The 72,089-nt window shown below is 38.2% G+C and overlaps 6 protein-coding genes and 1 long non-coding RNA gene across 7 annotated transcripts in view; 3 read left to right on the top strand and 4 right to left on the bottom strand.

The window, feature by feature from the left end:
- LOC121792183 (ribosome production factor 2 homolog) overlaps positions 1 to 1,072 on the bottom strand; it is a 2,588-nt gene extending 1,516 nt beyond the window's left edge. Inside the window, exons 1-2 of the mRNA XM_042190033.1 lie at positions 911 to 1,072; positions 632 to 835 (exon numbers count right to left, since the gene is read on the bottom strand). Coding sequence (XP_042045967.1) covers positions 632 to 835; positions 911 to 979 — 273 coding nt within the window. The 5' untranslated portion in view covers positions 980 to 1,072. The remainder of the gene's footprint in view (positions 1 to 631; positions 836 to 910) is intronic.
- Positions 1,073 to 5,672: 4,600 nt separating this feature from the next.
- Positions 5,673 to 6,813, top strand: LOC121778279. The gene is made up of 3 exons (XM_042175599.1): positions 5,673 to 5,858; positions 5,996 to 6,504; positions 6,564 to 6,813. The coding sequence occupies exons 1-3, from the start codon at positions 5,673 to 5,675 to the stop codon at positions 6,811 to 6,813; spliced, it is 945 nt and encodes a 314-aa protein (XP_042031533.1).
- A 7,577-nt stretch (positions 6,814 to 14,390) lies between these two features.
- On the top strand, positions 14,391 to 16,162 carry LOC121764517 (PAN domain-containing protein At5g03700-like). Its single transcript, XM_042160531.1, has one exon. The coding sequence runs from the start codon at positions 14,570 to 14,572 to the stop codon at positions 16,019 to 16,021; it is 1,452 nt and encodes a 483-aa protein (XP_042016465.1). The 5' UTR covers positions 14,391 to 14,569; the 3' UTR covers positions 16,022 to 16,162.
- A 3,654-nt stretch (positions 16,163 to 19,816) lies between these two features.
- LOC121764509 lies at positions 19,817 to 20,907 on the bottom strand. Its single transcript, XR_006042565.1, has 2 exons — positions 20,435 to 20,907; positions 19,817 to 20,189 (listed from the first exon to the last, which is right to left on the bottom strand). It is a non-coding gene; the product is annotated as an uncharacterized LOC121764509 (long non-coding RNA).
- Positions 20,908 to 26,334: 5,427 nt separating this feature from the next.
- LOC121792180 (fructose-bisphosphate aldolase 6, cytosolic) lies at positions 26,335 to 28,897 on the top strand. The gene is made up of 3 exons (XM_042190030.1): positions 26,335 to 26,498; positions 27,456 to 27,683; positions 27,807 to 28,897. Exons 1-3 carry the CDS (start codon positions 26,471 to 26,473, stop codon positions 28,625 to 28,627), a joined length of 1,077 nt encoding a protein of 358 aa, XP_042045964.1. The 5' UTR covers positions 26,335 to 26,470; the 3' UTR covers positions 28,628 to 28,897.
- A 9,995-nt stretch (positions 28,898 to 38,892) lies between these two features.
- Positions 38,893 to 41,080, bottom strand: LOC121764499 (trihelix transcription factor PTL-like). Its single transcript, XM_042160513.1, has 2 exons — positions 40,604 to 41,080; positions 38,893 to 39,988 (listed from the first exon to the last, which is right to left on the bottom strand). The coding sequence occupies exons 1-2, from the start codon at positions 41,023 to 41,025 to the stop codon at positions 39,094 to 39,096; spliced, it is 1,317 nt and encodes a 438-aa protein (XP_042016447.1). The 5' UTR covers positions 41,026 to 41,080; the 3' UTR covers positions 38,893 to 39,093.
- An 11,376-nt stretch (positions 41,081 to 52,456) lies between these two features.
- Positions 52,457 to 55,268, bottom strand: LOC121764489. Its single transcript, XM_042160504.1, has 3 exons — positions 54,375 to 55,268; positions 53,592 to 53,787; positions 52,457 to 53,055 (listed from the first exon to the last, which is right to left on the bottom strand). Exons 1-3 carry the CDS (start codon positions 54,957 to 54,959, stop codon positions 52,592 to 52,594), a joined length of 1,245 nt encoding a protein of 414 aa, XP_042016438.1. The 5' UTR covers positions 54,960 to 55,268; the 3' UTR covers positions 52,457 to 52,591.
- Between the last annotated feature and the right edge of the window lie 16,821 nt (positions 55,269 to 72,089).

The raw sequence follows: 72,089 nt of genomic DNA, 5'->3' as shown, positions 1-72,089 counted from the left end.
TACGGCGAAAGTCGGTATGACCGTTACAAAAGAGACAATCTCTGCAGTCAAATACACCCAAAACAAAAGTTATAGTCACCAACAGAAAATGCACAAAGGAAGCATATTATAAACATAATTTACTCAAGAATAGCATCTAAGTATTAGGGAGAGCAGACTAGATAGGGACTAATTTTCAACCCTAAACTGTCACATTTAGATATTAGCTAGTTGCCATAGACAAGACGACCAAGCTAGAAAGTTGTAACCAATGCCTACAGGCACAACTGCAAGCACAAAATATACTAGTTATAAATTCACCACTAAAAGAACACTCTTTTGAAATTCAAAATGCAAAAGCAGTCATGCGTTAAGCCAATTATTTCAGTTTCAGGGTAATAAAGAACATGCTCATATGACCTCAATGTTTCAAACAACAAATGGCCATGAGATATAATAAAAGAACTGAAGAATAATGTCAATAAAAACAAATACAGACAGCTCCATAATAAATCAAAAGAACTCGTTATCTTCGGCAATCACAATCATTAGATAAAATAATTACATAGTGTATTACATAATCATTGCACAAAACTTGAGAATATAAACTCAAATTTAATCTAATTGAGGGTGAAAAAATCTAAGAGCATACCACAAAGAGGCTACAATCTGTCTTGAGAGAGAAGAACTCGAGAGAAGTTTCGCCGCCACTCTCAAAAGGTCTAATTTTGTCATTCCTTCTCGAGTACTTGATGGAATTATCCTTCTTCAAATGATGAATTTCAGTTAACACTGAATTCAAAACATTGCTCGTTTTGGTTCCGTGAAGTATAAGCGTCTTCTTCCCCGTTTCCACCTGCAGCGATCCAATTTGATTCAACAAACCAAAAGTTACAATTACATCATATGAAGAAGAAATTCAGAGACTAACGAGTTTGGGGGCGCGTTTTTCAAGCTCTCTCTTGATTCTGCCATTTTTCGGGGTTTTTATTCTCATCATTGCTCTTGTAATTTGGAGAGCAATACACCAAATTCTTCAAAGTGATTGCGAAGGGTCTGAGAATTGAGAGGAGGCCGCTCAAGGTTTTAGGGTTCAAGAATTAAATATGTATACATTCGACAGAATTAAGTGTTAAAAAAAACAGAAGAAAGCGTTAACGATTGGGCCCTTTAAAACAAAGTAAGATTCTTCCAAATCAAATTTCTGGCCCATATCCAGTTATTTTGGGTCGACTTCGAATGAATATTTTATAATAGTAGAACTTGATTATTTAGGCATATATTGATATTTAAATGTCAACACTCTTGTCATTTTAATGCGATCGTGTTGACATTTTTAATACACTACGTTGATGAGTTAGCAATTTAACGCACCCTATAAAAAATATCAATTATCATCATCAATTAAATTATTGATTAATCAGTTAATTAAAATTTTCTATTTTAATATATAATGGTGATTCCTTTCCATCATTTCAAAAACATCAGTATACCCTCTATAGTGCATACATTGATTTTTATTCCAAGCACACTCATTGTTATATAAACCAAAGAATGAATTATTATTCCAAAGGGGGGCACACGATCATTCATCATTAAAAAATACTATAAAAAATGATTGACTACATACTTTCATTTACACCTGAATAATGGCACAATCGCCCTCACCTTATTTGGGCCCTCCAAAATATTAGTAGCATAATCGGCATCATCTTATTTGCATTCTAACTGTTTCACACTAATCAATTTTTTTGGGAGAATATTTATTTTACCACTGTTCAATACTTATCAAACCATTGCAATTTGCAACAGAACTCATTGTGTAATCTCATTTTACTTGCACCTTCTGATATTTGTGCCTTAATATTTAGAATACCTTGTCTTCTAATATAAAATATTTCCATATGATTTGTGAATTTTTAATTTGGTGGGATTGGAGGAATATAGTGATAGAGATGAAGAATGTTGGTAAAGCTCACTTGGATTGCATCTATACACAACACCAACACCCATGATTTAATAGTTACTTTCATCAAAACACCACACACATTTTAGTAGTACTATATTATAGGAGTATATATTTTAATTTGGCGTTTATTACTTCCAATCCACAGTAATATAATCTATAGTTAACTTTTCAGAACAGTAGGTGATGGAGCCGCAGTCTTGTTTTTATTAAGTACTACTCCCTAATAAACACTAGTAGTAAAATAGTGTGTTGTTGTCTTTGGTAAAATTAAACTCCACGCATAATTATTAAGTCTTTCAAATCTTTATTTCGTTCAATATCGGCGTTTGTTACTGCTTACCTAAATGTTGGGTTTTTGTTAAAAGAGTAACCGCATAAAAGGTCTCTAATTTTTCGCTTTGTAACAGCAGAGACCTCTAACATTTAAAAATCTCATCACAGGTATCTAACAAAATATATAATCACAAACCTTGTTTTTTCGGACCATAACACCCTCAGGGCTTGAAAGGGCAAACTCGACCTTTTGTGAGGCCGCCACTGCATCCCATCTGCTGCATGTACTGTGGACGAGACACCAATCCTAATTGATGTGACAGAAACATCATGTCTTTTGTCCTCTCTCTTCTCTTCCCACTGTAGACGCCTCTTCACGACCTGCATTGAAATTTTAGATAATATAAATTACAAAACACTTAGCCGGTTGTTTCTCTTTCCTATTTCCCTCCAATTCACTTTCACTTCATCATTTTCGTGTCGCACACCCTATCTCACCACATTTTTCTACTCATTCTCGGAAAACGCCGCTGCCATTTTCGACACGCCATTTTCATCAATGCCTCCAAAACGGAACCGAAGTTCCGCTGGAGCGTCCTCCTCCCGTAGTTCTTCAAGGCGCAAAAAGAAGCCGCCAACGCCATCGTCTTCATCACCATCACCTCCGGCATCACCAAGATACGATAGATACGGTCGAGGATCGGAGATAATCGACGTAGACCTAGAAACATGTAGCATTCGCGATCCTCGGTTGGATTTCTTTGTCCCGGAAGAAGAATATAGTAAGTTTAAATTTAAAATTGCACAAAGCGTGCACTTTAATTAAAAATTCCAAGCAAGCGATTTTGACTGTGATTTAGGACTTTATATGTGAAATTTGTTGGTTTAAATTTGGAATTTTTCTATCTCTATACAAACCCTAACAGGGGACCGTTTCGGGATGTTTTCCGTCGTTTTTCATCACGGAGGGTCAATCTTCAAAATCAATGGACAGAAGAAGTATGTTGGGGGCAATTGACATTGTTTGACTTTTGCAATATTCTCCAATTCGAGCTCTTAGATCTTTCCAGTATGGTGTTGCGGTTGAGGTATGATAGGAAAACCATCTGTGAGTTCTATTACGTTCATCCAAGGTACAGTGATGGTTGTATGGGCGTGGACATAGGAGGTCTATTGCTGCCCATTACTGACGATCCACATCTGGCCTCTTTTCTCGAAGTCGCAACTACTAGCACAAAGCTAGTTCACATTTGTCTCATGGAGATGACAGAGGCGACCGCCTTGCTCAAGAAGCAAAAGGAAGAAGCGGAGGAGTTTATAAAATTTGTGAAAGCTTGTAAAAAAACCACGGTGGTCATTGAAGAGATTGACGAACCAGAACCAATTGTGCCGAAGCGTAAACCGAAAAGGAAGAAACATCAGCACGAGGAGCAGAGGAAACCATCGGCACCATTATTGATGCTTGAGTGGTACCCTAGGGATGTCGAGTTTGAAGAGTATTTGACCAAAAGTTTAGAAGACAAACGTCGGGAATGGAAGAGGGAAGAGGAGGCAGCACGTAAGAATTTGATGGATGCATTTGCATCATGTAGTGTAGAACAAGCCGAAGCTGTTGTGGTGGAGGTTGAAGAGAATGATGCAGTCGATGGAGTTATTGGACAAGGAGAGGTCCATGCATGCGAAGCTGTTGTGGTGCAAGATGTCCAATTCACCCCATGTCAAGACCTCCTACTGGGCAATCATTGCCTACTCCAATTCACCCCTCTGTTACAGATATACAACCTGAGGTTGAGGTAGAAGATGGAGTTGAACAAGTTAGACATGGTGAACAAGTTATACAACCTGAGGTTGAGGTTGAAGTAGTTGTAGACCCTGCAGAGGTTAGTACACCAATGTGGACTATGTTTGTGATTTGTTATTTATGTTTGGTATTCATATGTGATTCATCTTTTTGTCAGATTGGGCAATCAGATCACTACCACCAAGAATTACAACATGAAGATGAAGCAATTGTAGACACTGATAGCGTGGCAGAGGTTAGTGGACACATTTGTACTAGAGTTGTGATTTATGTTTGTATGTATGGTGTTCATTTGTGATTTTATGTTAAATCAGATAGGGCAATCAATTCATAGCCAAGATGTTCAACATGTTGAAGACAGTGTGTACAACCCAACCCTGGATTTTTCAGACGAACCTCAATGTCAACTGCAGTCGGAAGTTCCCATTATCGAGGAGATTCCGGATGAATTGCTAATGTCCGGACTTGAACGTGATGTGAAACATGCTGGACATGAAGTACATGATGGGCCTGAAGTGCATGCTGGACCAGAAGTGCAAGCTCGACCCGAAGTACAGGGTGGACCGGAAGTACATAATGGGCTGGAAGTAGAACCTCAAGATGAGGTATACATTCCATCGTTTGAGTACGTTCCGGATGGTTGCCATCTCCATAACGAGGGACCACCGACTGATGATGAAGATGATGATACCGACCATTTTATCTCGTTGGCACACATGTGCCGAGATGAGCAGCTTTTTACCTCATATTACGAATCCATTTTCCAACAACAACATGCGAGTCAGGAGCCAGAGAATGTAGACCAGCCGGGTGAAGGCGAAGACCAGCCGGGGTCAGGGGGGTCATGGGATAAACGACGGAGGAAGTATTCGCCTTATGTGGAAAAGAGGAACATGACAGATAACCCACTTTTCGAGGAAGAATTTGTGGACGAGCTACAAGATATTGATGACCTTGAAGATTTGGAGGGTTTGAAGAAGAGAGGTATAATGTTTACCCCGTTCAAGCTCATGCGTAACGAGCTTTCGTTGTGGAAGCCTGGTGATGTTTTTAAGCATAGAGATTTCTTCTATGATGTGTTGAGGCAGTACGCAATAATGACCAGAAGGCGGATGCACGTGAAAAGAAATGACGGCGACAAACTTCGTGCGATTTGTAAAGGGCAAGGCTGTGAGTGGTATGTGTACTTGAGGAAGCTCGAAATACACAACGGTCAGGATTATGTGGTGATGAATATGCAACGCGATCACGCGCACACATGCTCTCATGTGTTGGATTCGAAGTGGCTGACGGCAAAGTGGCTAGGTGAGCGTTACATGGACAAGATCAAAGCCAACCCTCACATTCCACTGGCAGCTATACGGCAGTGTGTCGATGAAGATTTTGGGCTGAAGATAGGTAGGATGAAGGCATATCGGGCTAGAGAGCACGCACTGGATGGCATATTTGGTTCTATGGCAACCCAATACAGAAACTTGTTCTACTACAAAGCCGAATTGGAGCATACATATACATTATGAGAGTACGAGGGATTCTGGCGCCTTGGGTCCGAGATTCCTGAGGTTCTACTGCTGTCTAGGACCATTGAAAAAGGGATGGATGCAGTTATGTCGGCCAATTATTTTCTTCGACGCTTGTTTCTTGCGAGGAATGTACAAAGGACAGCTCACGAAAATAATGAGAATTGATCCCAACAATGGCTGGTGGCCGATTGCTTGGGCTGTGACTGAGGCCGAGAGTTATGTCCAGTGGAAGTGGTTCATGGAGTACTTGTCTGATGACCTTAACTTGCATGCAAATGGCCCCCGATATGTGTTTATGTCTGACCAACAAAAGGTATGGCCGTCGTGATTTCAATATTATATAATGTACTTGGTATGTGATTTAATTTTATCTGTGATTTGATCAATACATTATGTACTGGAACAGTGATTTTGTGGTAATTTTTGTTTTGTTGTGTTGTGTTGCATCAGGGCCTTGCAAAGGTGATTGTTGAGGAATTCCCACAGAGCGAGCATCGCTTCTGTGTTCAACACATATACAACAATTTCAAGAAGAGATTTATCGGAGAAAATTTCAAAGACCGGTTGTGGGAGATTGCCACAAGTACCACCCTCGAACATTATGTGGACAAGATGGATGATATGCAGACCGAGTATCCCCAAGCACATCAGTGGCTTTCTGGAGTTGCTCCCAAAGAAAAGTGGGTCAAGGCATTTTTCTCTCCACACACTTATTGTGATGTGCTCCTCAACAACATTTGTGAGACATTCAATTCGAAGATTGCATTGGCTCGAGAGAAAGCAATTATCAGCATGTTGGAGGACATTCGAATAAGTCAATGGAAAGGATTCAGATCAGAGGCCAGTGGATCAAAAGCTACGATCACGCAGTCCCTCCTGTTATCAAGGAGCTTGTGGATAAGTGGTACGCGCGGGCTGCATCGTGGAGGGCTACATGGAACGGACAGTCTTCGTACCAAGTAACTGGGCCGTCTGGCCAATATGTTGTCAACATGCGCGATTTTACATGCTCCTGCAGATTGTGGCAGCTAACCGGAATCTCGTGCACTCATGCTATCGCAACAATCAACAAGAATGGCGACGACGTGACGCGATACGTCTCTCGCTATTATTTGAAGTCAACAATGATCATACTGTACGAGAATGTCCTTTACCCAATCAATAGGGTGGACAATTGGCCCAAGACTACTTCTGATGGTGTGTTGGAACTGGCGCCCCCGAGGTCAAAGCGACAGCGTGGTAGGTCGAAGAAACTGAGGCGTGAGTAGCCCCAGATTCGTCTTCATGCGGATGGAGTCATTGCGTCGAACCTTCGTGATGAAATGTCGTCGGTGCGGTCAAGAAGGTCATAATAGGAGGACATGCAGCAATGATCCTCGGACAGATGCTCGTTCTCAGGTTGGGGAGACTTCGCAGCACAACGGGTCGCCTGAGCGTGGTGATAGTACTTTGCCTGAATCGTCAAACAATCGCCGACGCCAAGAAGTACTATTCAATAAGCATCTGCAACTATATTCTCTACTTGTACACGGTGCTTTTTCATATATACTTACTATACTATTAATTGTTGCAGCCTAATGTTTTGGATCCGGGACCAAGCACTCGGACCAGGACTCAGCCTCAGAGATGTGGCCGCCGCGGTGATCAAGATTGACGGGCCTTACTTACTCTAAAAACTTGGTGTTTGTTTGGGATGGGTGAACCTTCGTATGAACCAAAAATACTTGTTTTTGGTTAATATTTTGTGGCAGTGATGATATGATATGTATGTTAACGAAGAGTTGTTACAGACTAGTTTGTAACAAATTACTCTAGTATTTTGGTGGAAATGATATCATGATATATTTTGGTGGCATTTGATAGAGTATTTCGTCGGTTTGTATTCATTTGTGTACATAGTTTGTGATTTCAGTCATAGTTGAGTAACTTCATTCGTGATTTCAGGCATAGATGAAAACAAAACGTAATCAATCAACATCAGAAGATAACGAATGAGTGAACACGACATAGCTTTGTTATAAAAGTAGAAAAATTACAATGCATAAGAACAAGATTGTGATTTTTAAATTTCAGAAAGTTGTTGCCGTTTTAGCAATTGTTACCGTCAATGCTTCATACTATTCAGTTTTCATGCCCAGTTGTAACTTCAAGGCTTCAAACTCCACAGTTTTCATGCGCAATTTCTCTTGCAGAACACCTTCAAGTAGCGATTTGGCTCGAAGTTCAGATTCGAATTGGTCTAGCTCAAGTTTCACTCTCTGAAAGTAACTGTCTTGGCTTGGGGATAGACTCGCATCAACCCATCGAAAAAACTTGCAATCATCTTCCTGCATAATACTTTCTCATTAAACTTTCTGCCAACAAAATTAATGGAAAACCGAACAAAATACATGATTTTAACCTTCCATATTGGGCAGCGATAGTAACGTCTACCCGGGTTAGCAGCCGCCCTAGATGTCACAAGCTCAGCCTCAAGATCGTGATTACAATTCACAATTTCGGGACGAGGCCAATTCCAATTGAAGCTTGAACCGAAAGATTGAGAAGAAGAAGAAGAAGACATTGCAACACGACCTGAATTCAATTCGACAGTACAAAATTCAAATCAGCAATGCAATTTCACCGAAACATAGCACATAGCACAAAAACTAAAGTCATAATTTCAGATGCCCAACTGTAAACTTCTAGGAATTGCAAAATTTTCCAGATGCCCCGACTGTAACCCTACAACCATAAAATTCGACCAAGAATTGCAAAATAGTTTTTCAGATGCCCGGCGATAACCCTACAACAATAAAATTCAACCAACAATTGCAAAATAAAATTCCAGATGAAATCGCCTAAACCCTTGTGGATACCCTAAATTTAGGGGATTCCAGATGAAATCCCCTAAATTCCAGATGTCGAACAAATGAAATCCCCTAAAATGTGGATACCACTGTAACCCTACAACCATAAACCCTTGTCGAACAAACCACAATTGCAAAATACCTGTTACAACTTACCAAAAAACAAACAGAAGTTCGGCCAGTCTATTATGTTTAGAGAGGGAAAGATGAAAGCCGACGAAGATGAAATGAAAGGAATGAAATCATTTAGAGAGGGAAAGATGAAAGAAAATAGGAGAATGGAAAAATAGAGTCTATTATGTTTGAAGAGACATCTCTTACACAGCAGACTAGATGTGCAGCTTAGGGTGTGCAGAAATGCAGGTTTGGTAGCTAAAGAGACTAAACTGCCCTTCAGCCCATTTGGGCATTTTCGTCCGAATAATGGCAAAAAACACAAGGTTTGTGATTATATATTTTTTTAGATACCTGTGATGAGATTTTTAAACGTTAGGAGTCTCTGCTGTTACAAGGCGAAAAGTTAGGGACCTTTTGTACAGTTCACTCTTATTAAAAATAGTGCTATAAATGAATTCATACTAAAAAGTAGTAAAAATATACTCCCTCTGTCCCGTGTTACTTGCACTTATTTCCTTTCTGGGCGTCCCAAGTTATTTGCACTCTTTCCATTTTTAGTAAAAACTATCACCTACAGCCGCAATGGTTCACTTTGCTATACACTCATTCCTTAATCTCCGTGCCGAAAAGCAAACGTGCGAGTAGCACGGGACGGAGGGAGTATGATTTTGTGTGAGTTTTTCTTTGTTTTATTTATTCCAGTGCACTTTTTTGTTTGTAGGAATAATCTCTCTTCACATTGCACATTATTCTGTTGTTTGTAACTTTTGTAGATATTAGTGATGTGTTTTCATCAATTATATATATGCCTCTTTTTCTTTTATTTGTAGTACTATTCTGGGGATAATTGGTTGTTTTGACATTTTTTTGCTTTTCATGGTTTTTTTTACATAGTGAAAGTGATATACATTATTCATTTATTTATGATATATACTACTTGATATGGGGAAATAGGTGGAATTATGCAAATTTAATAGGTCATATGCGTTTCAAAATAACATTATTTGATAATTATAGATGTCTATAATGAAAGTATAAATTTTTTAAAATGTGAAAATTTGTGGGTAAAAAGTAGTTTAAAAATTACCATATTAATTTTATTATAAAATATGAGTTAACTGATTAAGCGGAATGTAAAACTTATTTATTAAATAAAATGGGTAGATATTTCGATAATATGATACTCCCTCCGTCCCGCACTACTCGCACTTATTTCCTTTTTGGGTGTCCCAAGTTACTTGCACTCTTTCCATTTTTAGTAAAAAATTTCACCTACAGCCGTCATTTTTGACTTTCCTATACACTCATTCCTTAATCTCCGAGCCGAAAAGAAAATGAGCGAGTAGCCCGGGACGGAGGGAGTACTAGCCTACCAATTAAGTAGCTACTCCATAACAAATCCAGGACCTGCAGATGTCAGATATGCTTAGTTAAATTTCTTAGTTTTGCAAAATTACAACTTAACAGCTTTATTAATGTCAAGTTGAGATGGCCGAGTTGGTCTATAGCGCCAGATTAAGGGCCCATAATGTTTTTTCCCGATGGAATAATTCAATAACCATATTTTATTAGTAGAATTTTAAATATTTATGTCAATTGAGGAGTATTTAGAGTCCGGAATTTAAATTAAACCCTTTCTTTCATTTCACACCAGAGTCCGGAATTTAAATCCTTTCTTTCATTTCACACCACATGATGAAAAAGTACAATTTGAAATTATGTTTCTTTTAGAAACGTAACAAAGTCAATGGCATGCTAGAACGAGTGCACTTTTTTGCATATCAATCCCTTTGTCCAGTAATAATGGTCACTCTTTTACATTTCGGTCCGTCCCACGATAATTATCGCACTTCATTTTTACCATAAATGGTAAGTAGATCTCATATTCCACTAACTCATTTCACTCATATTTTATTATAAAATTAATATAAAAAATTGGGTCTCACATTTCAATAACTTTTTCAACCAATTTTTCTTTACCTTTCTTAAAACATATGCCCACAATAAAAGTGGCAATTATTGTGGGACGGATGGAGTATTATACAATGAGAAAAAAATAATGATAATATACGTTACTATTAATTATATTCCACATACATGTAATGCATGAGATAAATATAAAGAGTTAGTTAGATGGATCTTTCGGATGTGGCTTGTTTCTTTCGGTTTTGACTTTTAATGCGTGTTATGCCCTATACTTTCCTTAATTGTAGATGAATTCAAAAAGTGAGATACTTTAAATGTTTATGTGACTACTATCATATAAATAGTCAACTCACGTGTCCCACCGTTGGATCTAGATGATACATCTAACTCCATTTATTGAATTATTGAATATATACATTTCAATTCCAGTTTTACTTTAATTATTAACATAATTCAAACTAACAAAGCGAGTCTAGTACTCTATAGCATAGAGAAAAACTTGGAGAGGTCAGATTTGACTAGCTATAATTGAGTTTGAAATGTGTAATGTTTTTTCATCAAAATAGTCCTTCAGATTCTAAGTTGAGCACCGTAGATACTTAAATAGGAGTACTTGTTTTCTTGATGGTAATCTCAAATCGGGTATCCGCGGATACCCGATCCGAAAATTTCGGGTACCCGATCCGGAATTTTCAAAAATATAATATCTGATACCCGATCCGAAAATGATTTCGGGTACCCAAATACCCGTCCAGTCTCGATGATGGAATTTAAAAAAAAAAAATTTAAAGAAAATTAACTACAAAATTTTAGAAATACAAACTTGTAGTTCGAATTTGATACAAGCTTGAAGTAGTTCGAGTTTAAGATAAAAAAAAACTACTACAAATTATTATAAATAAAACTTAAGAGTGAAGGATTTCGGGAGTACATTTGATTTTTTTGTAAATAATAAAATAAATACATAATTTATTAAATTTTAAAAAAATAAAAAATCGGGTAATTCGGGTAATTTGGATATACTCGATCCGGTATCGGGTTACCCGATACCCAATAATCCAAAAATCCTATACCCGAACCCGATCCCGAAACCCGAAAAATCCAGTTTCGGGTATCCAATTACCCGATATTTCGGGTTCGGATATCGGGTATTCAATTCCCGATATCCATTTTGATAGGCCTAATCGCAGGTAAAAACAAAACCTAATGAAGTATGAGGTTTTTCAGAAAAAATTAAAAGGGAAATGATCAATTGAGAGGTCATAGGAGATTTCCCAGAGTTCGTCACCTAATAATTAACACTACTAGTATATATGCAACTTGTGATGTACAATTTCATACCCACTTGTAACTGCATTAGCATACACATGGAGTTTTCAACCTTAATTAATTTTGTAGAAGCTATTCATACAAGCAGTTGGGAAACGTAATAAAGAGTTGACATATTCGCTACCCTACTAGTAATAGAGGGAGGAGATGAGATGAAAGTCGGAAAACATCATAATATCGAATTAAATGGAGTAGTAGTAAATTTTGTTCCACATCAAGGTTGACTTTCAACTACGTATAGTATAAGAGCTGTCTAGCCCCTACCCCTCTATTCCAAAAAAAAACTATGTACTTTGAATTGGACGCGAGTTTTAATTTAAAATTGGTAAAATAATAGACGTGTAGAGAGAAAAAGTAAAGTATTATTCGTGGGGAATGAGTCTCACCCCATTGAAGAGAAAATAGTTTCAAAAATTGAAAAATGCATATTCTTGTGGGACGGACTAAAAAGTAAAGAATGTATATTCTTATGGAACGGAGGGAGTAGTACTTATTCTTTTCCTAATAATTTGTCACCATTTGACCTGACATGAATTTTAATAAATGTAATGGAAAATGGATTCAAAAAGTTGGTGGCATGTAAGTCTTATTTTTATATATTAATTTTATAATAAAATGTGAGTGAGAATAAGGGGGTCCTCTACCAAAAATGAAAGATGACTAATTTTTAGGGACAAACGAAAATGGAAATAAGTGAAAAATTTTCAGGGACGGATCTAGTACTTCCTCTGTCCTACAAGAGCATGCATTCTTTCCTTTTTAGTCCGACCTATAAAAATATATAATGTACTTTTTTTAATTTTAGAAACTCTATTTTCTCTAATGAGGTGAGACTCATTCTCCACTAACAATACTTGAATTATTTTTTCTTTCCACATATCTCTTAGCATTAAAACTCGTGCTCAACCAAAAGTTCATACTCTTATAGGACAGAGGGAGTATTAACCTCATTCCCAAAATATATGTCACTTTCATTTTTAATTTATCCCATAAAAATATCAAAATATTATCCTTTGTTATTATGAAAGTAGATGTTATGTTTTCTTTTTTAGTTTATCTCACGAAAAATATCATTCATTTTTTTAAAAGAAATTCTCATATTAATATATTAAATTATATTTTCTCTCCCTCCACTTAACATACTAGACTATATTCCCTATAATCTTTTGTCATCACCCAGGTATAACCTCTATTATGAGGCGGAAGGATAGTACATATTTCATCTTTACATTTTTTTCCATCCATCAAAATGCTCCCTCTGTTCCATGTCAATAGAGTCGTATTTTTTTTTGGGACGTTCCAGCATAATAGAGTCATTTCTATATTGGGCAAAAGCACTATACACACTCTATCGTACTTTTTCCTTTATGTTATTTTATTCTCTTTCCTTATCTACTTTATTCTCTTCACTTCATATATACTTAAATATATGTTTCTTAATATCTATTCCGAAAATAAACGTCTCTATTAAATTGAAACAAAATGAATACGTAGTTTCATCCTTCCATTTTTATTCATTTTCCAAAACTAGTCTCATGCTAAACATAAAAATTATTTTAATTTATTATTAATTACTTTTATATTTCTTTCACCTACTTTATTTATATTATATTTCTTTCTTTATCCACTCATATTGCCTAGTTTTGAACAAAGTTGTGGTACAATAGGAAGTGTGCTCTTAATACCATCATTTCAGAGCCTCCACAGCGGTGAGCAGGGTCCATCCGTCCTGCTGGCAAGGACACCCCTGTCCGTCGCTGCGCTCTTGCCGCTGGCATGGACGTGCTCTTAGCTAAGAGTACGCATGTGCCAGCTAGCAGGACGACGTGACACATTTCTATTGGCAGTTGGCATTTTCTTTTTCTTTTTTTTTTTAAATCGAAAATAATACCAAAAATTTAAAAATATATATTTTCAGATTCCTAAAAATATACATATTTTATTACCATTTTTTTGAATTTTTTAAAAGAAAATTTAATCCCAAAATCATCTATAAATACACACATTCATCATCTATTTGGGCGAAATTCGGCCACGAGTAGTGATTTTTTAATTTTATGAATTTAATTATGTAATTTTTAATTTTTAGGATTTAAATTATGTAATTTTTAATTTTTAAGATTTTAATTATGAAAATTTTAAATTTTAGGATTTTAATTATGTAATTTTTATTTTTTAGTAATTAGTAATAGTATTTTAGGTATATTTAATGCATTCTAATATTGTGGAAATGTTTTTATTTAAATTGAATAATAGAATGGTGGGAACCTTGAGCATGTCATTGCAGAAGAGCACGAATGTGGGTGTTGTGGTCTTACCTAAGAGCATGGAGTAAAAATAGATCCAGGTCCACATCATTGCTCGTTGGCAAGAGCACGGATATAGATGCTCTCATGCAAAATAAGTGCATATTCCAATGCAGTGGTAACATATTGTAGTAATAAAATATAGGAGCAGAATTTATTGAGAAGCTGGTAGAAATTATAGTTGCATTTGCAGGTTAACGTCGATTCAATAAAACTATCCATTTTTAGGTGGATCTGCCAATCCTCCAACATTTAACATTCATAGTATAAGTAATATCTACTCCGTATGCCATCGCCATGCAATTAAAAAAAATGCATCTTCAATTGATTTCTGCCTAATAATACAATAATAAAATGATAAAAATATCTTATCGAAGTAGTGCGCCACTGCTAAGATAAGACCTATATATATAAATCCTCACTAAAACTCACCACGCCTCCACTGCATCTCTCTATATTGTGTAGGAAATACACTATATATCCATGATCAGTTTGACATGGAGTTACAAATTGAATCAGCGATTGAGCTTCTCCTCGCGGCCATTTTGACATCTCTTGTGTGGACCTCAGGCGCCGCGGAGTCGCCACCGCTTGTGCTCGGCTTCAATTTCAAAGCCTCTCCCAATCCGGACGTCTCCCATTTCCAGCCTCTGCTCAACGATTCATCCGGCACCTACTCACTGGGTTTCCTCCGAGTCAACCAGGACGAGCTCAGCCTCTCAATCCTCCACGCGGCGTCCTCCGTCCCTCTCTGGTCGGCCGCCCCAACCCGACCGCCCAGATGGGCCAGCCCGGCCCACCTCCTCTTCAACGGCAGCCTCGTTCTCTCCGATCCCCACACGGGGGCATATTGGTCAACACACACCACCGGCAGCCGCGTCTGGCTCTCAAACACATCCAATCTCGTAATCGACGACGCTTCAGCGGTTCTGTGGCAGAGCTTCGACTTCCCCTCCGACACGCTCGTCGAGAATCAAAATTTCACCACCGCCATGGCGCTGATATCTTCGAATGGGCTCTACTCCATGCGATTGGGCCCGGATTACATGGGCCTCTTCGCCAGATTCTCCGATTCGGATCAGATTTACTTGAAGCACACCGCGCTACAGGCCAAAGCGGATGTCATCCCGGGTCGGCCCATTTACATGGTGCTCGAATCCGACGGGTATTTGGGCATGTACCAAAACGGGTCACTCCCACCCGTCGATGTGCAGTCCTTCAACACATTTCAGCAGAATGTGTCGGGTATCCGCCGGGTCAGGATCGAACCGGATGGGAACCTGAAAGGCTACTACTGGACCGGGTCGGGTTGGGTACTAGATTACCAAGCAATATCCGAACCGTGCGAGCTACCTAGCGCTTGCGGGTCGTACGGTTTATGCAAACCGGGAAAGGACTGCTCCTGCCTCGACAACCGGACGGTTCATAGCTCCGGCGGCTGCGTGCCGCCTCATATTAAAAAATCCGGCAACGACTTCTGCGGCGGGTATGATAATAACCGGTTCGGGGTGTTGAGAAGAACCGGGGTGGAATTGCCGTATAAAGAACTCATGGGGTACAGGAGAACGGCGTCGTTTGAGGAGTGCGAGGGTTCGTGTGAAGGGAACTGCACGTGCTGGGGTGTGGCGTACAGTAACTCGTCTGGATTCTGCTACATGCTAGATTATCCCATTGAGACGCTGGTGGCGGTGAGGGATGAGGGCAAGCTGGGGTATTTTAAGGTGCGGGAGGGTGCAGGGAAGAAGAGGGTGGGGGCGTGGGTGGGGATGGGAGTGGGGCTGCTTGTTGGGGCGGTTTTGGCATTAGCGGGAGTTGTGGGGCTGTGGTGGTATAAGTTGAGAAATAGAGGGGTGAAAGGATACGGAGATGATGAAGGTGGGGTGGGCGTGGGGCCCTACAAAGATTTGGGGGCAGCAAGTTTTAGGTCAATTCAATTATGTGAGAGATGATGAAGTAAGGGATGACGACACGACTAACATTATTTGTTTAGTGGTTGTTTGGATAAATATCCACTTGATTTTCAATTATTGACTTTGTATAAAATCAAGATTTTTGCGCATCTCCTATTATCCATATTTGAATATTTAGCATTCTGATTTTGTTTGTTGATGGACTTTTATTTTTTTCTGCTGATTAAGTAAGCAGGGAGTTTTAATTACATAGTGCTACCGTGGAATAAACTGAATAGAGACACTATAAGAGATAGTCAATATATAAACCTCCTTTCACTCTAGCACAGTTGTTTTTTCAAACTCCACTAACTAAAGTTTACTAAATTTTGGGAATAATATATAAAAATACGTGCGAACTAGGAATTGGAGCTATGGAATTGAAATTGGAGCCTCCAATTCCAATTCCATTGTTTGGTATCAAAAAAAATGTATAGAATTGGAATTGAATTATAATTCTAAAATTTCAATTCAATGATTTCAATTTCATATCAAAAGTAAAAAATTGGAATTCCAAATAGTCATAAAATTAGATAGTTTCAATAACCACTACACACATTTTACATACACTACACACACTACACATATTTCTCACACACTACACATATTTCACACACACTACACACACAGACTTCACACATTTCACACACCACACACACTACACACATTTCACACACTACACATTTTTCACACATTTCACACACTGCACACATTCACACACTACACAAATTTCACACACTGCACACATTTCACACACTACACAAATTTCACACACTACACCCATTTCACACACTACACAAATTTCATACTATACACACCCTACAAAATGCACACGCTACATACACTATACACAAAATACACATACTACACATTACACACACGAAACAAATTTTACACAAAATACACACTACACATACTATACCCAAAATACATATAATATTCACAAACTAAAATTTTAAATTTTGTGCAGTTTAAACTTTTGGAAAATTTAAGTTTTTTAATTCAAATCGGAAAAAAATCTAAAACTGAAAAAAAAAATTCAAAAACCGGATGCTTGAAATGAGTAAAATGTGTGTAAAGTGTGAAGTCTGTGAAATGTGTGGTGTGTGAAATGTGTGTAGTGCGGGAAATGTGTAAAATTTGTGTAGTGTGTGAAATGTGTGTCGTGTGTGAGATTTGTGTAGTGTGTGAAATGTGTGTAGTGTGTGAAATTTGTGTAATGTGTGAAATGTGTGTAGTGTGTGTAGTGTGTGAAATGTGTGTAGTGTGTGAAGTGTGTGTAGCTTGTGTAGTGTGTGTAGTGTGTGTGAAGTGTGTGTATAGTATGTGTATTTTGTGTGAAGTGTGTGTGAGTGAGTTTTTGTATATAGTGTGTGCACAAATTATTCAAATTCAATTTCATATCAATTACTTCACTTTATCAAACATAGAATTTAGAATTGAATTAGAATTCAATTTCTTCCAATTCAATTCCATAGAATTCCAATTCCAATTCAATTCCAATTTCAATTTCGTTTACCAAACAGAGCCTAAATATTCTATTACATGAAGATTTTTGTTCTCAATTTTTGTATTTATCTTTTCTCTTTTATTATTAAATAATCTAATCTCTCAAAATTGTTGGGTACGTGTGCCTCACTTTACAGAAATGTTGGTGAAGTTTCATAAGATCTTTTTAACCACCCAACCAATAAAAAGTAAAGAACAATCAAATGGTCAAAATGTCGATGTTACCTACAAACGAAGTCACTTTATAATACTCCTTAAAATTTTACCAAATTTTTCCATTTCCGTCCGTAGTATAAAATTTAGTATCACATTTTACTTTTCACTATTTTTGGTAATAGATCTCACATTCCACTAATTTATTTCCAGTGATATTTTATTATAAAACTAATACTTTAAAAGGAAGACCTACGTTCTATCAACTTTTTAAACTTACTTTTCATTATATTTCTTAAAACCCCTGTTCAAACTGTGACAATATTTAAGGGAGATGGGAAGTATTAAAATATTACTTCATATAAATGTATTAATTTAACTCTATACTTTAATTCAATTGATTGCTGCCAAGCCCTGTCCCTGCCAGCGTTTTCTTTCTTTCCATTTTTTTCTCGCAATTTTTTGTTATCAAAATTGTGACCGATTTCATACATAATGTTGTTTGCATATTTGATTGTAGTTTTACTGTTTTATTTATATGGATACTGCTAGTCGTATTAAGCGGTGTTCAATTTATTAGATAAAATAATATTGGAATTGAGTCTAAGATATGTTAAGCTTCAATAATAGATAAAGAAAAGATGTTTGGTTAGCCTAATGGTTTTATAAAATTGAAATCATATTTAATTTAAAATGTTGTACTATAATTTTACATGAACAAATATTGACTAATTCACCTTCGATAAGGCCACACTCTCAATAACAATCAACGTTTTCACCCATGAACAATTAAAGCCTTTTTTATTATTCACTTTTTGATTGTGATACAATACGATAAAAGTGAAGGTAGATTCTACTAATCATCTATACTCATACTGCAGAGGGTTTGTGATAGCTCGGGGGTGAAGGTTAGTATAACAAAATCCAGTTTGTTTTTTTGTAAGAATGTCCATCTTGAGGAGCGTAGAAGTATGAAGGAGTTGTTGGGAGTGAAGGTAGTGGATAATCTAGGACGATATCTTGGTGTGCCTTTAATTACTGCATAAAAGAGTTAGTAAACATAGTTATGATTATATTGTAGATCGAATGAAGGGAAAGATTGGTAACTGGAATGCGATGCAGCTCTCGTTTGCTGGGCGTGTGACTTTGGCTGAGTCAGTGTTGAGCACAATGCCATAAAATGCGATGCAGACCTCTAAACTTCCAATCAATACATGTACGGAGATGGGAAAGGAAATTAGAAGATTTATGTGGGGAGGTGAAGGGAGGAATCAGCAGCTTAGTAAGGTTGCTTGGAGAAAAGTCACTCAGCCTAAGGATGAGGGTGGCCTCGTGATCTACGATTGGTCAATTCTGCCTTTGGAATGAAGGCTTGCTGGTGAATCTGCAAAGAGAGAAAATCATTTCAAAATCATTATGGAGTTGGATCCTACTGCAAATGCCTCATGTACGCCTTTTTGGAGACTTGTTTGTAATTCTTGGGCCATGATGCGAGGTGTGGGCGTTAGGAATGGGCCATGAGGTTAAATTCTGGATTCCATAAGCGTCTCTGTGAAGTTGCAGTTCAACGCATTCCAGATCATCTTATGTATACAACGGTGGCTTCGTTTATTGAAAACTCAAACTGGACATGGCCGCAGTTTCAACATCTGCTGCCAGATTGGGTGAATCAAGTTATAGCTGCTACTATGCTACCAAGGGGGCCCTCATCGTCACGAGTATTTTCCATCAAGTCTTGTAACACCCGTACTTTTAAGTACTAAACTAAAGTATGTCATGGGATAATTAATAAAATTTTTATTTATTATGCTATGCCTCTCGTTAAATGTGCTTCGGAGTAGTATGGTATTTATGTGACGATGTGACTTTGGGACGTTTTTATTTAATTATGAAACTTTGGGAGACATGTTGAAGGTCTCGTTGAAATAATGATGACGATATTGTTATATTTAGCATAAGGGATGCGATGCGGGAGATAAATATTTTATGGAAGATGACGTGCATAAATCGAGGAACGGTTGAGGAAACTATATTTGGAACAACACCAAATATAGGTTGTGACGTTAGGTGTTCTTTAATTGTTGTTTGTGAAGAACAAGATAAAGTCCCGTGAATCTTAATTATCGACGGAAGTGCGAGAAAATAAAGTATGTATATGTATTTATATTTGGGCTTTCCAAATTAAACTGGAGTCCAATTGACTATCTATAAAAAGGGCTTGGGCCCTAACTATTTAAAAATCTAACCAAGTAATAATATTGCCAAGTTGGGCTTACAACAAATTGAGCCCAACACCATTTAATTAATTTAAGAGCCCAAATCTCTCCAAGCAAATGGGAGCAAGCCCAAAGAACTTCCTTCTCCTTCTTCTTCAACCATGGTCGACGGTTTCCACCAAGGACTCTCCACCTCCAACTCTTTCACCTTCCCTCTTCCACCATCAATGCTTCCATCCAAGAGTCGCACAAAATATTACTTTAGCCTTCCATCTCTTCCTCACATTACACTACACAAAAAAAAAAGGTGAGAGAGAGAGCCGAGAGAGGGAGCAAGAGGAGGATTTTTTTTCCACCATTCTTGTCCATTCACCACCAAGTCCAATCAATTTGGAGGTATAATCCTTTCCTATCCCAAAGCATGATTAAATAGTATCTATGCATATTTTTTTTTATACATTCAGTCAAATTAACAATCAACTAAGAATCAATCGAACATTCGCCGTATGTAATCGAAGCCACGAAAGAACTTAACTTTGAAATGAGAACGTAATTTGCGGGTTGATTCGGGGTGGTTCGGAGTGTTTCCGGGGAAGAGGAGGCTGCACAGCAGCGGCGAACGGCAGCGACCGCACAGCGACGGTAGTGCGCAGCGACGGCAGCGAACGACGTCCTCCCTCCTCGCTGTAGCGGCAATTTCCGCCGATGAGATTGGAGACGCCGGCGACCAGCAGCCCGGATCAGCAGCGACGCGACGGAAGACGGCGGATTTGAGGTTGTCAAATTGGAGGTTTCCGATTGGGGATTTTCAGTGGTTGGGTGGAATCGGACTCTTGGAGTGAGGTGTGACCCGAATCGCCAGAATCACGTGACAGCCGACGGCGTGGGGTGAGGACTTGAGGAGGAGTCGACGGGTTCTTCAGAAATTGAGGAAGAAATGAGGTGAAAAGAGAGAGTGGATTGACCGATAGTGAAGGGAAGGGAGTTAGGTGGACCTTTGTTGGACCATCTTTTAATTAGTAATTGGCCTCACTAAATTAAATCGGAGGAGTTGTTAGATGGGCTCCATTTAAATTGTTGGGTTTTAAAAAAAATAAGATTGGAGATAAGGTGGGGAAATAATTAAGCTTTGGGGGTTTTAAATAAATCTTTGGGCCGATAAATGATCGTGAGGAATTATTTAATTAAAAGCCGAATTAATTTGAAGTATGAATAATTTTATCCCAAGTCCGAAATAAAATATTTTCGAAGAGAAATAGTTGCGATCATTTAAGTACGCGCTTAAATAAATTTTTTTAGAAATTTATTTCTACGTCATGGAAAATACGAGGAGCCAACGGAGGAAAGAACGAGCGTAAGTGGCCGACCGGCGTCGCACGCGACGCCTTGGGTGGCCGCTGAATAATCGAAAATGCACGAAAAACCGAAAAAACGAATTAAAAGATTTTACTTAGAGTGCATGCATTCTAAATATCTTCGTTACCGAGATTTGATTGGTACTTTATGTATTTTCCGAAAAGGTGGTTCGCACAGCCGCTAAGGTCGGAACGAGAAGCTACTAAGGAAAACTCTAAGCTTTTAAGGTGGGCTTTATTACTTAAACTCATTTATTTGCAATGATATGTATATGGTGAGATAAGGGTGGTTTTAATGTTATGTCATGCCGTATTTTATGTTTTGAATTGCCTATCTGATTGTCTACTAGAATAATGTTCTACTAGACTTTGATGGTTAACGAATTCGGGTCTAACTAGGGTCTAAGCCCTACTTAGGCTAGTGCACTGATGGGGATCGTGAGCCGTCCTCTAGGTCGGCCGGTCCAGTGATTGAGTTTGTGGCCACATTCTCGTTTCACATGATGGTTCAAATATGGTACATGATGGAGGATGACGATTGTCCGCGCGGACACTATTTTACTTAAGGAATGATTTTTAGTGTTTCTCGGCCTTTTAAAGTAAAACCCGAGTTTCACTCAATGATGGCTTGGCATAATTTTATCGATAAATGTATTTCGGGCATGAGTTCACTGGGTGCATCAAGTACTCAGCCCCTGCATATGTTTTCCCTATGTGCAGGTTGAGCGAGGACGGGAGGCGGAAGATGTTGAGCAATGAGCCAAGATTTTTTTTATTCTATAAATGTTCCGGTTACTACGGTGTCCTCATACATAGTAGTAGTCAAACTCTCAATTGCTTCCGCTACTCTAAGTTTTACCAACTCCTACGTTTTTTCTTTAATCCGTTGGACTATTTTTTTTCTATTCGAACTATGTTGCTTCGTGATTTGAAATTTTGATTTGATAATGGAATTTCGTCTTTTGATCTACATGTCGTACTTCCTTGATTGCTACCCCCTTCTTAATTCCCCCACTAGTCGCGATCCACCGTGCTTTCTATCCTTAGGAAGTGCGGTCATGACAAGTCTGCATATCACGGTTGGGTGGAGGGACAAGGAACACATACCTTCTTGCCTTGGAAGCGAATCTGGGGTTGGTATGGACCTCAACGAATAAAACTTTTTTCTGGATGTTGCTTCATAATGGGATCATGATGAACGCAGAGAGAGAACGCCGACATATCTCCTCTTCAGCCGAGTGTAGTATGTGTGGGGGAGAGCGCGCTGCATATGCTGCGTGACTGCACTGATGCGAAGAAAACATGGGAGAGTTTGTTGAGGTATGGTGGGGAAGAATGATTTTTTGATACTTCTCTAAGTTTGACAGATTGGGTTATTAGAAATATCAGCTCAAAGATTGTGTTGGGTAGTGGGGTGAAATGGTGCACGATTTTTAGTATGGCAAATTTGGAAAAAGAGACGGGGGTTCATTTTTAAGAGGGAGAGAATCAGCGTGGAAGGGGTAATATCTCTTATCTCGAGCACAATTACAATGATGAAGGTGGCGCGAATAAATAAGGAAGTTGGCTCGAGTGTAGTGAATTTACCGATTTCAGCGAAGTGGAATCCTCCCATGCCAGGCACTTTGAAATTAAATACGGATGCCTCTTTCCCGGTGCTTTAGGAGGTTGAACCGTCTAGGTCTAGGGGCTATATATATAGATATCTTATGAATCATAATGACTAAGAAATCTAATATTTAGCATATTACTTTTCTCTCAAGTTTCACCTAAGGGTTTCTTCTTGAAACCTTAGCCGCCGTTTTCTTCATCTTTACAAATTTATTGTTGAATTCATCGTGTGTGTGTGCCTCTCGGTGATCACCTTGATCATTAGGGAGTTGTGATACAAAAGACTTGTATCACTTATTCAAGGATGAAGAGAGTATTTGTTTTGAATTAACAGTATAAAATTTGTATTCACTATTTGAAAATCGCATGACTCGTGTTTGGAGTATGAAGTACTCCTTCCGTCCTAAGGAAGATGCCCCTTTCTTGGACGACACAAGAACTTATGCAACTTTATTTTGTGTGTGAAGTGGAGAGAGTAAAGTAAGAGAGATAGAATAAAGTAGAGAGAAATGTGTTTCCATTATTAGTAATTAGTCATCTTAGTTGGAACAAATCAAAAGGAGACGTGGGTTATCTTTGGAAAGAATGGAGTACTAGTTTTACAATAAAGCACACCAAATCACTTGTAAATATATACTATATCACCAATAACTACTCAGCATTTGACTTGCAAGTTGAGCATGCTTTTTTATTTATTACTAATAATTTATACACTTCATGAGTATGAATTCTGATGTTCAAGATGACGGCATATATCATGTTTCCCCATTAAATATTAGAGCTAGCAGGCCGATAAGTAAACGCTCTTTATAACTTTTAGTCCAATGATGCGTATATTATATCAAATCGGCGGTTACTTATTGGAAATAACTAAATAAATTTATCACTACAAAATATAGATTTTGAGATATCGAATATATTCTAAATGGAGCCATTGAACATGGCTTGGGAGTTAGGAATTGTATTAATGCGCTTAAATATTAGAGAACTATCAACTATGTCCCTGGCTGACGCTTAATTATTGAAAGGTGAAAAATAAATAAATATATTTAATTTTTTAAGATTTACATACACAAGAAAACTCGACTCTTGTTGAAAATGAAATAGTTTTCCTTTTGATGATAAGTTATAATCATATTGATTAAGATTTTATCTTCACGTACTAATTTATTACTGAATACTCCCCCGTTCCACATTTGGAGTCCTGTTAAATTTTATAAAAATGATAGTAATAAATAGTTAAATTATAGAAATAGTCAAATAAGAGATAAAATAATGTGGAGAAGTCAAAAGTGAACGGAATTTTCTAATGTGGGACAGAGGGAATAGTAATTTTAATGCAATCGCTAAGAAATCCTTCAATATCACTTCACTGATTTTTCAATGAGAAATAGATTGGCTATTGGTGCAGATAAAGGGGGTTGCGCTGCTTGATTACACACCCCGTTTTCAGAATCGCACTTGGTTTAAAATTTCTTCTCTTCTCTTTAGTGGTTTAAGTATTTAATTTTAGAACTTTTTGCAATTATCATTACTTTAGATAAATTAATAGTAGTACCTTTTTCGACAAAAGTTTGCAAAAAAGAAAATATGTGACATGAAATGAATAAAAGTAGATAGTCAACCGTATGTGAGTTGGAATTGGGACAATTTTTCAAGTATCGTACCCCATTTTGGCTGATAAAGGTTATTCCTTGGTGTTATAATTAAATATATTCTATTTTATTTTATTAATTTTGATAAATAAATTATATTTATCAAATTCATTTTATTCTCATTTTATTATAAAATTAATGTAAATAGGTAGGACTAATTATTTCCTAATTTTTTCAACTGTTTTTCTTTATATTTTAAAATTTTGTGTCTAAGCAAAATGAATCATTTACTTTATTATTCTCGAATCACTTTAATTGAGAAATTAATTTATTTATTTTTAAAAATGATGATTATTCTGGAATCACTCTAATTGTGGTCAAATTTTGTCATCCCAAAAAATAAACGAAATACGATCATATTATCATACAATATATGAAATTGTTATTACTAACTACAAAGGTTAAAAAGAATTGCACAGCAATTTAAAACTGTCAGCATTCCGGATGAGCTTCTTGCAGCAGATTAGTTAGGTGGATCTAGCTAAATTAAAACCTTCTCGTGAGGTTGGCCCACCTTTTTTCACCAACCTCGGCCTTTATGCAATAATAATCTACCCATCATTTTAATATTTAATTACAGAAATGACCATAATCACAGAATTGTATCAGTTGTAAAAAGTGACAATTTTCAATTACTCCGCCCGTTCCATAATAATAGAGCCATTTTACTATTTTGGTACGTTTCATAGTAATGGAGTCATTTCTCTTTTTAGTAAAAGTCAACACATTTTTTCACACTTACTTTACCCTCTCTGACTTTTTTCTCTCTTCGTCTCTCTACCTTTTTCATTTTCCACTTTATTATCCCTTTACTTAACTCACATAACTCAATTTTTTCTTAATCACTTGCCGAAAAGAAACGCCTTCATTATTATGGAACGGAAGGAGTACTAATTTTCATTATCTCATTTTGTGCCAATTGTTTAAGATAGAGCATGAGAATAACTCCACACCGTCCAAAATAAGGACTCAATATCTTGTTTTAGTGAAAAGGAGTAGTACTCCAGTATTAATTTTGAGAAATCTGCATTTGATACAAATTGATTGAGATGTCCTCCTACTTTTGTTAGTACAATTTTTTATGTAGATAATGCTTCCTTTGTTCCATTATTGTGTGAGCTTTTTTTTAGACACAATATTTAAGAAAATGATATTTATTTATAATTTTTAGATAATACTTTCTCTGTTCCATCTCCGAATTAACTTTTTGGCCTGTTTATTTGGCCATCATTATTATATGTAAGTAATTTTATTTTTCAGTTATTAAATTTATGTGTTTAATTTATTTATAAGCAATTATAAAAATAATTCAATTTTTTAATATATACTTAAAAAACTACTCTTAGTTCTTGTAGTAATATGCTTAGGTTTATCTAATAGATGGTAAATTAGTTAAATGTTAAAAGTAATTAACTATAAAAAAATTAAAGTTAAATTAAACAATAGTATCTATTTATAATTTAATGTAAGAAATGCTTATTTAATAATCCTTTATTTTCAATCTATTATTTCAAAATAATAAAAATTATAATTGTAGAATAATGATATATTTATATTTAGCTTAATAATAACAGACGAAGTTAATTTTAAAAGTGAACATATTTATTAGATGTGATAATTTGAGATGCTATATTCTATATAGTCGTCGTGTACTTGAATCAAATTATAAAATTTGATATTATAACATTTTTCCAAACAAAAAGAATTATATCTACAAGAATGATAGGGTCAAAATAGTAAAAGACGGTAATAAATGAGTTTTCTTGAAGGAGGGGCTGAACACGAGGGCGAAAATATCGATGATTCAACCCCCCAAATCCCAACCCTTCCTATAAAAACCATACTCGCCACCATTTCTACACATCTTCTACCAAAGTCTCATTTCTGTGTCTCGAACTCTCCATCGCTCTCTTTCTCTTCTCTTAATAATAATATATCGAAGCTGCAATAATGTCTGCCTACCGCGGAAAGTATGCTGGTAAGATTCACGCCGTCTTCGGATTCTTTTTTATCTTTTTCTAACCGTAGTTTTCGTTATTATTTGGTTTTTATTAGTGGATCTGTGGTAATTACGCTAATTTGATTTGTTTTGTTGGTTGATTCATCAGATCTGATGTGATGTGATGCGTTTCATCTGTAAATCTGATAGTATACTGCTCTGTTTAATCTGATGTAGTTTTTAGTTGTAGATAATCATGTGTAGTTTATGGCGTGTTTTGTTGCGAAGTGGATTAAACCGTATATCGATTGCGTCTGAGTCTAATTGGTTAACATATTGCTTTGATCTTTTCATTAGTTGCTATACCGTGCTTTGTACCAATTGATTTTTCGACAATCCAAAGCTTTAAATCTGAACTTAAGTTGTCAGATAATTTTTATTATTTGTTCTTTAGTTAAAGTTGCTTTTGATCTCATATTCGTTGCTGTATACTCGTTCCATTCTTCGTTCCTAAGTTTGTGTTGATGTAAATGGAGGCTGCTATCCTGGTGATGTTTTTTTGAGATGCTTTCCAGATGATTTTTGGTTGTTTTATAATTATTAATTAATTTTAGCAAAAAAACCTATTTTGTGATTGTCTCTTCGATCTGTTTGTTGTGCTGCTTTTATGTTAAGCGATTCCTGAGATGCATACATTTGGTGACACTCCTAGGCCTGATGTGTTCTCTTCGAAGTAATTCTGCTAAATTTTTCTATGCCCATTTTGGTTGCTACTAGTTCATGTGTTAAGTACTCATGTGAGACTTTGAAATGCAGTTGCATGCTTATAATTCTTCTATTGTTTTTATATTTTGGATCTGATCTAAGGCGTCTTGTAGGCTTGAATAGTAATATCTTATTCAGATGAGTTTATGTTTGCGACTTGATACTTCATGTTATGGACTTACTATTGTATATTCCTATACTGCGTTGTTTAAATGTATGCTTGATTTGCAGATGAACTCATTGCAAATGCTGCATACATTGGTACTCCTGGAAAGGGTATCCTTGCTGCTGATGAATCCACTGGAACTATTGGAAAGCGTTTATCGAGCATCAACGTTGAGAATGTTGAGTCAAACAGAAGGGCTCTTCGTGAACTTCTCTTCTGCGCCCCTGGTGCACTTCAATACCTGAGTGGTGTGATCCTTTTTGAGGAAACTCTGTACCAGAAAACCGCTGCAGGTACTGTCTTTATTTTTTTTATTGTACCTAATAATCAATAATCATATTCTAATAGTAACTATTTTTCTGTTACAATAGTATAGTTTTGTAAATGATCTTACATTTTTTTCTGTGTGCTTGTAGGCAAGCCTTTTGTTGATGTGTTGAATGAGGGAGGTGTTCTTCCTGGTATCAAGGTCGACAAGGGTACTGTTGAGCTTGCTGGAACCAACGGTGAAACCACTACTCAAGGGCTTGATGGCCTAGCCCAACGTTGCCAACAATACTATGCTGCTGGTGCTCGTTTTGCTAAATGGAGAGCCGTACTTAAGATTGGTCCCAACGAGCCATCACAGCTGGCCATCAATGACAATGCCAATGGTCTGGCCCGTTATGCCATCATCTGCCAGGAGAACGGCTTGGTACCAATTGTTGAGCCAGAGATCCTTGTCGATGGATCCCACGACCTCAACAAGTGCGCTGAGGTGACAGAGCGTGTTCTGGCTGCTTGCTACAAGGCCCTCAACGACCACCACGTCTTGTTGGAGGGTACATTGTTGAAGCCCAACATGGTTACACCCGGTTCTGATGCTCCCAAGGTTGCCCCTGAGGTGGTTGCTGAGTACACTGTCCGTGCTTTGCAACGAACAATGCCTTGTGCTGTTCCCGCTGTTGTCTTTTTGTCTGGTGGACAGAGTGAGGAAGAGGCCACCCGCAACCTAAATGCAATGAACCAGCTCAAGACAAAGAAGCCATGGACCCTCTCTTTCTCGTTCGGACGTGCTCTCCAGCAGAGTACCCTGAAGGCATGGGCTGGCAAAGAGGAGAATGTCGGAAAGGCTCAGGCTGCATTGCTTACAAGGTGCAAGGCCAACTCAGAAGCCACTCTAGGAACCTACAAGGGCGACAGCGCTGTGAGCCAGGATGCATCCGAGAGCCTCCACGTCAAGGACTACAAGTACTAGATTCAGTATGACTTCCCTTCGATTTTCTCGGTTGAAAGGAGAGCATGACTAGTTTGTTGACTTAATGCATTTTATCCTCATTTTCATGGTTTCTAAACTCCCGTTTTTAGTTAATAAGGTTTCGAGGAGCATGGAGGAACATTGTTGGTTGCTTCTTTTGTACTTTTATCATTTCTTCTTTGTGTTAAAACTATTTTGCCAATGTTTGGCAAAGCTTAATTTGCTCATAATTACGGTTAATAGAGGAATTTGTGGAGTGTTTTTGAATTATTTTGATGCCAAACCAGTTTCGTCATGATTTGATTCCATTTGATGTTCTATTGTAAGCCCATTACAATGTTGATTTGACATTTGAGTTAGCCCAACACTGCAGTCTTAGTCCAGCAAGCCCCTAACCTTTGCCACCTCTAACTTGTTGGTGCATATTATATCTAATCTAATATGGGTGGACCATTCATACACATTCTGCCCTTTCAAAAGTTTGAAAAAAAGAAGACTTGTTCGCGATAATTCCTGCAACTCTGTCCTGTACATGTAACTAGTTTCCCCCTTTTAAAAAAAATCAATCTGGATGTGCCAGAATAATTCTCTTCGTCCGCTGTTAGAGTCCCGGCTTATCATTTAGTCTGTCCGCCATTAAGAGTCTCAATTCACTTTTATTATAAATGGTAGATAGAACTGACTTTTCACTAACTCATTCTATTCCTAATCTATTACTTATAAAACTAATAATATATAAAAATGAATCTCACATCCCACTATAATTAGTAACCCACTCTCTTTTATAGAGTATTTCTTAAAATCCATGCCGAACTCAACGAGAGTACTACCTTGGAGGCTTATTAAAACTAGCTAATTCTATTTTTGTCTCTATCAGATTATATATACTCCCTCCGTCCCAATAAATATGCAACATTTGGTTTCCGGCACAAGATTTTATGTAGTGGTGTTTTATAAGTTAATGAAGAGAGAGTAAAGTAAGAGAGAAGAAAAAATAGAGAGAGTATTGTTTCCATTTTAGGAAACATTTCATTTTTATTGGGACAACCTAAAAAGGAAAACGTTTCATTTCTAATGGGACAGAGGGAGTACTTTATTTTGTAGTACTACTAAAAGTTGCCACCCATCCATGTCCTATGCATTCCAGTATGGGCTCCCAATCGACAATTATGCACGGTCTTAGAGCATCATTAACGCATGGGGCCGGGCCGCAGTTGGGTCCCCGCCTGCGTCACGCAACGATGGAGGGCAGGATTTTCCGGCCTGGGCCGGTCCCAAGGACGCAGACGCGGCCTGGGGACGCGCCCGGGGTCCGGCCCAGCTCAGGGTTATGCGCATCGGGACGTGCCGCGACGGGGTCCGTCCCAGCATTAATTGGTGTTCGGGCCGACCCTGGCCGCAATTTCAATTTTTTTTATAAAATCGAAAAGTTATCTATAAAATACCACTCCATCCATTTTCATATCTATTAAACTTCATTTCTCTCCCTAAAATTCGAAAAAATGCCTCCTCGTCAAAGACCAATCGACGTTCAAATGGCCCGAATGTTAGAGGCGGCGATACCGGCAATCCAAGAAGAAACCAACAACGAAGTGGAACGCTACCAAGCTGCTATTCAAGCTTGGAACGAACAACAAGTCCGGGTACCACGTACTCGGATGTATATTCACCGAGACTGTGAACAAGCTGGTTTGCGGCTTTTCACAGATTGTTTCTCTAGAGATCCGCGATGGAGTGATCAGATGTTCAGTCGCCGGTTCCGAATGCGGAGGCCTTTGTTCCTGCGCATTGTCAACGCAGTTGTAGCTCGTATTTCTGCCAAACCACCGATGCTGTGGGCCGACAAAGTATATCGACTTTGCAGAAATGCACATCTGCCATACGTCAACTCGCTTACGGAACTACAGCAGATATGTTCGATGAGTATCTCCATGTAAGTGTGTCACGCCCGCATTTTCTAAGGATAGAAAACACGGTTGATCGCGACTAGGGGAGGATTAAAGAAGAGGGGAAGAAAGGGGAAAACAACACAACTCGACCATAGCTCGAAAAAAATGGGAATATCTCGAATAAAATTAGAGTATCTCAACAATCAACAACTCAAAAATGAATATTATCTCAGCGATACAAGAACTCAAAAGAAGGACAACTACTTAGCGGAAGCATTTGAGAGAAGGAATATGCCACGTGTAAAGACATGACACATTCTGCACACTTAAATTTCTTCAACGGTCTTGCTCAACACCCACCGCACCCGTCACGCTCAACCTGCACATTTTTAAAAAGAAATGCAGGGCTGAGTACTTGATGCACTCAGTGGACTCATGCCGAAAACATTTTATAAAAAGTATTTATCATGCCACCATTGAGTGACCTTGGGGTTTTAACTTTAGAAATCGCCCAAGACACTAAAATCATTTCCATCGTAAAACTCGTGACTGCAGTCATTTTCCCATAGATGTCTACCATATCTGATCCATTGATGACAAGGAATGTGGCCACATCCCAAATCACTAGACCGGCCGACCCAAAAGACGGCTCACGATCCCCATTGGTGTACACTAGCCTGAGTATGGACTCACTCCCTAGTCAGACCCGAATTCGATTATACATAGATGACGAAAGCCACATCAGATAGGTTCCATAGAATAAAACAAAACATGGCATGACAAATATTCATATCATTTTCACACAAAAATATACTTAGGGCATTGCCCTTATTTAAAAAGAAAGCACACCTCAAAAGCTTACTCCTCAATCACTTTCTGTTCTCACTGCAAACAACATGCACAAGCTCACCCTTTTTGAAATAACATGATATGCAAAATTAGACTTTGCAAAATAAATTAATTCAAAACAATGCATGCATCCTAAGTGTGTGCTCAATTTATCCTTCATCTTTTCTTAGAAAGCCAAACCCATTCCTATCAATTCATTGGCCCAAACAAACATATGAAACAGCAGCTTAAAATAAAATATGCTTCCCGCCACCATACGTGTATATACCCAAGACTAATTCCTCTTCCTCAAATTAAAATCCAAATTGCTTAAAACAAGACAAGGATTAAAACAAAGTACATAAACTCCCTACCACCTACGCCTATTTCTTTCCATCACAGTAAGAAGAATATAACAATTAAAAGGGATTACTACTCCCCAATATCACACTCCTATACATAAAAAAAAGGGAGGAGAAGTAATTAAATAGTACACTCGCATCCACGAACACGTACCCTCTCCCTCTAATCTTTAATTTAACTTTTATTCAACCAACTTATTTAAATTTAGAATTACTCAAAAGAATTGGGACACTAAATCTTCTACTGCACTAAAGAGCGGAGCTTGAACATGAAAGGGTCTCTCAGAAGGGTTTCTAAGTATGGTATTATTTTCTGTGAGTGAGCTACCGTGATTGTGCAATTACGCCATGGAATTGAAGAAAAGAAAATACCTTTGGGAGGAAGAAATTTTGCACAAGCAGATCACAACTTTCTTGGTTCCTCTTTCACACTTTTGGAGGAAGAGAAGAAAAGAATTGCAGCAGGTTTGGAAGGATCGTGCATGTGGGATATTTATAGGCAAAACTGATAGATATTGATGGATTTGGTGGTTGGAGAGATTTTAGGGAGTGGAGATATGGGGAAAGATTCATGGAGGGGGGGGGGGGTTTAATACGTGAGTGGAGAGATTTGGTTTTCCTTTTTTTGTATGATATTCATTAATTTAATTTATTTTTAAATTTATTTGTTGATCACGGAGGAGGAAAATCTTTGCAGAATCTTTATTTTAAGTTTGAATTAAGGAATAATTGGTGACCAAGTCCACTAGGAAAAAATTTAATTAGATTAATTTGATTTTTTTTTCTCTTTTTTCTTTTTTTTTCGGGATGTTACAAAGTGAGCATACTGGACGGGATTGCCTAGCTAAATTCTATCGGGCAGTCATCGAAGCATTCAAGGATACATACTTGAGAAAGCCAACGACCGACGACGTTAGGAAGTTGGTGAACATGCACGAGCGGACCCACGGCTTCCCGGGGATGCTTGGAAGCATCGACTGTATGCACTGGCAGTGGAAGAATTGTCCAACGGCTTGGAGAGGACAATACACTAGCGGGCACAAGGGCACACACCCAACAATTGTGTTGGAGGTCGTTGCCGACCAACGATTATGGATCTGGCATGCCTACTTTGATGTCGCGGGGTCGAACAACGACCTCAATGTGTTGAACGAGTCTCCATTGTTCAACGACTTGTGTGCCGGGCGAGCGTTGAACGTAGAGTTCACGGCCAACCACCGTCGGTATAGTATGAGGTACTATCTGGCAGATGGGATCTACCCTCGATGGCCCGTGTTCGTGAAGACTATCACATGTCCGACAACGGATCGGAGGGCATTGTTTGCCGAAGGGCAAGAGGCGGCTCGAAAAAGATGTGGAGCGTGCATTCGGAGTCCTCCAAGTACAGTGGGATATTGTGAAGGGAGCGGCCCGTGGTTTGCAGCGTCCACTAATCGCCGACATCATGTATGCATGTATCATAATGCATAACATAATCGTTGAGGACGAGGAAGAAAATGTCACTTTGTGGAGCGACGATCCGCTCTCCAGCACCGGGAGTAACTACATTGTCACCGCCCCGCCTGTGCAGGGCGTTCCTCCCGACATCCGCAATGTCATGGCCCGTTCAGCTGCAATGCGCCAAGACGAACTACACACTCGCCTCCAAGACGGTCTAATTGAAGAGATTTGGACACGCACCAATATTTTCCAGCATTGACGTTATGTTTTAATGTTTTTTTTATATTTTTAAATTTCTATGTTGTAATTTTCAATTTCCGAATGAAGATCAACTTTTCAGTGTTTTAAATTTTCGGCGTTTTTTATTTTACCCCTAAAATAGATGGTAAATTGTGAATAATGCAATTTAATAGTTGTGACCCGGGATGAGACCTGTAGGGTTAGAGCAGTTGTAGTCTGGGACTCAAATTTAGGGGAATGATTATGTGGAGGGGACTTGGGGCCCGAAATGGGGATGGGGTTAAGGATGCTCTTATTTTTTTCACTTGAGCCCCTACATAATTGACCATGACTATGCCCAAGATGTTTCATCTAAATTGATTCAGAAAACATTTGCAGTAACTAATTGTTATGGTGTAGATTCAACAAATAGGAATGGCTTAGGTCACACGAAACCAAAACCGGCTTTAAAAATCATATGTCATGGTCCAATCTATTCCACAGTCGTTTCGTGCAGATTCGTTTCCCTAAACATGTACAAGGGGAGAGGCTGGATTGCAACCACTCCATGCAAAAGTTACTAAATCAAAATAAAAATAAATAAACCAAGACTGCTAAATTGGGAATTTGAGAAGAGAGAGTTCTAGGAATGGCAAGACAGTTTTTCAGATATGTCAGTAGCTAGTCAAATCAAATTGGAATCACACTAAAAAAATAATGTTATATAGTTGTAATAATGATGGGCGATTAAGCAAGTAGTATTTGACTGTCTATGCCTAAACTGTCTGGTCTGCTTTGGTATGCAGTAATTCCATTGGGTGTATCACTGAAAATAATATTCACCAAAATGGATTACCAAAACTTACTGTCTGTTTTCTTTCTGATTTGGAGATGAGTATAGCAGTGGGCAAACCCCTTTGCACAGAAGGTTAGGATTAATTATATGTCAAATTTTGGAGATTGGAGTCATACAAAATTAAATTATTGCCATACGTACACTTTTGCTGCTGCGAATTTTTTTTATAAAATTTCTTTCCCAACTGACTCATCTTCAGTTTTTCCATTTATGACACTGGTATTTGTCTATCAACCCTCCATTATTATTTGGACTCATTTGAAAGCAACAAAATGAGATGGGACCTTCAAAATTGTTTATTTGCAATTCTTTTCTAGGGTTACATTACAATTTATAAACATTGAAACATAATTGCCAACACCCTCCCTTAAACCCTTCAAGGTGAACCTTGGAGGGGTTGGACTTTTTTTCTAATCGATTGGACAATCGGTCCAATTTTTTTCGATCGGTTGGGACCACTTGGCCCAAATTTTCAGCCCAGTTATACTGCTGGGTCAGTCATTTTTTTCGGTTTCAGCCCAGATATACTGCCGGGTCAGTTAAATATGACCCACAATCGGTGACCCGCTCTGATACCATGATAGAAATCCATGGGTTCCATCCTAAAACCAATTGGTGATAGGAGGAGGGGCCCATGAGACTTATATACTAGTTTCAGTTTTCTCTTGACACCGATGTGGGACAGTTATATATTATATTTTTAGTTTCAATTGCCAACACATACAAAAATACAATCTTTCAAAATACTGTTTTACTACTAATTATTTTCTTATAAATTATTTTTTATCAAGTTAAAGAAGCACTGCTTTGGTGGTCGACTATTCATTTTGAGAAACTCAATCACTGAGGTACTATTGATTATGAGAAGTTTAGTACTCCGTAAATGATAATTTTGTATGTATAATTTACTTTGTAGTTAGTGAGACGTGACAGACAGAAAGTGCAATAATGCCGCAATATATACGTGACAATTTGTTTGTGAATTTGCTTTATGGTGGAGTATTTAGAAACTTTTGGAGCATGAGAATTCTTACTATTTTTTCAATAACAAACACATTTTTTCATCTATGGGTAAGGAAACCGAATAAAACAACCTTTAGGTGTAGATTTATGTAACATATACTAGCAAAATATTATTTTAACAAATTAGTAATATGACAATGGAAATATATACAGTTGTACATCTTATAAAAAACTTTAAATTAGATTTACAAAAACTGAAATAGTAGTAGCATGAGTTTTACAAGCCTGTGGAAAATCAAGAAAGCGTTTTCTTTATTTATAATTGAAGATAATAAATGAAGTTATCCCTGAAAGTTCTAAAATTGGAATAAAAGAAAAAGCAAAACAGTTCTTCTCAAAATGAAATGGAACAGTCATTTCTGTCATGAGAATTGAGTAAGAATATTAAAAATGACACAATAATTATCTTATTAAATCTGTTCAAATTGTTCATAAAAAAGGATCTGATTTCTCAGCATCCATTTTTTTAAGGGAATAATCTTGGACAAAATACCAATTTTTGCGATCAAAAGACAACCCTAGTATAGTATAGAAGAAAGTATACTAGATATATTATAAATTCATGTTGCCAAGAACTAACTAGATTGTTCATGTAATCAATTAGTACTAATTAAATCTATTAGCGAGGAGGATTAAGATTCTCGCGTGCTTGTGAAATTTAACTGTAGTTGGTCAAATAGATGATGAGTCACAAGATTCGATAATCATATAACTCTAATTAAATCTCTAATGTATTTGAATTTGAAAATTTGTTTACATTTTATGGTTGGTGTGTGTGTGTGTGTGTTTTTTTTTTAAAATTTTTTGGGTATAAATGAATATGCTGCAGCTATCAAAGCCGACTGAAAAATCAAATTCATATTGATATTCCATTAGAATCAATTTTTTTAATTGGAGAAACACAATATCTGGAAAAGGTTGATGAAATCCAACCTTTTTCCCTGATTTAAATTAATGTTCTTATCAACGATGCCAAATGTGGTGTCATTTCAATCAAACTCAATTCGTAGCCTCCCATCACACGCACAAACACACATTAATGCGTGTGCAACAAAGTATATATGTATAATACTTACATTTATTTCAGACCATATTAAATGAAAGAAAAACGAGGAAGCAAGATTATCAGAGGTGCATGTTGTACACCAGAAACTGATCCCATCTCTCTCTCTCTAAAGTCTAAACTGTTCATCTGAATGAGCTGGTGAAGTACCAAAACATCAGAAGAAAAAGTCAGCACTGCTCAGCAACTGCATTCTTTAAATGAAACTTCTGTTTTGGAGATACTTATATACTCTTACTTCTGTTCCCATAAGATTGAATTAGCATAAAATCATGTCTAATTTAAGTGTCACATAACCGAGAAAGAGTCAGACTATACAACACGATAAATAATTTATCCTATTCAAATAATGAACATAGTTTTATATATATGAATAATTTGGAGTAGCAGTATTTATGTTTAGGCGTGAAACTGGAATAAGTTTTGTGGGATTTATCTCGTTTGAAGAATATTGTGAAATGTACTTATATATATACAGTCCAGTTATACATGAAATACCAAGTAGGTTTGATGAAATTTCCTGATCTTGATGTGTGGTGTTCCTGATTAGTTGTCAGTTTATATGCAATACTATATATGATTATATTAGAATGCCCATTGTCCCAAGTTATGACTAACTCCCTTAGTCCCACAATAAATGGGACGTTTCCTTATGGTCGTTGTTTTGGGAAAATGATGGAGTAATAAATAGTTAGAGTGTAGAGTTATGTAGATACGACTCTCTTCTATATTATTATCTCTCTTAATTACTTTCTTCCAACTAACTAATGTACTCCCTATATTTCATGATATTGGATTTCAAGAGAACAAGTCTTAAGAGTTAAGAGAGAGATCAGTTAAGGCTAGCTGCTAGTAATTGTTTACTAGGGGTGTCGAAACGGGTAGCGGGTAACGGGTAATCCCGAATCCGACCCGTTACCCGCCGGGTATCGGGTACCCGTTACCCGACGGAATCGGGAAACGGGGTGGGGTCGGGTATAATAATTTTGGGTTTTGCGGGTATCGGGTATCCTGATACCCGACCGGGTAATCCCGATAGTCCCGAAAATACCCGATATATATATTGATATTTTATAATTTTTTATTTTATATTTTAATACTTGCTCTTCATGATGTAATTTTTAAAATATTTTACATGGCTTGATCTCAATTCTCAACAAAATTAAATAATAATAAAAAGTTTCAAGTGAGACTATTACATTCATCAAGTAGTATTTTTTAAAAAGCATCTAAAATATACAAATAATATTTAAAAAAAAGAAGATTTCAAAAAAAAAATTGTTTCGGGTCGGGTACCCGCGGTGTCGGGTGCGGGATACCTGACTCGGGTATAGGGTAATACCCGATTAAATGCGGGACGGGTATCGGGACTAACTTTTCGGCCAAAATCGGGTGCAGGTACCCGCGGGTACCCATTTACGATGGACAAACAGATTAATTCACTTACTCCATGAGAAATATGAGTGTTTAAAAAAAATTAATTCTGGGCCTTTTTACTTGTTTTAAATGGATTTTATTTTGGGTACTTTTGGGAAACTATTAAATTTGGGTACGTACACTAGTTAGACATCTTTGTACCTTTTTACTCATAAAAGACTGTATTTACTATTTCCTGTGAATTCTTGAAAATTTTGAAATAGATTGTAGTAATCTCCCTTGATCAGTTTCACTTATTAAATCCAATGTTAAATTCTTAGAACATACATTGGGATGGACAGAGCAATACACGGTTCCATTCCATGAAATAAGTCGGATTGTACGTAGAAGCCTTTTAAAGTACATATATTGATTTAGATTAACATGAAAAATATAAACATACAGTTTTAATACGTTTGAGAAAAATCTTACTCCTATATATGGTACACAAATTTGCATGTAATATGCGAACTATTGTAATTTTAAAATCCGTGCCAGTATATTTTTATCACAAGTTCGAAACATTTTCTTTAGTATATCTACCATAAATGTTATATTTTTGAAGCATAATCAATTAATATATATGGCGCGTTTGGTTTATATAGATTAAATTGATCCAAAATTATAAACTGTTTTTAATAGAGGGAGACTCATAATCTAGGATTAATTCTACATGACACGGTTCCAAAATATAAAATTATACCGTGCCTAATAGTAGTATATAAATTCTAAGAAGACGAATTAAATAACTCCATACTTAACATTTTACGCATCGTCTTCAAAAATATAAAGGAAATTCAATCAATAATTTTTGTACGACCAGTTCTTCTAAAAAGTGTACTAGTACTAGAAATTTCTTAGAAGTTGAACTATCTCGTTATTTTTATACCACTACATAACATATACAGCATCTGGAAACATAATCTTAGAGTTCAAACAATATAATAATGAAACAAATTATTAATAAAAGCTTGATTTCTTAAAATCTTTCCGAAGTTTAACATTAATTTTATAGTATATATATGAACACCCCAGACTCAGCTTTTAATGTAACCGAAAGGTAGAGAAAAGAAAAAAGATTAATGTTTTCATGCATCCCATCCACCGCACATAAACAGAAATAAATCTTGAAATTCATCTTAATATGCAGCTGTCACACAGTAAAAACATAATAAAATAAAAATTAATATTAGTTCCTCGCAATAGTTATTCAACCATTCATCCTCCCCCCAAAAAAAACACATAATCAAAAGCTTAAATCATTATTACTACTACAAATTAAGTGCAGCAATTAAGTCTTCATACTAACCTTATGCAGTTAGATCCTCACCTAGTCGGCGTCTACTGCTGGAACTAACTGCATTCATCAATCAATAAGCATCTCCCATGAAGTACCTGAAGCAGCTCTCGCTAATGCCCGTCGCTGCCGACGAGGAGCTTCCATGATCATTGTTCAAGCCTTGCTCACAATAAACATTGCTTTGATAATTGCTGTTGCTATCTCTTCTCTTCTTGTTCACATAATTATGGATGCTTTCCCATTTCTCCTTGCAAGCCGCAGCGCTCCTCTCATGCCCAAAACACCCCATCTTCGCCGCGATCTCCTCCCAAACCATCTCCTCATCGAATCTCCCCTCCATCTCCGTCGCCAGCTGGATCAGCTTGCTGATCTCGCATTCCGTCCAGTGGCTCTCTTTCCCGGTGAGCTTGTGCAAGGCGTTCATCAAGGCGGCGTCGCGCGCTTCGATCCACGCGCGCTCGCCCGCCCAGAACCTGTGCTCTCTCTCGATCCTGGCGGCGTCGTGTTTCCGCCACTCCTCCTCTCTCGCCGCCCTCTCCCTCTCCTTCTCCTCGATCATCCTCACCATCTTCTCCATCCATGCCTCCTGCTTCTCCATCAGCCTCTTCATCTGCGCGTCGATGAAATCCCTAATTTTGACCTTCCACCCGCTCTTCTTCGTATCGTCGCTGTCGTCGGAAGAGCTCGTGTCGGCGTCTGAGTAATTGGAGAGGCTGAGGCTCGTGTCGGAGGCCTTTGGAGTTGGACCTGAAGTGTGATGAGCTGCTTCCGAAATTGAAACTGAACTAATGTTAGCTTCGGTGGTGCCGTAGAGAGCTTCGAGCTGCCGGAAAAATCTGTAGTGCTTGCCGTCTTGTCTGCCGGCCTTGCCTTCTTTGGTCTTCTTGTAATATTTGTACAAATTCTCGAATTTCTCTCTGCATTTCTTGCTGCTCCTCTGGTAGCCATGCTCCTCACACATTATCCTGATTATTTTTTATTTTTATTTTAAAATTTTAAAAGATGTAATCGAGGGAATCAAAAAATGGAGATCTGGCAGAAAAGTGAACCCTAGTTTTTGAAATAAAACTAGGTGAAAAATCTTCATGTGATATTGATGTATGCTGAGGATTGATAAACTCATGTGTTTTTGCGGATTCAGTGGTGTGGAGTAACCCAATTGGGAAGAATGCGACTATTCATACATAAAATAAAAAAAACTCGAAATAAGCGTTTACTAGAAACGCCCAAAACACCAATCTCTGTTGCAGCCGGAAAGTGGGAAAAATTGTTGCCCCAAATAAAATTAAACTGACACTCACTGGAATAAAGCAAGTTTAATTTTGCTGAAACCTTGAACTGCACTTGGATTTCAACTTCGCTAATCAAAATTACTACTAGTTTTGGAAAAGGGAAAGTGGAGAGGTGGTAAGCATAGCCTGAGAAAACAAGAGAGAAAGGAAAGGAAAGCCCTCTCCAAAATGTTTGTGGTGCATGATTAAATTAAGATGATAGAATAATCAATTTTTTGGAAAACCTAGAAATGTAAAAAAATTAGGTTAAGCAGAAATTGATGGAGTAAGTATTTATAAATAACTTACCTTGAGACTTCATCCCACAAGGGGCCCTTTTGGTTGGCCTCCTTGAATTTGGGATCCAGTCTCGATCTGATCTCCAGAAGATTCAGCGTCTCCTGGCGCGGCCATCTCCCTGCGCCGCCGCTCTCGAAGGCGTTGCTGTTAGCGGCGGCGTTGTTATTGGCTGCGGCGGCGGCGGAATCGGAGGTGAAGATGAGCATGTCGTAAGGGTGGGCGGCGCGGTGGGCGGAGAGTAAGTCAGGCGGAGACTGGATTTGGGGGAATAAAGGGCGGCCGTTGATGTAGTGGCGCAGATCGGCCATGCCGTATTGATCTTCCATGTTTTCTACACCGCCGAGAGAAGAAGAAGAAGAAGGAGGAAAAGCAGTGGTGAGTGGAGCGGCAGAGGCGGATCGTGTCCTTACTGAAAAAGGTTTTGAAACCATTTAGAGGACAATGGACCCATTTCTACTGCATCGATCTCTCTCTCTATCTACATTCTTGTAGGGTTTGGATTCGATACGTACACTACAGTGTGGATACAATACATTATACATATACGCAATTAAGGGCGAATAAAGTGATGACATGTGTCAAAATATGGCGAGGCGCGCAATTGTTGTGACATCTTTTGACTCATGAATTCAATTCGTTAAACAGTCTCAGCTTCAAAAACACCGCACTTCATCTTCTTCTGTGTCTCTAGTCTCTACAGTGTGTTGTGTTGTCGATTCGAAGCAGAGTTTCTTTAATTTCAATATTTCATTTATATACAGACTAGTAGTTTGTTTGGATTAAATTAACTGCTTCCGCTTCTTATTATTCCTTTTGTTCCTACCTGATTTTAAATACCACTCCCTTTTTTGCATCTACATCTAAATTAGAAATGGATCATCTAATTTAAACAAACAGTATTTACACTGTTTTGTTCATGGAACTACTAAACTTTCCATCCTTTTCTCACCCTGTCGGGGCTCGAGGCTACGACGACTCAACTCACCTAATTTAGCATCTAATGTTCTATTATTATATTTCATCTCAATGTTGCTGCTTATCCTTATATGGAATTCTGGGAAATTTTATATTATGTTTAATTTTGTTGATGGAGAATGTGGGTATTGTTGCACAATTTGCTCCTGTTTCAGGGTTAATGGAATGGAGACTTGAATTTCTCTCTTTTTCCAAGAAGGAATTTGTTGACCGCCATATTACAAGTTTCGGCCTTTTTTTCTTATTATTTCTTCATTTTTAATGTACATAAAATACAGAGACAACTAAGGACTTAAACTTTTAAAATTGAAACTTTATGGAAAAAAATTGTAGAAGATCTCCGAACAACGCACTTTGCATATTTAAGCGTACATTTAAGTGTTATAATTAGTATTCTCTCCGTCATTTAAAAATAAAACTATTTTTATTTTAATTAGCTCTTTAAATATTGAAATTTTCTAAACTTATTGTTTTAGAACTACTAATGTTATTTTCACTACTTTTTCTCTTCCCCTCTTATGTTATTTATTTATTTTTTTCCTATCATCTACTTTACCAATTCATCTTTCGGGTTTGAAAATCTCCTACTATGGCTGATAAGCACATTAGAGGATGTGGAACAACATCCCCCGCAGTTGTACACACACAATTATTGTATTAAAAAGGAAATTAATATTTTAATTTTATAATTCAAGAATAACATAATTGGGTGTGTGGCTTGCAGTAATATCCGCTACGGCAGATGATCCAACCCTTCATTTATCTTATTTTACCAATTATACATTAAAACATAATTTGCCGTTTTAAAAATATCAATTTTTCAAATACGGAGACAATATATAAAATACTCCTAATGTTTCCTAATGTTTCGAGTCTGCATGAATCATAATGATTACATAGAGACTCAATGGAATGTATAAAAGAATCCTAGGTCAACTTCTCACCCAAAGAAGATAAATTAACATTATCATGATGGTTTTCTTAACGATGGTAATCGAGAGAGGCGGAACTGATCGACATTGGGAATACAAAGAATTGGGAGTAGAAGGTTTGTGTATTGCTTGGTTGCTTTACAATGATTTACATCCTCAATTATATAGGATTAATTAGTCCCTATCTATGGAAATTGTATCAAACTATTCTAGGAAATAATATTCTTTGATATCAATTAATTATTTCCATAATCTTCTCCTCCCATTGATGTCGTTGATTGCTTCCTTTCCATACTTTGACACTCCCCCTCAAGTTGAGCAACGGTATCTCCGATACTAAACTTGTCCAGAATTTCCTTGAAGACTTTCGGATGCACTGCTTTGGTTAGGATGTCTGCAAGTTGGTTCTATGACCGAACGAATGGGAACTCTATGATTCATCCTTCGAGTTTCTCTTTGATAAAGTGGCGATCAACTTCAACATGTTTGGTTCGATCGTGTTGTACTGGATTTTCTGCAATGCTGATTGCGGCTTTGTTGTCCCAGAACAATTTACTCTTCCGCGTGGGTGGAAAGCCAATTTCTGTCAGCAATCTCCTTAGCCACATGATTTCCATTAGCCCGCTTTTGATTCCTCGAAATTCTGCCTCTGCGCTTGATAGAGCAACCACCTTCTGCTCTTGCTTCTCCGAGTGACCAAGTTCCCTCCTACGAACGTGAAGTATCCCCTGGTGGATTTCCTATCAATTGGATTGCTGGCCCAGTCAGCATCAGTATATCCATCGATTTCCAAATCATCTCTTTTAGCTAGGAACACTCCATAGCCAATAGTTCCTTTTAGGTATCTCACGATCCTCAACGCATCCTCCATATGGTTGACTTGGGGTCGGTGCATGAATTGGCTAATAATGCCGACCGCATAGGTTATGTCGGGCCTAGTGTGTGAGAGGTAGATGAGTCTCCCCACTAGCCGTTGGTACCTCTCGCGGTCTGCAAGATCAGCTCCCTCTTCCATCTTCAATCCATGATTGGGAATCATCGGAGTTTCCGCAGGCTTGCAGTCCAATAACCCAGTTTCTGCAAGAAGGTCTAGTACATACTTTTTCTGCCTTAGAAATATCCCGTGTCTGGACCTCAACACTTCGATTCCAAGGAAGTACTTTAGTGCTCCTAGATCTTACATCTCAAATTCTTTGGATAGATTTTCCCTCAAGTTTTGGATTTCTTCAGTATCGTCTCCGGTGATGATCATGTCGTCCACATAGATTATTAGACACGTCACTGTTCCATCCCTTCTCTTGGTGAAGAGTGTATGATCTGAATGGCTTTGCTTAAAACCGTGTTTGAACATCGCTTGACAGAATCTCCCAAACCAGATTCTTGGGGATTGTTTTAATCCATACAGTGTCTTCCTGAGGCGACACACTTGTCCTGCTCCAAAATCTTCTGAGTATCCCGGGGGACTTCCATGTATACTTCTTTGTCTTTCTCCAATTCACCATGTAGGAATGCATTAGTTACATCAAATTGGTGTAGAGGCCAATCTTTGCAAGCTGCCACGGAAAGCAAGGTTCGAACAGTGTCTAATTTGGCAACTGGGGAGAAGGTTTCCTCATAATCTACTCCATACACTTGTGTATATCCCTTAGCCACGAGTCTTGTCTTGTATCTCTCGATTGAACCATCAGCACGTCGTTTGATAGTGAATATCCATCGACATCCAACCGGCTTTTTCCCTGTCGGTAGGGTACACTTCTCCCATGTCTCGTTCTTGATGAGAGCATCTATTTCCTTCTTCATGGCTTCTCTCCAATGTTTGTGTTTTGAGGCCTCTTCGAATGACTGTGGTATCTCTTCTTCTTCATATAGGGCGGCTTCGAATGCACGGGCCATTTCAGTAAGCTGGCCTTGAGCAATGCTCGCCACAGCATATCGGGCCTTCCTCCCTTTCCACTCTGGAGAGTATCTCCGTGGAGGAACTCCTCTTGTACTTCTAGGGGGCAAGACATATGGTTGCCCTGTGTCTACCTCTCCATTGTTCCTGTCAACGTTAGTATCTTCTAGCCATACATTATCCATAACTGAATTGTTTACCTCAGGATTCGAAGAAGGGGTTGACGGTTGAGAAATGTCACCTAACTCCACGTCCTGTTCTGTGGGATTTAACTGCCCGGCGGTACCACTACTTTCCTCTATTGGACCGACGTCTATGACAGGACTTGGCTTAGGTTGATCCTCTTCCCCTGACTGGTTTCTCCCCTGGCTAGGCATAGGTGTAGGTAGCTAATTTAGTGGGTCACTAGTAGGACTGTTGTCCGGCTGAATCTCTCCCTGACCACTAGATTGGCTGTAGAAGTATTCCCCTTCAACAAAGTCACAATTCATAGTTGTGTGCATGCGATTCGTGGTTGGATCATAGCACCTATACCCTTTCTGGTTTTTCCCATATCCTAAGAAGACGCATTTGAGGGCACACGGTGAAAACTTAGTACGTTCATGTTTAGGGATATGGACAAAGACTGAGCAGCCAAAGATTCTAGGTTCAAGATAAAGAGATGATGATAACTCAAAATGTTTGGAGAAAATGTCTAAGGGAGTTTTGAATTGGAGGATTCCAGTGGGTAGGCGGTTCATGAGGTAGATTGCGGTGGCTACGGCTTCAGGCCAGAAGGCTTTGGGTATTTTCGATTCGATTAAGAGGGCTCTGGTGATCTCAAGGATATATCTGTTTTTTCTTTCTGCTACCCCGTTCTGTTCTGGAGTGTATGCACATGATGTTTGGTGTACTATCCCATTTTCTCAGAAAAAGTCTTGCATTTTCCCATTCACAAATTCCCCCCATTATCTGACCTAAGGATTTGGATTTTTTGGTTGTACTGGGTTTGGATAAGTGTATAGAATTCTGTGAATTTTTCGAAAACTTCACACTTATTTTTCAAAAAATATGGCCAAGTCATACGAGAGTAATCATCCACAAACAACACGAAATAACGAAAACCCTGTCCCCCAGTAACAGGTGCAGGACCCCACACATCAGAGTGAATCAAAGCAAACGGTTTTTTCGTTCTAGTATTGTTCAACTTAAAGGAGTGTCTATGCCTTTTGGCCAGTAAACAAGTTTCACAATGAAAAGATTGCATAGTAGTAACTAACTTAGGATAAAGTAAACAAAGATATCCTAGGGATGGATGTCCTAACCGACGATGCCAAAGCCAAGCCTGTCTGTCTGTCTGTCCGTGAGTCAGCATCGCAGTACTCTGTTGGGCTATCTCATCCACATAGTACAGTACGCATCGCTCAGTGCCACGCTCAACTATCGTCCCCGTCTTGATATCCTGTAGCATACAAAATTTTGGTTGCATTAGTAATTTGCAGTTTAGTTCTTTAGTCACATGACTAATGGACAACAGTTTATGTGATAATGACGGAACATAAAGACAGTTGGACAGGCGTAACGTAGGGGAAATATTAATCGCTCCCGCTCCCCAGACGTGCGCTAGGTCTCCACTGGCGGTTTGGACATAGGATTTTTGGGATTTTGAAATATTTAGGAAATCTGAGGCATCAAACGACATTGTGTCGGACTGTCGGTGGCTCCGCAATCAAATATCCATTGGGTGTCTTTGGCATTTGTCTGAGAGGTAGAGGAACATGCTAGGGATTCAAAAGAGTTTCTGCATGGAATGGATGACTGGATTCCGGGTTGTTTTGGTAATTGGGGTGCAATTTGTAACGTTTTGGCTGTGTTGGGGTTATTTTGAGAGTTGGGAAATTTTCTGGGTGGATTTTGGGATTTATCAAATTTCTGGGGTACTTTCTGGTGTGTTTGGGATAAATGGGGTGGTTTTTGGAATTTACATTTTTCTGTGGGTGGTATATGGGATTAAGAGAGGAGCTAGGGTGGTTTATGGAATATATGGATTTTTGGTGGGTGAAAGTCACATTTCGGAAGTTGGGGGGTATTTGTTATGGAACCCCTCCCTCCCTCGGAAAACCTAGCCGTCTCTACCTCTACCGAAACCCCAAGCTCATCGTTCCGATCCTCAACATGACCCGGATCAAACAAGCCCGACCCAAATAGCTGTCTGCACTCATCCAATTCATCCACCGCGTCATCGTTCTCATCCAAAATCTTCTGATAATCATTGGAACCTAACTTCTTCGACGTCTCTTTCAGATCGCGATACATATCGCTGTAATTCTCCGAGCACAAGTGGTACTTCTCCTTCAACTTCTTGTCGTCGGAATCCTTGCGCCACTTCCTGAGCTTGCCGTAATCTCCTCCGATCTTGCTATCGCCAGATCGATCACTCCGCCGGCGATGTCTCTGTCGCCGCCGGAATCGAAGCGGCGCACCTCCGCTCTGAGGATGTTCCACGTCCGATCTATCTGTTTCGGAGCAGAGATTTCTCAGGTATTTTTCAGTGTTGTCGCCGGAATTGGAGCCGTGTGATTTTCTCGATCTTTTCCGGTGGCTTGTTGAGAAAGGAACGGTGCCGGCGGTGGTTGTCTTCCTCCGCGCAGAAACTACCAGCTTGTGACTGCCGTAATGCAGCGGTGGAGCTTGGTCGCTCGGCATGTTTTCACCAGCCATCCGGCCCTCTTTGTTTTCTCCGGCGATGGTGACTGGTGCTGTTACCACAAGTGACGTTAAACCACTGCATTCCCTTTCTCCGCCATCAATGAGGGCACTGGCGTACGTCTTCTTCGGCGCGGGATGTTTTTCCTTGTTCTCCGGTAGCGGTGTGTTGCTACTCTCCTGCAATGAGGCAGTACTCCTTCGGCTGTTAGCCGGTGTCGTTGTTGCAGCAGGGTGCTTGGACCCTATGCTGAGGTTCTTCGGCTGGTGGGAATTTTGGCTTTGGTTTGTGTTGGCTTTGTACAAATGAATTAGATTTGAGATTGTCTCGATCAATTGTTTGAGAGTGTGTATTTGGCTTACCTCCATTGGAGGTTTTTTGTCGGTTTCCTGCTCTGATACCATCTTAACGATGGTAATCGAGAGAGGCGGAACTGATCGACATTGGGAATACAAAGAATTGGGAGTAGAAGGTTTGTGTATTGCTTGGTTGCTTTACAATGATTTACATCCTCAATTATATAGGATTAATTAGTCCCTATCTATGGAAATTGTATCAAACTATTCTAGGAAATAATATTCTTTGATATCAATTAATTATTTCCATAATCTTCTCCTCCCATTGATGTCGTTGATTGCTTCCTTTCCATACTTTGACAGGTTTGTTTTACAATTATAGTCTCTTCGTTACTTAAAAATAAGAACTTTAAAAACAACATAGGTTTAAAGTACTCTCTCCGCCCCACTCAAGATGGCTATATTCTTGAGTGGCACGGAGCTTTAGGTGTAATAGTTGTTTCTGATGAAGTTGAGTAGAAAAAGTAATTGAAATTTTTAATGGGAGAGAGGAGAGAGAGATAGATTGAATTCTAAATATAGAAAGTGGACATCTTGAATGAGACAAACTAAAAAGGAAATGTGGACATCTTGATTGGAAGAGGGAGTAAGAAAGAGGAAGAGAAAAATTAGTGGACTTAGTTACAGTGGATTGTGGGTCTCCATTTCCTAAAATGGAAAGTTTATATTTTAATGAAACAGACAAAAAATGAAAGAGTTTATATTTTAATAAAACAGACAAAAAATGAAAGAGTTTATATAAAACTCTGCCTCCCAATAATTGTCCATTGATTGACGTTGTGTTGATATATTCTGTTGACGTTATTTGTTATTAACATCAAATCTTGAAATCTAAGTTAACGGTTGTGAGACAGGAAAGATATGAGGCTGGTTTAATGACATTTAATTTATGGTAAAATTATGTGTATATTTGGATGACCATTGTGTACTTATTTTAACTAGAAATTTATAATTTAAAATTCAAATTAATTATTAATTCAAAATTATTACTTATAATGAAATTTTAATTTATTGAATACAGTATCAGAGTGTGCGTGCCTCATAATATAACTATATTAGGAATGTTTATAATCCTAAAGCTGTCAAATCATTACAATTTGAGGGGTTGCCTCCTTCAATAACTTAATCATTTTAGTTAGGAAAGCTAAACAAACTTTTTAAAATTTTCTATGTTTAAATTGCAATCCAAAAGAAGTGGGGGATTTGCTTTTTTTTCTTTAGGTAGAAAAAGCACGGATATACGTGATTACAGTGAAGTCTAACAAAGGTAAGAAACACTTAATCTATCATGAAGTCGCCGATGGTTAAGCCCATCCCCCAGGAGAGTTGGTTTTTTTGTAATGGATTTAGACAACAAATTTTGAATAGTAACATCTCCAACATGCCAAATGCCAGATTTATTCTGCAGTAATTTATTCTCTTCAATATAAGCGTTAAATCAACAATCAACTTATTGTCATTAATTAAAGTGAGATATATATATTGGGGACGAATGGAGTACGATATTTATCTATTATTCAATTAAAAGAATGTAAGTTCTCACTTATAATTTTAATTCTAAATGATTATTTAATAAATTTTATAAATTTAAATTTGTTCCATTAAAGTGATACGTCAAATTTTCTAAAATGAACATAACACCATTTTTACTTTAATCTCTCACCATTTAACTTATAAAATAGCACTACATGAAATTACGAGTATATAAAAAAACAAATATTTACATTTAGTAGGGTTTAAGGGAGACAGTATAATACTAGAAGGTTTTTGTACGTAGACTTCTTTAAAAGTGTGATAAGGTTTATCTGCTTTCTTAAATATTTATTATTTAAATAAAATATTATTAGGTGCACAACTCTCATACCACCCTGCTAACTGTTGAGGGAGTACTAGTTAATGATAACAGTTGGCAGATTTCTGATAAACAATAAACACAAATTTGGTCAATTTATAAATGAGGTCTCATTATGATATAGCAATGGGCCTGAAAACTACAAACAAATATTATGAGAGGCCGATGGGCCATCAAGATAGGATTTTATTGTATCCATAACACCGAATGATTTTATATTATAAGTCCATTAATAATTTATGATTTTATATTATAAGTCCACTAATAATTTATAACTCTTAAGAGGTCCCTCGAATAAATAAGTAGGAGTACATATATAGGAGAACCTAAAATAAGATCTAAGAACAAATCTCATTATTTGGACACCAAGATCCAAGGGATCTTGTTTATGTCACGTATCTATCGCAGGAGCATTTTCAATTTTCCTTTAATTTTAATTGAAAAAGAGTATTACTAAATAATTAACGGCATTACGTACCAATCTAGATTATATTTCTATCATTCTATGTTTTTACTGTTTGTTTTCATAGAGAAAACCAAGGTGACAGCACACATCTCCAATACATGCACTTGATTCTGCAAACATCAAACTAATAATGTTAAACAATAAAGGCAACCCAAGATATTATCTTTTGTTTTATCATTTTTTTTACTGAGTCTTATTTTCTTAAGGTTCCTAAACCTCACTCGGCCGAGTCCATTAAGAAAAAGATGCACCAAAATTGTGCTAACTCTACCAAGTCAATTTAAACGTAACTAGGAATGTTAGTGTAGCCCGAAATTCGTGGGCTGACCCGAATAGCCCGCTAAATTTATAGAGCTACTAGGGCTGGAAATTTCTAGTCCGATAAAATTAAAATCCGATTAGCCCGCACCCGAGTAACCCACTCCAGACCTGAAAACCCGAAGGGCTGGCCCGAAAACCCGATAAAATTTCTATTATTCTATTTTTTTTACTCTTAATTTGACACTTCATTGATTAATTTTATAATATAGCTAACTAAAAAAAACTTTCAATTTTATATTAAATACACAAATTATATATTGAATTTTTACTAATATAATAATTTATAAATAAATTAAAAACTTAAATTTCACTTAAAAAATATTTAAATTTCTAAAAATATGTATTAAATTTCGTGAAATATCTCAAATATATGTATTTGATCATGTTTGTGATTTAGTTTAACCATATATCTCAAATTATCATAACTAAATATTTTACATTTTATGAATATAACTAATTTTCATCATTATTTATTGGACTGATCACTTGTTAATCTTATCGGTTGCAACCCGATGGGCTAGGGTTAGGGTTGAACTTTTATAACCCGAAAGAAATCACAACCCGATTGGCCCGCAACTCAAATAGGACCGGCCCGAAACCCGATGGGCCAGTCCGATTGACATCCCTAAACGTAACACTACTAGTCCACCCCTAGTTGCTAGTTCCAATAAAAGGATATGGTTGGGAATCATAACCTTAAAAAATAGTAGTAGTAGGAGTTTTTGTTGCATAGGAATAGTTATTTTTGGCAGAAATTTTTTTAAGACAATTCTGTTTAGTATATACACCTAATTGATTTTCATTTCAAAGCTAAGTTGGCTAAAAGTAAACCAAATTGTTTATATCATAGTTACATCACCTAATTTCAAGAAATGGATATAATGGTGAATTTGTCATTAAATTTTAGTATGATGATACTAGTATACAGCTAATATAATCTATATTTTTAGGCATGAAATGTGAATTGATTCCAAATAACTTGTCGTACAGGTTTTGCAATTGAAAATGATAACGAACCGGATTCAATAGAAAGACCACTAAATCCCACTTTTATGTATTTTGTATTTCATTTTTGTCCATCAAATAATGCAGCAAATCCTTTTAACAATCATGCGGATCATAAAGTGAACGTACAAAAAATATACTTTGGCATTATTTGTATATATATGTCTGCCATCATCACCAGTATGCGATTATTAAAATGTACGCAATTAGGCACTCTTTAATTCTTTCTAATTAATTAATTTCGATTCAATATTGTTTTGTGGGTAGGCTGCATGGAAAAAATGATTTACTACTAAATTAGGTGGGCTATCTCATCCATAATCTAAGCCTCATCAATATTCTGGCTGCCACAATTATTATTGTCCAGATTATACAATCATAAACACATGCTATCCACCACTTATAAAGCTAACATTTTTAGATAAATAACTTCCAATATAAAGCAAATGTATTAAAACATCTCACTCAAGATATAAAAGTATTACTCAAGATAAATCATTCAAATAATTATTAGTCGTAAAATCTAAATTTCAAAACTCTTTAACCTTGGAAAAAAGGTGTAATCTATCTAGGGTGGATATTCTAAATAAAGACAATACTGAATGTCACCTTATTATTGCAATTTTAAGACGTAAAAAATTCCGCCAACTTAGAACAATAATTCATCTTTTCACCTTATCAAAAGTGAAAAAAACCTACTTTTATGCTAGATAGTCAAATGGGCCCCATTGCTTTAGCAAGATCGCAAAGTGCAATCTCTGGATAGATTTTGCATGTTCAATTTGGATATAATTTATAATTAATAAATTTGGAGCAACTTAATTAGGAGTACTAAATTTCTATCATTATACTACGTATACTATAATTATTAAAAATGAAATATAAAATTTAAACAGAGGAAACAGAGTAGCTGGCATATGCTGAAATCTGGATAAGATAAATGAACTTGTTGCAGAAAACAAATCGCACATTGAAATATCAAGTGAGGTCAAGTATCCAACTTGTTGATTGGGTAAAAAACAAATTCCCCCTCTTCGAGCAAAGAAATATTCGAAGTGTACAAGAATAGTGCATGTCAATCAATATACATCACCAAAAGGCACTTTAAAGGTTAATTAAGTATGAATTTTACGCAAAAGGGCTTGGCAGTAAAAGTGTACTTGAAGAGGGTGAAATTATTGATTTTTCCAATTCTGTTAATTTTCACCATAAATGCAGTTATTTTAGGCATTATTCCGCCATTAAAATTAAGTAATTAGTTTTGATAGCTGTCCTCACCTATCATGTACATACAGTTTTCAGTGTATTATCATTCCAACAATTGTACATATAAATAGGGCATAAGACAGCCACACAGAAACATATGACCACTTCCTAAAACAAAATTAAGATATGTGTTGAATTATCATGTCTCCAAAATACTCAATAATTTAGCTTACACATTACATGCACTACAATCTAACTAACTCCTCGGATCAGATTGAGACAACTAATCCTATGATAATCAAAATCATGAGATCAACAATTCCTCTGTCAATTCTTGAATTAGAAGCAAATAGATTGCAACCTCAATTTCTGCTGTTGTTTCCTGAACTTGCTCCCCATGCTTACTCCATCCATCTACTTCTTTCTTGAAATCCAATCCTATCATCATATCTACGGTGTCAAACTCGACCGCCTTCCATGAATCCAATCGGTTGCAGATTCGCCCCATCATGACTTCACTGCCTCCCGACTGATCCATATGCCTCTTCTCCTCGACTATGAGATCCGACACGAGCCTCTTCATGTCAGCTGACAATGGCTCCGCACCGTGCTGCTGTCTGTAGGGTGAAAATGATTCATCCCCATCTCGTTCCACATGGCCTTCGTCATCTGATCCTTCGACCTGCAGCTTCTTCTCGAGCTCAACAGGGTCTAATTCCGCGAGTAATTCAAATCTCCTTAGCCTGTGCATAAGCTTCTGTTTGGCCCCTGCAGAGATATTTAGTGCACATCAATACATTTGGTACATTAAAATTAATTCAAGCACAAGCATAACAAAACACAACCATTATTGATCATTTTTTAAACAGAATGACATGCTTCTGACAATATTTAATTAAAGCAGCATATTAAAGAGAACATATTAGTAATCTGTTTGAATTCAATTATTGACAAAGAAAAGGACTGAAAATTAAGGGAGCAAAACCCCACACCATGAATTGATGTTGCAGAAGCAGTTATTTCAATTTTAATGTGTGATATTTGCAAGGACAAAAATGAGGTCAGATTTGCAACAGAAAGCTTAGTACAAGTCATAACAACAGTGCAAACAAAGGTAAAATTCCCATGTTTCTGTAATAATGCTACCTAATCACCATTATAAATATAATTTAATCATATAGTAGTATTAAACTAAAATGCTAAAAATTAAATCATGCAGCTAGGGAAAGGGACTGATCAACTTACAAAATGGAACAAACAGTGTTTATGATTGACAAAACTTAGGCAGGGAGAAAGCAACATACTCTGTACATTCTCATAGCTGCAATCCATATCATACTCTTCTTCGTCTTCATATTCATCTTCTTCTTCCTCCTCGTCTGCACGACCGCTTTCACACACATCGTCCTCATCAAATGGAGGATCCAACACCGATACCGGACTGCATTGCTCCTTCTCTTCCCCCTCGTCTCCTTGCACATTATCTGAATTTTCCTTCGCCTATCAAGATTTGAAGCAAAGATTTTAAATTTTTAGAAAAATAAAAAGAGTTCATTTATTGCTGAGATTGAAATGGTTTTCATTAATGAAAAGGCATCTTTCTTACTATTCATGTGAATAAGTTAAAACAACAGTAATTATGAACATAGTGATCAAAATTAAATAATTAAGTATGATTATGATGCAATTATCAAGATTGTCCTTTAGTGGGAAATTATAAAGAGCGTATTAGAAAAAAGATTTTGGTGGCAGAGGCGTGATTGAAAGTAGAGAATTCAACCAAGCAGACAAATTTTTGATACCCAACAATGACTAATCAAATTTGGTGAAATATAATGAATTTGTTAAAAGCCAAGGATAAATTAGTAAATTTGAGGAGACATTCCGACCAACGAATCAAACCAAGAAAGTTGGCATACCGACAGTGTAAGGAAGGTCAAATCTAATGCTCCAAACTCCGAGTTTCAGCCGGAGTCACGAGTTCACTCACCAACGAGTTCACAAAATTTCCATGACATTTACTAGTATTATTTTAAATTGAACACATTTATTATCCCGAGATAGAAATTAGAAAACGACAAACAAACCTGTTGCTTTGCGCGGCGGCGGGGCGAGGCCGGCGGCGAGGAAAACTCGGGCGTGAGGCGGCCGGTGGAGGAGGGGCTGTGGTGAAGAGAGAATCGAAAGGGACTGGTGCAGAAACACGAGTCGTCGTCGTTGAGACAAAACTCGCCGCAAATCTCGTCAGAAACGCGGCTGCTGGTCGACGCCTCGAAATTTAAAGACTTATGTTCTTCTTCTTCGGTATGATTTGGTGGAGTGGATTTAGTAATGGCGCGGCTGCGGTTCTTGAGGCGTTTAAGGAAGGAGGAGAGGAAGGAGAAGCGGGAGCGGGGCGGTTGTTTTTGGATGCGGAGAGCGGCGTGGGTGAGGGAGGGGAAGTGGAGGAAGACGGGGGACTTGCAGGGGCTCTTGAGGGGAGAGGCGGTTAAGGAGAGGAAGCAGGCGTGTTTGCGGAGGCTGTTTGTTGCTGGGCCTGGGCGGGGCTTGCGGAGCTGGAGGGCTTTGATTTGGGATTGTTTGTTGGCAATGTAGGTTTTGAGATGGAAGGGCTCTTGCTCCTCTTTCAGCAGCTCATGCAGCAGCGCCGGCGGAGCCTTCTCGGCCGTCATTGTCGTGATTAATAGTGGGAGAATTGAAGGGGGAGGAATTTGAATGAGTTTGAAATTGAGTGGTTAGTGCAGGTGGACTTTTGAAAAGGAGAATTTCAGAAGTGGGAGACTTGGTTTCTAGTAATAGTAATGTCCAGAGAGAGAGAGAGATTGGTTTGAGACAAGGTGTTGATAATGGATTTATTAAAGGAGGAGGATGATTCAATTGAATAGTAAAATGATAGTAGTAGTAATAAGCATTTTGCATCTCGAGAATAAATTTGGGGAGAGATGAGGTGGAGATGTGGAAGCCCAATGTACATCAAAAGAAGCAGGCAGTATAATCTTGTCTCCAAATGCTTAAATAGTAGAACTCGGATACATTATTTGATAATATACCTTGCTTGCTTCCTCCTTTCCCCATTATTGAAACCAATTTTATTTTTGTTCATCCTCAATTAATTAATACTATTATTTTAGACTATTTTTGGTAATAAGCCTCATATTTTACTAACTCATTTACTCACATTTTATTATAAAATTGATACTCCTTCCGTCCCACATAATTTTGGACACTTTGACCGGGCACGTGTTTTAAGAAATATAATGAAAATTGAGTTGAAAAAGTTAGTGGAATGTAGGTCCTACTTTTATATATTAGTTTTATAATTAAATGTGAGTATGAATGAGTTACTGGAATGTGGGGTCCACTACCAAAAATGGTAAAAGTGAAATGAGTCAAATTATATGGGACGGCCCAAAATGGAAAACTGGGTCAAATTATGTGGGACGGAGGGAGTATATAAAAGTAGGACTCACATCGCACTAACTTTATCCACTCACTTTCTACTATACTCCATGCGTTCCATAGTAGTAGAGTCATTTTATCATTTTAGCACGTTCCATAGTAGTAGAGTTATTTCTGTTTTTTAGTAAAAGTCAACACTTTTCTTAATCTCCGTGCCGAAAAGAAATGTCTTCACTACTATGGAACGAATGAAGTATTTATTAAAACTCGTGTCAAGTTAACCGCTACCAATTAATGGGGAATAGAGGGAGTATATAGTAGAAGGTGAGTGCTACTCCTATACTGATAGACTAAAAGTATTAGTTTCTCATGAAACGTGAGTGAAATAAAGTTAGTAAAATATGAGGTCCATTAACAAGAATGATAATCGTAAATAAAATTGACAAAATGAGACGTTTATTGGTGGACGGAAGTCTTGATTGTCTATATGTTTTAGAATTTGGAAGTGTTCGGTTTTACCTTTTTGCTTTAACATTGTTGTTCGACCACTGGTTTTCTTTTACAGTAAAACTGGAAGGAGACGAGCCTTATTATATCTTCGAATCCTTGGCTGGTCTTCAATTTGTCTCACTTTCATTTGGATTCTCTGTTATGCTTAAAAGCACAGCAATAATATATACCATGAATAAAACGCCATAGCTTAGGCATGAAAGGCATAATTAGGCCAATTCTCTTAGAGCATCCACAATAGTAGACGAGCTGGCGGACGAGCGACCGCCGAGCCGCTCGTCCGTCGCGCTCGTCCACTATTGTGACCGGCGAGACGCTCGTGGATGAGCTGGGCGGACGACCCCTCGTCCGTCGTATATCCTGATCGTCCGCTATTGCGAGCACCCGACGGATGAGCGCACGGACAAGCGGTTTTTTTGATTTTTTTTAAACTCTCTATATACGGCTCGTTTCGGTTCGTTTTCAATTGCACCACTTGTATTAACGAGTTTGTCTTCTTCAACTACATTTCTCGACATCCCGAAATGGCTAGTGGTAGTGGTAGTGGTAGTGGTAGTGGTAGTGGTAGTGGTAGTGGTGGTGCGGATGGTAGTGGTGCGGGTGGCAGTGGTAGTGTTGCGGGCGGTGGTGGATGGGATAGTGAAGCATCGCGGCAAATCCGCGAACAGATACGGGCATATACGTCCGCTGAGATAAATCGCATGACGAGGGCGGTCTTGCAGCAGCAGCAGCAGCCGACGATACCTCGCCCTATCCAGCATCGAGCTGTAGTACCCCGGGACCACGTCGCTGCACACCAAGTCACCAACGATTGTTTGAGGACTATTTCAGCGAGCAGCCACGGTTTGGGGACAACTTCTTCCGGCGGTGTTTTAGGATGCACCGAGATCTATTTATGCGTATCGTGAACGCCTTAGAGCGTTGGTACAAGTACTTCCAGTTCAGGAGGGATGCGAGTGGCAGATCTGGACACACGCCTATATAGAAGTGTACTGCTGCAATTAGGCGGTTGGCTTATGGAGGCGCGACCGACATGTTCGACGAGTACCTCCACATCAGCGAGACCACTGCCCGCGAATGTCTCCAGTATTTTTGTCAGGGCGTCATTCAAATATTCAGGGAGACGTACCTGCGGAAGCCTACCCCCTAGACTGTCAGGAACTGATGGATATGCACGGGACGGTGCACGGGTTTCCTGGGATGTTGGACAGTATAGATTGCATGCATTGGGAGTGGAAGAACTGCCCTACCGCTTGGAAGGGTCACTACACGACCGGCTTCAAAGGCAAGAATCCGACGATGATCCTCGAAGCCATTGCTGACTACCGGATTTGGATTTGGCATACATATTTTGGGGTAGCCGGAGGGAACAACGTCCTCCAATCGTCACCCCTTCTCAACGAGCAGTGTCAGGGCGTTGGTCCGGCCATCAGTTTTGTCGCCAACAACCAGCATCATATGGGGTACTATTTGGCGGATGGGATATACCCTAGGTGGCCCGTCTTTGTGAAGACGATCAGATGTCTGCTCGAAGATAAGAAGGTCTACTTTGCGAGCCGACAGGAGGCAGCGCACAAGGATGTGGAGTAGACATTTGGCGTGCCCCAGGCTCGATGGACGGCGGTGAAGGGTCCACCCCGTTTGTGGTATGACGACTGTATTGCTGATATCATGTACGCATGTATTATCATGCACAACATGATTGTCGAACAAGTAGGTCCAGAACTGTCTGATTGGACCAATGAAGTGCCGTTGGGCCAAGCCACGGCGTGGCCACCGCCAATGTACGCATGGGGATACCTCATGATGACGTCGGGCGGCTCCAAGCCCATGCCGACATGCGCCAACAAGAAACCCATATTCGACTCCAGCAGGATATAATTGAAGAATTGTGGGCGCGGAAGGATGCACGTTGATATTTATGATGTAATTGTTTTTTTTAATTGTACTTTTTTTAATGTTTTTAATTTAATGAAATTATGATTGCATTTTCCTCGTATTCGTGTCGAATTTTGAATTTCGTATTAAAATCCGTATATTAAATGTGAAATTGTGTTGTTGGAAAGTCCTAGTGCTTGTCCAAGTGCTAGTCCACTTTTGTGTAGTGGGAAGTCCTAGTGATGTGGAAGTGGGGTGGGAAGTCCTTATGACGTGGCAGAATGTGTTTTTGGGAAGTCCTAGTGCTAGTCCGTGGGGAAGTCCTTGCTATTGTGGATGCTCTTATTTATCTTGTTTTCCAGTATTTTTACTCTCTTTTAATATGAATATCATTTATTTCTAAAATAATGTGATCGCTCAAAAATATTTAAAACAGAAAAGTGTTATTTAACCTTTAGGGATCAGATCACTCAGGTTCACTAATTACCGGGACCTCTTTTTGTTATTGGATCAACACCGAGATGGCTAATCTCAGTAAAAAACAAGCCAATTACAAGATATTTGTTACAACTAGAATCGTATGCAACGAGTATAAGATTACAGTAAACCCTAACATATATAGGATCTGGAACCGATCGAATATCTCAAGCTATACACTGTGAATCTCCTGCACACTTAATACACAAGTTAGTAACACAATAGACAAGATCCTTTCGGATCTAAACTGCAAATGACAGACAAGAATAAAATAGGACAAAAGATTTAGGATATGGCTCAGGTCGCATACACGACTGCACATGGCCAAGGACCTCCTCAATCTTCTCCAACAAATCACAAAGGGAGCACAGTGAAACAATCGAACTCCAAAACCTAGGGTTTCCGATTACTACAACACAGTAGCCACCTCACACATCAAATGACTCACACCACAACCACAAGGCTTCAAGAACACACAAATCCCACAGATCTAAGAAATCAACCGAGGATCTTCCACCAAACAGCAAAAATCGAACTCAACTGTTCGAAACCAAAGTGATCTCCGAATCAACACAGGAGTTGAGAGATGCACACTCGATTCTCACTAAAACAGAGAAGGAGTCACCAGAGAAGAAAGATCGGAAGTCATTTCAGAGAGTTTGAGAGAGAAAGTTCTAGAGAGAAGCCGGAGAGAAAGCATGTAGAGAGAGAGAGGCAAGTGAACAAACTAAGGAGTCAAGGAGGCGCAGGGAGTGTATAACTCAGCAAACAAACACACCCTAGATCTAATGGCTCATCGTCATGATCCGCGTGAGGTGGTATACGTGGCAGCCATCGGAGCGTCCATTTAAGTATTGGGCCAAATCCGGATTGGGTCACCAATAAACATAAACGGGCTATCAATTAAAACCAGCCCAGCTGATTTAAATAGCAAGCCCAAATTGAAATCCACAATTATTTCACATACTCCACCGAAAATGTTTTAACTCAAAAAAAAACAAATTTATTGTTTCTTGAACTACTTCAATTTAAAAATAATTTTATAGTTGGAGTTTATTGATGTTTCATCTTTCAACATTTGATAATTGTCATATCTATAAATACACATTTGATAAAATGTAGGGTAACTCGATCTTCATGTGAATGTGATACCTTTTGAATTTATCTTTATTCTCCAAAAGCACATCTAGATCCCATGAGTTATTAAAATGAGTACGGAGTATATTATTTTTGTTAAAAAAACTAAGAAAATGGTCCATTATGGATTTCCAACTCACGCATCTAATAAATATATTAACACCTTTAAAAGACGAAAAACTGGGCCTTTACTTTCTACTTCCGCAGTCCCATAAATTTTATTACACTTTGATCAGGTACGGATTTTAAGAATCATAATGAAAAATAGGTTGAAAAAATTAGTTGAATGTGTGTCATATTTTTATATTAGTTTTATAAAAAAAATATGAATGAGAATGAGTTAGTGAAATATGAAGTTCACTATTAAAATGGTAAAAAATGAAATGTGACAAACTTTATGAAATAAACAGAAATATAATAATATGATAATAACCAAATTAATGAAAATCGTCTGTGGACTAATTATACCTTTTTCAAGGAGCGTCATTTTTGAATTCGGATTGCCAGTACCAAATTAGCAGTAGTTACTACTAGTTTATAAACACTAGTATTAACACTCGTGCTATGCACGGGTCATAGGATTTTCAATAACAACGACAATTGGTAAGTAATTTATTTTAAATATAAATACAATACAAAGAAAAATATCATTCTCTGTCCGCGAAGTAAACTATTTAGTAATAGACACATGAATTTATGAAAAATTGATTTGTAAAATTGAGTGAAAAAGTAAGGCAAAGTATAATGAAGAGATAACAATGTTTATATTTAAGAATGTAGAAAATAATTCCTTTGATTAAAATGTATATAAGGAAATGTGCAACTAAAATGAATTTTGAGGGCTAATCTTATACAAATACAATATAATAAAATCAGAATTACAAAATAGTAGTTAACAATTTCACTAAATAAATAGATAATAAGTTTTCATAACAAAAATCATAAAAATAGAAAAATAGAAAGTACAATAGTAACAACCAGGAGTTTATAAATTTTGGAAAACTTCTTTGTAAACAACATTAATAGTAGAATATCCACTACTATCAACATCATCTTTACAAATTAATATCTTCAAACCATTACGACTTATGACTCTTGATACAATAACATACAGTTGTCCATGATTGAAGACGGGCTTTTTCAGAAACAATCCAACATGTGAAAGCGACTGCCCTTGACTTTTGTTAATAGTCATTGCATAAGACACAACTAATGGAAATTGTCGTCGTTGGAATTTGAATGGCAACGTTGGATCAGAGGGTATTAAAGTCATTCAAGGAATCAACACCTTAAGACCAACATTATGACCAGCCAATACTTGTCCCTCCAAAACATAATCACCTAAACGTGTAATAATCAATCAGGTGTCATTACACAAACCATTAGAAGGATCTATGTTCCTTAACATCACTGGAGTACCAACTTTCAACAATAATTCATGATTAGGAGTACCTGAACATTTCAAATTATTCAAAAATTCAACTGTATGAACCTCAGCAAAGCCATTTGATGTCAAATCAGAGTATGATATACTATCAGAGCTCAAATAAACTTGACCTTGAGACTAATCCAATGAAATAATGAATTGATTAACCTCATCAACTACCTCTAAAGTAGGAGCAAGTATTGCACGACCATGCAAAGAATTGCTTAACTCATGGGGATTCATATACGAAGGATATATGTTGGAAATAATGGTTCTAAGAGGATCTCCAAAATTAGACAAAACAATGTCAGAAGGAAGATGAATAGATACTTTATCATCATTTGGACCACCAATAACCCCCCATCTCCAATAGAGGCAACCCAAGAGGAAAAAGCCTATAACTTGGAGGCTTCATCACCATATTGAACACTCCATAGTCTTATGTTTTTTGTCAACCTCAAAACTGTACAACTCCTCCAAAGATAAGAAGAGTTAATGGTAGCATTCACAACATCTTGTCGGGTACCATTAGGAATAACCTGTAAAATTTGTATAAAGTCACCACCAAAAACTACAGTTTTATCACCAAAAGGTTGGTCCATACTAAACTCATTACATCCACGCATAATATCTATGAAACTCCTATCCACGACTTCTATACAATGTTTATGGATCATAGGAGCTTCATCCCATATAATAAGTTTAGCTCTCAAAATGAGCCCAGCAAGTGCACTCCCTGGTTTTATATTGCACATCGAATCTTCATTCACATTGATAGGAATCTTAAAGCGGGAACGAGCCGTTCTACCACCGGGCAATAATAAAGAAGCTATACCACTGGAAGCCACATTCAAAACAATATCACCCTTCGAACGAATCCCTGCAGACAATGTCTTCCATATGACAGTTTTACCAGTACCTCCATAGCCATATACAAAAAACATTCTCCCAGCATTTAAATCGACACTTGACATTATATCATAAACATGAAGTTGTTCATCACTGAACTTGGATACAAATTCCAAATGTTCTCTTGCTAAAGCTTCACGATCATAACACAACTCATCATTGATCAATCTATTATCAGGAGTTTCAAAATACTCAGATTTTGGATACGGCATACAGCTGAAGTTACGCAAACTTTTGCCAACATTGGCCAACAATTTCTCAACCTCGGCCAAAACGAAACTTTGAATTTGATCATCATTGACCATCAAAGCTACAAATTTTGAAAAAATAGTAAATTTAAATTCATGACATAAATAAAAATAACTAACATACATAACAAAAATGAAATTGATTTCACTTATAAGTTACCTGAATGATTTGAAAGTTTTCATTGGTTATAGAGAACATCATCATACAAATATTTCCAACAACTTTGCCAAACTACATCAGGGCGTGAAATAGATTCGGAGGTCAACAAACTAACAAATAATAGTCTTAGGGAATGTGCAGATGCCCAAAAAGAAGCCTCCATAATGCCATCAACATATTCTTTATCGTCATCCAACAACCTCAATACAAAGCAAGCATCCCGAAATGATTCATATTCAACACCATTTAAAAATCTAATATCTTCAAATGATGTAGCTCCCTTGACAATATTCAACAAACACCTCAAGTAATACATATCGCCAGAACAAGGAGCAACATAAAACAGCCTCCCAATAGAAAATCGTTGTTGTCTAGGCTGCCAATGATCCGTTTTCCAAACAAATTTGATTGGATATTCACCATAAGTAAGATCTCTACCTTCAGGATATGTCTTATTTGCTTGCATCCATGCCAAAACTTGCTTTCATGAATTGTTTTACGATTCAAAACAGTATCTAAATCCTCAGATTCCTCAAAAATAACATGTTGCTCATTTGGAAGATGAAAACTCAATCTTTCAACAGAAGGATCCTTATATTGAATCTCAAATCCAAGTATTCTCCAAGCAGTTTCACATGACGATATATATCTGCAATAGTAATACAAACTGACTTCATCCAAATTTTGTTCAGCACCCTCGGCACCAGATTGAAAAAAGGATGTTGTCACACGCTCATAACCCTTATTTATGTATTTAAATAAATATTTGATAGATTGTGATTGATTGCACCACTAAACGTTAATATGGCCACGATATTTCATTAGGAGAAACCGATTGTGAGGAACAACGTATCTATTATCTAATGGCACACCATTCTTCAAAACAACACGACCATTATCACTACGTTTGTAAACAGGATAACCATCATTGTCAAACAACGTGGAAGCAATATATTTCTTTGGAAAATATTTGGAACATCGACCATTAACCATGCACGGAGACAATTTTCGAATAACACCACATGACCCATGCATCATGAATTCTTTGACATTATCATAATATAGGGGATCGGTTGCTGGATCAGGAAGTTCAGCAGAAATAATCTCATCAATGCGTCGATGATGAGGTTGTTTGTCCTCATTGCTTAGAAAAAGCAAGATATGAGCATGAGGCAATCCATGCTTCTGAAATTCAACAGTATAGACAACTGCGAGAATAATTTAAATAACATATTTGTCATCATAGAAAATAAGAAACATAATTAAACGATGCAAATATAGAATTATAAAAAATGTAATCAAACCTGCTTTAACAGCACCAAATTTTTTTTTGTCTTAAGATCTCTTATCATATTATCCAACTTTACTCTAAAAATCCTGCAAATAATATCAGGTCGATCCTCCGACTTCAGCCCCTTAGATTCAACAAATCTAACAATCTCTGGCCACTTAGGATTACATGTAAACGTAATAACAAATTTGGATACCCAAACCATCTACAAATTGCCATGGCACCCTAGTAATTCTGAATCATATAGCGTGCACCACCAACAAAACTGGAAGGCAAGATCACTCGTTTACCAAGTCTGGAGCCATCTGTCTCCCCTCGAAGAACAGCCTCAGTCAAACCACTATACTTTTCAGCCCGTAGCTTTTTCTGGCTAGATCGAACGAATCTTAGTCGTCCACACTCGATCATCGTATAGGCATGCACGATAAACTGTTGAAATAATAGCCGAGAGTACAAAATAATGTTACACTCACCAATTCTCTATTGCAACCAATACAAAAAATATTCTTTTGGGCTAACTTTCTTTCTGCGGGTCGAGGCAGAATTTCTACAATTGTAAAAACTAATGTCTTCTTTATAACCATCCTCGCCATAAGCGAAAAGAAGTGGATATTGAAGACCGAGATAAGAAGGATGGAGTTCAATAATACGCTGCAATTGCCTTGATTGAGTCTCAACAATAATATCTCTATCACCCATGGCTTCATCAAAATCACCAACCACAAGAACCGCAACCTCAGAGACAAAAGGTAGGTTATAAGTTCTTTCATCCCTATTTCTCTTACCGAGCAACCTTAAACTTACATTGGGTCGATTTTCTTGATTAATCTTTTCTTTGACCATTCTGAACGATTGTACCAAAACATTGTTTTCATCCAACATATTCAGGATATCACCAACTATTTCTGAATGAAGATCATTGTCGACAACACTCCTCCTGAAAAATAAAAAAAAATGATTGAATCAAATAATGACAAAAAATTTAATTTAATTACTTCAAATTTAAGAGTAGCAAACGGAAAAACATACCCAACAGACTTTATTCTATTATTGACCTCGTTCTCAGTATCATAGATGTACAATTGAGCAAACTTTGGATTGCAACCATCTGAAGGCAATAAACTACCAATTAAGTGATAATTTTGCCCATGCAATCGAAAGACGGGAGGTAAGGTTGATCTCCCATTGAGGTAAATCCAATCATTGAATTGTAAGAACGAATATTTTTCAAATAGTGAGTACTTTTCAGATTGTTAGAAAACATCAATTGACGTAATAATTCAGGAGGAGATATCATATTAGGAATCTGAATATTCCCATTCATACAACAATGCGAATATTTAGGATTTTTGGCCATATATGGTTGCCCAGACGTTCCTCAAACCAAAAGTATGCACCACAATGTGAACATGTAAATGAAGCGTCACCAATATCCCAAAATTCTGTAAAGAAATAAGGCAGTACAAAATTAAAAATTACAAAAAATGTAAAAGTACCTTATATATGTGCAAACATTGTTGGTAGTTAAACTAAATAATTAGAACATAAATAACACCGTCCCCATTTCCGGCCCCAAGTCCCCTCCACGTCATCATTCCTCTACAGTTGCGGCCCAGGCCCCAACTGCTCTAACCCTGCAGGCCGCAACTAATAAATGACACTATTCATAACTCCAACCTATTTTAAACGTAAAATAAAAAACGCCGAAAATTTATAACACGGAAAATTTAATTTCGCCGAATACTATAAAATTACAACATAGAAAATTTAAAACTGAAAATAAAATACATAAAAACATAAAGTCAATGCTGTAAAACGTTGGTGCGAGTCCAAATTTCTTCGATTAGATCGGCTTGGAGGCGAGTGTGTTGTTCCTCTTGGCGCATCTCAGCTGAACGGGCCATGACATTGCGGATGTCGGGAGGAAGGCCCTGCACGGGCGGGTCGGTGACAACGTAGTCACTCCCGGTGCTGGCGAGCGGATCGTCGCTCCACAAAGTGACGTTATCTTGCTCGTCCTCAACGATCATGTTATGCATTATGATACATGCATACATGATGTCGGTGATGCGTGACCGCTGCCAACCACGGGCCGCTCCCTTCACGATAGCCCACCGTGCTTGGAGGACTCCGAATGCACGCTCGACATCTTTCCGAGCCGCCTCTTGCCTTTGGGCAAACATTGCCCTCCGATCGGTTGTCAGAGCTGTGATAGTCTTCACGAACACGGGCCATCGAGGGTAGATCCCGTCTGCCAGAAAGTACCCCATACTATACCGACGGTGGTTGGCCGTGAACTCTACGTTCGGCGCTCGCCCGACACACAAGTCGTTGAACAATGGAGACTCATTCAACACATTGAGGTCGTTGTTGGACCCCACGACACCAAAGTAGGCATGCCAGATCCACAATCGTTGGTCGGCAACGGCCTCCAACACAATCTTGGGATGTGTGCCCTTGTGCCCGCTAGTGTATTGTCCTCTCCAAGCCGTTGGACAATTCTTCCACTGCCAGTGAATACAGTCGATGCTTCCAAGCATCCCCGGGAAGCCGTGGACCCGCTCGTGCATGTCGACCAACTTCCTAACGTCGTCGGTCGTTGGCTTTCTCTAGTACGTATCCTTGAATGCTTCGACGACTGCCCGACAGAATCTAGCGAGGCACTCCCGTCCAGTAGGCTCGCTTACATGAAGATACTCATCGAACATATCTGATGTAGTTCCGTAAGCAAGTTGACGAATGGCAGACGTGCATTTCTGCAACGTCGATATACTTTTCCGGCCTACAGCATCGGTAGTTTGGCAGAAATACGTGTCACCAGCTACAACTGCATTGACAATGCGTAGGAACAAAGGCCTTTGCATCCGGAACCGGCGACGGAACATCTGATCACTCCATCGCGGATCTCTAAAGAAATAATTTGTAAAAAGCCGCAAGGCAGCTTGTTCACGGTCTCGGTGAATATACATCCGGGTACATGGTACCCGGGTTTGTTGTTCGTTCCAAGCTTGAATAGCAGCTTGGTAGCGTTCAACTTCGTTGTTGATTTCTTCTTGGATTGCCGGTACTGCCTCTGCTAACAACCGGGACATTTGATCTTCGAATATTCTTTGAGGAGGAGGCATTTTTTCGAATTTTAGGAAGAGATTTGAAGTTGAATGTGAAGTTGAATGTGTATGAAAATGAAGTAGTATTTATAAAAAAATCGAATTAAAAAAAAAATCGGTTGCGGCCCGGCGCGAACACAAATAACCCTGGGTCAGGCCGCGTTGCGTCACGTCCCGCGCCGTGTAACGCGCGCCCAGGCCGGGCTACGGGAAGGGCACCAGGCCGGGAACGCAGCCTCGGGACCGGCCTAGGCCGTGCCTCTCCTCCGATTAACGCATGGGACGGGCCGGGACTCGCGATTTGCGGCCCGACCCTCCGCGTTATTCATGCTCTTAAAGCATGGTAAAAATTTGTCCCTATTTGAATATTGTATATTCCTAATTAATAGTACCGCTAACAACTAAACTAAAATATTGCTAATACAATATTAGAATGGATAATTTAAAAGATAACGACTAAAATATTCTAAAAATATATAAACAAAATTTTTACTTTTATTATGTTAACATAAAACTAACTTAAATCAAATAATTAATAAAAAAATAGTTAATAAAAAATATTATATTTCATAAAAATTGGTGATATTTACAATCAAAGTGAGAAAAATACCTTCGTTTTTAACCAAACTTGAGCTAGCGATAGTACTCTCATTCGCATCAAGTAAATTAAGCTCAACATTATCGATGTTACTCGGCACTAAAGAACTCTCAACTGTTACATCAACAATACCTACACCAAATATTACATCATTAGTACAATTGTTGTAAACAAAACATAAATTAAAATTAAAACAAAAAATTACAAAATGACCACAAATTATATAATGGCCCAATTATAAGTAAATGAATATTGTCTTAATTAACTGTGATACATACTAAATTTTACCTTAATTAAATGAATAGGTTATAACATTTAATATTTTGTAAGAGCATCTCCAGTGGTCGGCGGACAAGCAATAGCTCAGCCATAGCTCAGCCATGCCACATCAGCAACACTAAATTCCTTCTGCCATAGTCTTTCCACATCATCAGCACTAAAAACAAATAATTAAACAATCATACAAAATACGGAATTAAATTTACGACACATATACGGGAAAATTCTCTAATATTATTAAATTTTTAAAAATACATTAATTAAAAAAAAGTGGTGCGAATGAAAATGTCGTGCAAATCGCGTATATATAGTGTTTCGAAAAAAAAATTTGGCTCGCCGGTTCCTCGCCGATCGGCAAGAGAATCGGCGAGAGAATCGGCGAGTGCCCGGGAATCGGCGTGCCCTAGCCAAAATTCTCGCCGATTTGGCGCTCGCCGGCTGCAATAGTTCGACGAACCGCTCGGCAAGCCGCTCGCTCGCCGACCACTGGAGATGCTCTAAATGAGTATTGTTATTAAAATTAACAAAAAAATAAGTAAAACAAAAATAGTATTTAAAAGAAGAGACCAACATCGTCTCCTACGCCAAACACACACACACACACAGTCAAACATGCAATACCGATAGGGATGTCAATTTAGCCCGCAACCCGTGGGCTGACCCGAATAGCCCGCCAAATTTATAGGGTTAGGGCTGAAAATTTCCAGCCCGATAAAATTACAGCCCGATTAGCCCGCACCCGATTAACCCGCAACCCGTTAGGGCCAGACCCGAAAACCCGATGGGCTGGCCCGGAAACCCGATAAAATTTATATTGTTCTATTTGTTTGACTCTAATTCGACACTTCATTGATTATTTTATAATACAGATTACTGAAAAAATAACTTTCATTTTATATATTAAATATATAAATTATATATTAAGTTTTTATTAATATAATAATAGATAAATGAATTAGAAACTTCAAATTCACTAAAAAAATATATTTAAATTTCTAAACATGCTTTAAAATTTCTTGATGTTTATGTTTTATGTTGCATAAATCTCAAATATTAGTATTTGATCATGTTAATATTTGAGTTTACGCATATATCTCAAATTTATTATAATTAAATATTTTACATTTTATAAATATAACTAATTTTTACCATTATTTATTGGATTGATCGCATGTTAATTTTATCGGTAGCAACCCGATTAACCCGATGGGCTAGCCCGAAACCCGAGCTTTTAGGGTTAGGGCTAAACTTTTATAACCCGAAAAAATAACAACCCGATTAGCCCGCACCCGATTGACCCGCAACCCGAATAGGGTTGGCCCGAAACCCGGTGGGCTGGCCCGATTGACATCCCTAAATACCGATAGTGCTTAAAAATCACAAATCGGAGTGAAAAATGAAACCGCTACCCAATTGCCGACACTTAATTGCCCAAACATAATCGCCGATCTGGGGATTTGACAGAAACTCTTCAATTGCCCAAAGACACCAACACCGACGATCACCCTCAAAAGACGTCTATGGAGCTAACTGAAGAAAGAATAAAATATGATCTTAGATAAAACAAAGATGCAAATAAATAATAAAGTAAGAGAGAATAATTATGTTATACTACGTATTTTGACAAAAAAAATGACATACACATAGCATAATTTTTCTGTAACATACCAAATTTTTAAAGATTTAAAAAATTGAATATGAATAATAAGTTTGAAAATTTAAATTATAAAACTAAGAGTAGAAGAAATTAAGAAATATTTACTTTATATAAGTAGGTGGTTAATTTAGATAAGTTGATTTTGATATACTGTAAAAAAATATTACTACTACTACTATTTAATATTAATTGATATTTTAAGATGAGAATATATTTTTAATGGACTTCTAAGAATTAATTCAAATAAAGAAAAATATTTCAAAGCCCATTTTACAATTAGATAACATATTTAAGATATTTAATCTTTTAAATTTAGTTAAATTTATTGATGCCGGTTTATTATATTTCACGAGTGAATATAGGGATGAGAAAATAATAATGACATCTCCAATAGTATTCCTCTTTCTCTTCGAAAACAAAAACCGCGGAAGGACTCTTCCCCTCCAACTCCTTTGTTCTCGACAACAGTCTACCCATCCGGCTGCCTCACTTCCTTCCTTTCTCTCTGATCAGTCTCCCCATCATCTCACACGGCGTGAGGACGTGAGGTGGGGGCGGAGACGTGAACGCCGTAGGGTCGGAGGCCGAAGAAAGTAGCCTTCCGGGGCAGGTGGTGGGGTCGGCCGACCCCGCCCGACCCCACCTGGATCCGCCAGTGACTGCAAGGAGCCACGAAACAGCGGCTGGCCCGCGAAATTTTAATTTTTTTTTAAAAATTTTTGAAAATTCTTTTATAAATCCTACCATTCCCATTTCCATTTTTTCCACTCCATTTTACACTTGAACACTTCAAAACCCTAATTAAAATCCTACCTAAGATGCAAGGTGGAGATGGTAATTCCCCGGGGTATGGAGACTTGGGATACCGCAACTTCCCAAATCAGATGTGGAGTCCACAATCGTCGCAATACCGGGTTCAGTCATCCTCCCATCAGCAGAGGAACGTGGTTCGCCAACAATTGGGGTTCGGTGACTACCGGCCGAATATGGACGCGATCAACAACCCATCTCAGCACTTCCAATCCTCCCAATTCCAATACACCCAGTCTCCTGTGTCTGAATCTGATAGCTTCACATGGGAACAGTTGATGGGTACACCGGAGACCCTGACATCCGGTAGTGTGAAGGTGGAGGCCCCCACCGGGGGTGGCCGAACCGGCGGTGGTAGGGGGCGAGGCGGTGGCCGAGGCCGAAATGGCGGCGGCGGGGGGAGGCGAGGCGGTGGCGGTCGTGGGCGGCGAAATGGCAGAGACGGAGAGCAGGGGCACAGTGGCGGCCGTGGCAGAGACAGAGAGCAGGTGCCCGGCGGAAGCGGCGGCGGTGGAAGCCGAGGCGGCGGGCGGAGCGGTGGTGCTCGGCGGGGGGTCCCGTACAACGACGATGAATCCCTTGTTGTTGCGCGGGCCTGGGAGGCGGTCACGACGAATCCGGTCATCGGTACGGATCAGACCGACGTTTGCTTCTGGAGGCGCTTCCGACGGTGTACCACGGCTTCAAACCAGCAGACAGTGCCTAGCGTGATGAAGGCCAGATCCGGAAGAAGTTCGGCCGTATCAGTAGAGCTGTGAAGAGGTTCAGTAGCATTTACGAGAGACAACTCCAGAATGCCGAAAGCGGCCGCAGCGAAGCCGACGTACGAGCGTTATCGTATCAGTTGTTTAATACTGAAGACTGGCCCAAGTTCACCTACTGGAATGAATATATGCTTCTCCGAGACTCCCCTCAATTCAAGGCGATCTGCGATGATGAGACCGGTCTTACTGGGAAGCGGACAAAACTCCGTGCCGACGGCACCTACAGCAGTGGTAGCGACTCACGTGCATTCGACCTGAATGACGATGTGTTGGAGGAGCCTCCCTCGACAATGTCGAGGCACCAACGCCCGCAGGGCCAACAAGCCGACATCCAGGAAGCTAGAACCGCATCCCAAGTCTCTGCTGCGAACGCGTCAGCACCGCGCCCATCACCGACCGCGGCGTTGGCTCAAACACTGGAGGTGCAGATGATGAAGCAACTTGGGGGTAACTTTTCCTTGTACGAGAAGTCGACAGACCCTCTCACCTAGAAGATGTGCTACGACCTCATTCTTAGATTGAGGTCGAAGTTGGGGTGGGCCGATGGGTCGGAGACGGGCGGAGCTACCGGCAGTGGGGGCGGCAACGAAGGTGGTGATTAAGATGTGCCGGATTCCGATGACGCCACCGAGTAGGAAGGGTGGCGTCTTTTTGTGTAGTGTTTTTTAAAAAATTTCATTGTATAATTTTCCTCTATCTATAATACGACGAAAATTTGTCTTTAATTCACTTTTTTATTAAATTATGTTTATTTTCCAAATTATTAGGCTAATTAAATTTGGTGTAATTAAATTAAAAAATATAATTAAAAAAAGTAAACAAATTAATTTTTTTTTGGAGAGGGCCACATTTCGTGGCCCTCTTGTTGTTTTTGTTTATTTACCATTGCAGGAGGGCAATGGAGAGCCACATTTGGTGGCCTTCAAGGGCCACCATTGTGGACACTCTAAGGTATATACAATTTACCTGATTGATTAATTTGGGTTTCATAAGCAATAGAACCTTTTATTGTAGTAGATTTCTTCAATTTCTTCATTTGATTAAGTTATAAAATAATGTCTGCAAAACATCATAAAACAGTAGCTACAATGTGGAAAATAAAAATACTAACCAAAATGTGAAAAATATAGTGTATGTGGTTGTAGAATCAGG

The sequence above is a fragment of the Salvia splendens genome, chromosome 2, assembly GCF_004379255.2.
Source record: "Salvia splendens isolate huo1 chromosome 2, SspV2, whole genome shotgun sequence".
In the NCBI taxonomy this organism is placed as follows: Eukaryota; Viridiplantae; Streptophyta; class Magnoliopsida; order Lamiales; family Lamiaceae; genus Salvia; species Salvia splendens.
The sequence above is the reverse complement of the archived record's forward strand: the minus strand, read 5'-3'. Positions and strand labels throughout refer to the sequence as shown.

Excerpts from the sequence above, each read along its gene's own strand:
- LOC121778279 (XM_042175599.1), top strand. The coding sequence starts at position 5,673 with ATGTACAAAGGACAGCTCACGAAAATAATGAGAATTGATCCCAACAAT. Across the intron at positions 5,859-5,995 it reads TTATGTCTGACCAACAAAAG|GGCCTTGCAAAGGTGATTGT; the intron begins GTATGGCCGTCG and ends GTGTTGCATCAG. Across the intron at positions 6,505-6,563 it reads ACGGACAGTCTTCGTACCAA|ATTGTGGCAGCTAACCGGAA; the intron begins GTAACTGGGCCG and ends ATGCTCCTGCAG.
- LOC121764517 (XM_042160531.1), top strand. The coding sequence starts at position 14,570 with ATGGAGTTACAAATTGAATCAGCGATTGAGCTTCTCCTCGCGGCCATT.
- LOC121792180 (XM_042190030.1), top strand. The coding sequence starts at position 26,471 with ATGTCTGCCTACCGCGGAAAGTATGCTG. Across the intron at positions 26,499-27,455 it reads CTACCGCGGAAAGTATGCTG|ATGAACTCATTGCAAATGCT; the intron begins GTAAGATTCACG and ends CTTGATTTGCAG. Across the intron at positions 27,684-27,806 it reads GTACCAGAAAACCGCTGCAG|GCAAGCCTTTTGTTGATGTG; the intron begins GTACTGTCTTTA and ends GTGTGCTTGTAG.
- LOC121764499 (XM_042160513.1), bottom strand. The coding sequence starts at position 41,025 with ATGGTTTCAAAACCTTTTTCAGTAAGGACACGATCCGCCTCTGCCGCT. Across the intron at positions 39,989-40,603 it reads TTGTGGGATGAAGTCTCAAG|GATAATGTGTGAGGAGCATG; the intron begins GTAAGTTATTTA and ends AAAAATAATCAG.
- LOC121764489 (XM_042160504.1), bottom strand. The coding sequence starts at position 54,959 with ATGACGGCCGAGAAGGCTCCGCCGGCGCTGCTGCATGAGCTGCTGAAA. Across the intron at positions 53,788-54,374 it reads GCCGCCGCGCAAAGCAACAG|GCGAAGGAAAATTCAGATAA; the intron begins GTTTGTTTGTCG and ends AAATCTTGATAG. Across the intron at positions 53,056-53,591 it reads CAGCTATGAGAATGTACAGA|GGGCCAAACAGAAGCTTATG; the intron begins GTATGTTGCTTT and ends ATATCTCTGCAG.